The 52,980-nt window shown below is 48.3% G+C and overlaps 5 protein-coding genes across 5 annotated transcripts; 2 read left to right on the top strand and 3 right to left on the bottom strand.

Annotated features, from left to right (window-relative positions):
• The first annotated feature begins 3,278 nt into the window (after positions 1 to 3,278).
• Positions 3,279 to 5,584, top strand: LOC117833928 (uncharacterized). Its single transcript, XM_034713547.2, has one exon. It carries the CDS (start codon positions 4,001 to 4,003, stop codon positions 5,411 to 5,413), a length of 1,413 nt encoding a protein of 470 aa, XP_034569438.1. The 5' UTR covers positions 3,279 to 4,000; the 3' UTR covers positions 5,414 to 5,584.
• An 11,272-nt stretch (positions 5,585 to 16,856) lies between these two features.
• Positions 16,857 to 25,582, bottom strand: LOC117852645 (protein WHAT'S THIS FACTOR 9, mitochondrial). Its single transcript, XM_034734834.2, has 2 exons — positions 24,127 to 25,582; positions 16,857 to 17,929 (listed from the first exon to the last, which is right to left on the bottom strand). Exon 1 carries the CDS (start codon positions 25,454 to 25,456, stop codon positions 24,269 to 24,271), a length of 1,188 nt encoding a protein of 395 aa, XP_034590725.1. The 5' UTR covers positions 25,457 to 25,582; the 3' UTR covers positions 16,857 to 17,929; positions 24,127 to 24,268.
• Positions 18,224 to 22,216, bottom strand: LOC140222511 (uncharacterized). Its single transcript, XM_072293232.1, has one exon. The coding sequence runs from the start codon at positions 22,214 to 22,216 to the stop codon at positions 21,836 to 21,838; it is 381 nt and encodes a 126-aa protein (XP_072149333.1). The 3' UTR covers positions 18,224 to 21,835.
• A 21-nt stretch (positions 25,583 to 25,603) lies between the features above and the next one.
• On the top strand, positions 25,604 to 28,605 carry LOC117852651 (chloroplastic import inner membrane translocase subunit HP30-2). Its single transcript, XM_034734846.2, has 6 exons — positions 25,604 to 25,986; positions 26,633 to 26,748; positions 27,057 to 27,183; positions 27,957 to 28,108; positions 28,198 to 28,260; positions 28,343 to 28,605. The coding sequence occupies exons 1-6, from the start codon at positions 25,654 to 25,656 to the stop codon at positions 28,368 to 28,370; spliced, it is 819 nt and encodes a 272-aa protein (XP_034590737.1). The 5' UTR covers positions 25,604 to 25,653; the 3' UTR covers positions 28,371 to 28,605.
• A 680-nt stretch (positions 28,606 to 29,285) lies between these two features.
• On the bottom strand, positions 29,286 to 34,484 carry LOC117852636 (chaperone protein ClpD1, chloroplastic). Its single transcript, XM_034734821.2, has 12 exons — positions 33,649 to 34,484; positions 32,955 to 33,124; positions 32,628 to 32,857; positions 32,429 to 32,537; positions 32,183 to 32,310; positions 31,975 to 32,076; positions 31,616 to 31,897; positions 31,400 to 31,524; positions 31,022 to 31,316; positions 30,683 to 30,916; positions 30,035 to 30,265; positions 29,286 to 29,846 (listed from the first exon to the last, which is right to left on the bottom strand). The coding sequence occupies exons 1-12, from the start codon at positions 34,257 to 34,259 to the stop codon at positions 29,535 to 29,537; spliced, it is 2,829 nt and encodes a 942-aa protein (XP_034590712.1). The 5' UTR covers positions 34,260 to 34,484; the 3' UTR covers positions 29,286 to 29,534.
• Between the last annotated feature and the right edge of the window lie 18,496 nt (positions 34,485 to 52,980).

Below are 52,980 nucleotides of genomic sequence, written 5' to 3'. Positions count from 1 at the left end.
TGGAAGGCGAGGGGGTGAAGGAAACCCCAGGCCGATCGGCCTAAGAGGGTCTAGGTCGATTGGCCTGGGCCTTCTTTTTGGTCCCTCGCGTCCTACTTCGTCCCAAGTCTCCTCTAGCGTTTTGAAGTCTTATTTTCACTTGCACGTGGGCTTGGCACGTTGGTTGCTTCGGGATGAGATTGATCTTCAATGACTTTCCAAATCTCCACTTAATCTTCTTTGATTCCTCTTTGATCCCGAAGTGATCCTTCCCATATCTTCACAAACTTAGCCTTAAGTCATCTCGGAGGATTGCTTACCAAAGATGGGCATTGAAAGGCTCCAAAAGACACCAGGACGATTGGCCTGGGCTCCTCTAGGCCAATCGGCCTAGGCCCTTTCTAGGATCGATGGCCTTCGTCTTCGTCTGGGTCGATACTCGTTTAGTGCTTTATCCAAAACATTTTTAGGTCCAATTCCTTGCAAAAACAGAACATCCTTTAAAATATGTTGCACATGTGAAAATAACCGGTTTATTAGGTGTAATCAATAGTTTAGGTATTAAATTGATGCCATTATTAAAAATAAACAGGGGTAAAAGTGTGTCAATAGCGAGCGTCAACAATGGCGACGAGCGGTGGCAGCTTTCGGAACACGACCCAGGGCGGTGGCGGCAAACTAGGATGCTCCCTCTCCAACGAAGTTACGGCGTCCCGCACTAGCATCGGCTGGGCCCCGTTGGCCGTTGCGCTCCACCAGTGGAAACTGTCGAAATTTTTTATTATAATATAAATATTATTTAAATAGAAAATAAGGCGTAGAAGCTTGAAGGTAACGGGCCTGAATGGTTTGGCATCAAAATTTGCCAAACCAAATCTGAGGTATGCCAACAGGTGGGCATGACAAAACTTTTCTGCTAAAATCTGGGCAAGATCTTTACGATATCATTTGATTGGGAGTGGACAGGTGGGCCGTGGGCCGACCAGGAAGTTTAGTCGAACTTTTTTTTTTCTCCACACGCATGTCTCGCGCAGCAGGCCGAAGGGGGTAAATCAGAAGTCAAAGGATACACCCCGATTAAAAAAAAAGAAAAAAGTGAAAGGATACCGCTAGTTTGTTGTTGTTTATGGACAGTTTATTCACTGTAACATGGATTCGGCCCAGCGTAGCTGTCCTGTCGGCTTGACTGCGCCGCGCATCATTCAGGCAGGAGAATTAGAGGCCAGCGCGCTAATCCTTCCATCGACCGCACACAAATTACTGAAGTCGCCGTCCTAGGTGGTGGCTGTACTCGACTCTTCACACGAACCTTTCACCAGTAGTTTATGCACGTACGCACATGCACGCACGACCGACCCCAGACCCAACCGCTAGATGTCGAAGAAACGCTAGGAAGCTACAGGAGCAGCCGCACGTCGCTTCCAGGCGGATCACGCGTATTCCCATCCCAATCCGTAGATTTGTATAGCGAGCAGGGGAACGGATTTGCCCGGGGAGTCGAGTCGAGTCTACGACCCACACCTCGGCAGGATCAGGCTGTGCCCATAGCTAGGCCTAGGCCGCGCGTCGTCGCGGTTGTGGCACATGCATGCGGCCGGTGTCGCAGGTCACCACCCCACGGGAACATGGGGGAGGGACGGCATGCCCGGGTTTGGCACGCTGGGAGGTGGAGGGGGCGCACAGGAGGCAGGTGGACCATGCGGAAGTAGAGAAAAGCCTGCTCTGAATCCGTATGTACTGCACATGCGCGAGACCGTACGCGGCCTGTGCGGGATCTGTACCGGCGTACGCACACAGCCGCAGGCGTGGCCCGTCGGTGTACCGCCATGACGATGCTGACAAGTGACAAGGTAGAATGTTGCATTAAGACTCCGTTTGGTACCTCCCCTAAAATTTTAATCACCTATCACATCGGATGTTTGAATACTAATTAGAAGTATTAAACATAGGGGACGTTTGGTTTCAATGGTTAAACTTTAGCTCCTGTCACATCAAATATTTAAATATTAATTAGGAGTAGTAAACATAGACTATTTACAAAACCCATTGCACGGATGGAGATTAAAAAGCGAGACGAATCTATTAAACCTAATTAATCCATGATTTGACAATGTGCTGCTACAGTAACCAATTGCTAATGATGGATTAATTAGGCTTAATAGATTCGTCTCGCTGTTTAGCCTCCATCTGTGCAATTAGTTTTATAATTAACTCATATTTAGTCCTCCTAATTAGCCTCCGAATATTCGATATGACACAGACTAAACTTTAGCTTGAGAAACCAAACGCCCCCATAGGCTAATTATAAAATTATTTGCACAGATGGAGTCTAATTCGCGAGACAAAGCTATTAAGCTTAATTAGTCCATGATTTGATAATGTGATGTTACAGTAACTATTTGCTAATGATGGATTAATTGGGTTTAATAGATTCGTCTCGCGAATTAGCATAGGGGTTTTACAATTAGTTTTATAATTAGCTCATGTTTAATTCTACTAATAGCATCCGAATATTCCATGTGACAAAACACATAGGGTGTGATTGGTTGCATGGAGGAGTCTAGCCTGGCTCGCACCAGCCAGCCTAGCTCCCCAGAGCCAGGCCTATTGCATGCAGGAGTCTAGCCTGGCTCGCACCAGCCAGCCTAGCTCCCCAGAGCCAGGCCTATTGCATGCAGGAGCATGGTGTTTGGTTGCATGCTCGCACGAGCTAGGCTCTCCCGAGAACCTGTTTGGTTGCTCGTACGAGGACGGGTTGCATGAGATGAAAATATATAAATAATCATCGTAATGACATTTATTACGGGAAACTATTATCTTATAGCTCTTAGTTTATCTTATTACTCCTTAATTTTAATCGAAATATGTTAATATCATTTAATATGTGCTAAAAATTATTAATAATGTCATTAGATGGCTAATTACCTGCACCACGTGAGCCTGGCCCGGCAGATACGATCGATTTGCTCGCACCAACATAGCCTGGCTGCGGAGAGAATCTTGCACGCGCGAAGCCTGGCCGAGCATATACGCAAACCAAACAAATAGGGAATCTCGCACGCACGCGGGGAGCTCTATCCAGGATGGTGTAGGCAACCAATCGCACCCCTAGTATCAAACATCCTCTAATTCACATTTCAGTATTTCACCTTTGTTTCAAAGATGCCTTTGTTTCGAGTTGGCGCTCGACGGGGTAACAGTGGCGCTGCGTCGCGTCGTCCTGGAACCCACTCGAGTACTGGTTACAGACTTTACAGGTACGCGTAGCGCACGTACAAGTACAAGAGCGACGGAACGGGCGGCCCTGCCGCATGAAAAGGAGGAGAGGCGCGCCCCTTCCCCACGTGGCCTCCTGCTCGGGCACCGCACCGGCTGCGAGCCTCCACCCCCACCGGGCCTGGCCTCGTATTCCCGGCCCGCATTAAACAAACCCAACCCCCTGCTTCCCGCGAAACCAAATGGGATGGCGCCCCCGCCCCGCTCTCGAAAAAGGTAGCCGCAGCTCCGGAGCTCCCCACCCCTCACTTCTACCCGGCTACCCGCGCTAAAATTAGCCACGGCACGGGCACGGACAAACACAAGGGGAGCTGAGGGAAGCGAGACCCATCACCCGGTCACTCATCCCACTCCACCACCACCTCCTCTCTCCCCTCTGCAGCTGCAGTGCGCGTCCGGTACATCTGCTCCTTCTACAGTCCTCTCTCTCCCCTCTCGACTGCTCAGCTCGAGTCTTCAGTCTTCTGTGTGTTTGTACAAACCACGGACGGAGGACGAGGAGAGGGATCAGGGGCGCGCGCCCAGTGGTGGAGGCAAATCGGTCACATCCAGCGCCAGAGAAGATCCACCGGTTAATGCCGGGGATCGGTCGTCTCCGTCTCATCTAGCTCGCCACCTAGCTTAGCTTCTCTGTGCTGCGCATGGCCGCGCTGTAGCTGAAGGCTAGGCTAGATCCTCCGGTCCTGCACCGAAGAAAGCGGCCGCGCGCCAAGGGCGGCAGAGGAACAAGGAAGCAGGGAAAAGGATGGGGGAGAAGCATGCGCCGGACGCGGCGGCGGCGGCGGGGGACCAGGACGACGGCCAGGCTGCTGCGGCGGCGGCGCTGGACGGCGTCCAGTACTGCAGCGAGCACCCCTACCGCCCCGGGAGCGCCGCGGCGGCGGCGGCGGTCGCCGGCGGGGGGATATGCGCCTTCTGCCTGCAGGAGAAGCTGGGACGCCTCGTGTCATCCTCCAAGTCCAGCCCCTTCTTCCCGCTCGGTGGCCACCCGCCGCCCTCGGGGTCCCCTTCGTCGCCCCCGTCCTTCCGCCGCGCCGCCGAGCCCCCGCCGCCGCTCCACCCGTCCGCCGCCTCGCGCAAGTTCATGTCTTTCCACCGGAAGAAGACGCCCTCCTCCTCGTCGTCGTCGTCATCCTCCGCCTCCGCGGCGCTCTCCGCGGGGGGCGGCGGGCTGAAGCGGAGCAAGTCCGTGGCGCCCAGGCCCGAGGAGCAGTTCCCCTACTCGTCGTCGGCGTCGTCGCTGGCGGCCGAGAGCCCGCGGAAGAAGAGCTTCTGGTCCTTCCTCTACCTTTCGTCCTCGCCCGCGTACGCGCACCAGGCCGCGGCATCCGCGCCGTACGCCGCCAGCGGGGGCGCCGCCGCCGCGAGGAGGAAGTCGGTGTCCGTGGCGTCGGCCGCGTGGGCGTCCAGGGCTAACAACTCTGGCGCGCAGGACCAGCAGCAGCCGCCCGGCGGCGCGACGGCGGCGTCATCCACTCTTGGGCGGACGCTGGAGGCCATCGGCGAGCCCGAGAGCCCCAGCCAGAGCCAGGTGTCGTCGTCCTCGTCCTTCGGCCGGAAGGTGGCACGCTCGCGCTCAGTGGGCTGCGGCAGCCGCAGCTTCTCCGGCGACTTCCTGGAGCGCCTCTCCAACGGCTTCGGCGACTGCACGCTCCGGCGCGTGGAGTCCCACCGCGAGCCCAAACCCCACAAGATGCGCGGCGGCGGCGGCGGCGGAGGCCTCGGCCACCGCGGCGGCGGCGGCGGCGGAGGCCTCGGCCACCGCGGCGGCGCCAGCGCGGACGACGATGATGACGAGGACGACGAGTACGAGCACCAGCACCGGATCAAGTGCGCGGGGTTCTTCGGCGGCCTGGGCCCCGCGTCGTCCTCCTACTGGCTCTCCGCGGCCGAGGGCGTCGCTGGCGGCGTCAGCAGCGGCACGAGGAAGTCCGGCGGCCGGAGCCACCGGAGCTGGGCGTGGGCGCTGGCGAGCCCCATGAGGGCGTTCCGGCCGACGACGACCTCGACCTCCACGAAGACCATCACCGTCGTGCCGCCCAGCCACGTGACCAGCAACGGCAACACCTCGGCGTCGGCATTGTCCATATCGTCCCCGACGCCGCCGTCCTCAGAGGCAGCAGCAGCTCCAATGGCGACGGTGACGGCCGCGAATTGAAACTCGAAGCTGCATGTCCGGTTAATCACCCATCCTTTCCTCGATTCCCTGCTCTTCTTGATTCACCGCATATACATGTCACCCTCACTCGCTGCCGTTCCCTGTTTGTGCGTGTGTAATTTCAACGACAAACTGCTCATAAGTTGAAAAATGTGCTGTGGATTTTGGGTTGATCGTGCTGCTATTACCGACGTCTTGTGTCTGTTCGCGTGGGCACTGCTTTAGACTAACAATGGTACACCTGAATTTGTTGATCTGTTCAATCTGTTCGTCAAATCGCCGTTCATTTCCATCGCTTTCTTCGTCACTTAAGCGTTTAAGCCGACGCAAAACTCCATTCATCAGCTGCTGATTGATGCACCCATTGATGCACCCCAACGATCGATGGCCATAACTCCGATTTGAAACACAGTGACGCTCACCATAACGACGACGCATTCGGGTAGTTGGGAGATCGCAGAAGAGGCGTAGGAGAACGAGACAACAGACAAGAATTGTTACTGCCAGAGTGACCATTTTGTCAGTTCAGTAGGTGGGCAGGGCCAGCCAGGCCACAGGCCAGGCAGGAGGTAGCCACATCCTTTCCTGTAAGTACAAGCACAGTTTGACCACGCTGCATTAGCCCTAGCAATAAACACATGGCTGGCTGCTGCGACGCAGCGCGTCCCGTGACCACTACCACGTAGCATGCACTGGTCTGTGTGGTCTCTCTTGATCTTGGGTCTTTGCCTCTCTGCTTCGCGATCTGTGTCTCTGCCGCTGCGCCGCACGGAACCCCAGGCAGAGCACGGCCACGCTCATGAAGCCAACACCTCCAGAGGCCCAAAAGGCAGAGCACGGCCATGGCAACACCACCGTCCCCCCAGCGATATGATCCAGTGAGAGGTCAGCGATCACCGTTAACAAAAAGCACTCGCGAACTCCGAAGCCATAGAAAGGTTAAAACTCAAAACCCTTTCGCAATCGGGGGAGAGAGGCCGGTGTGAAAGCTACGCTTCATGGTTGGGGCTCGGTGTCCAATCAGGCAAGGAGAGGGAGAGGGCGAGGTGTGTCCGGCCACAATGGCAGCTGGACAGCGGTGGCACTGTGCCGGGCGGTGCTCCCCTGCAGCAACACGACAGCGACGCGACGACATGGGGGCACTGTGCCGAGGCGGGGAGGTTCAGAGGTGGTGCCGAGAGGCAGCTTTGGGCAGGGCCGCAGGGGGCGAGATGGCCGGACCTTTTAATCACGGAGCCTGATCGGCTTCGGCTTCTCTTGACGTGGTTTCCTCTTGGTGAGGGTCTGATCCGTCATCCGCGCGATACTCCTCTCGTGCGTGCACGGTCAAATTGGGTCGTGGCCTCATGGCTCATGGCGACATGGCCTGTGCATGAGGCCTCGTCGTGCCTCGTACAGCTCGTGAGCGGCGTGGGTGTGGCATGCATGACTCGTCATTCTGCAGAAAAAGGGCGCCGGGGCCCCGCCCACCCGGCGGCTTTGCAATGCGCACTCGTTTCCCGGATCTTGTCCCGGCGTCCCGTTCCGTTCCGCCCTTCCCACGGATGCATGCCTCCTCTCCTGTGCTACTATCGCACGCATCTTACTATTACTAATTGGAGGTTCCTTTTAAAATCTATATACGAAGCCACCTAGGATTCTAGATGGACACCTTAGAAAAAAAAGGAGAAATTCTAAAAATTCCAAACAAAACAAAACATTTGACCATCAAACGGTAGGTTCAAATCATCATAGCCATTGAATCTATTATATTTATTCTAAAAAATTACCCACCTATACCATTATGAAAATAGCCTAAAGTAACCCCTAAATATATATCTAAATTACCCACCTCTGTCATTATGTAGAATAAACTAAAGTAACCCCCTAATCTTCATCTAAATTACCCACTTATATCATTAATAGAAAATAATTTAAAATAACCCCTAATTTTTTAACTAAATTTCCCACGACTAATACTTAAAAAATAACTTAAAAGTAACCGCTTTAATTTGCATCTATATTACCCTCATATGCCATTATTAAAAATAACATGAGGTAAATACTAAATTTTGAATCCAAATCACCTTAATTAAAAATATACACAATTATATGATTCTAAATTATCTATTTCTTACACTATTATTATATGATAAAATAATTAAGGTATATAGGCATGATGTGTGTCACCATTTATAAAGATATAGGGGAAGTGATGAGAATATATATTTCTATGTTAAAATTATAGCTCAAACTTAGGATCCATTAAACAAATTCAAATGCATACCTATAATGCAAAGTGAAAAATTAAACATTATAAATGTGGATGAAAACATTATAGAGTAATTACTAACTAAAATATATCACAATCAGATCAAGAAAATAAGTATATATATAAGTATTATGTTGAAATGTTTAACAAATGGGAGGTAACTCAAGGTAATAGTTTGTAGTAATGTGCCCTATTTTTTTCCATTGAAGACTTTGCATTAGTTCTCAAGAGACACACTAGGAAAAAAAAGATAAATCTTAGAAATTCTCAAAAAATCAGAAATATCAAATATCAATTCTGTAAACTCTAATAATTATAGTTATTGGTCTATTATATTTTCTAAAAATTTACCCACCACTATCATAATAAAAAACTTCTAAAGTAAAGCTCTAAACCTATATCTAAACTACTGAGATCTACCATTATAAAAAATAATCTAAAGTTATCCCATAATCTTAATCCAATTTACCCAAGCATATCATTATAAAGTATAACTTAAAATGCCATTCTAAATTTATATCTAAGTTACCCATGTATGTAATTAACTCATTATTAAAAAACCTAAAGTAAACACCTAAATATTAATATACTCCCTCCATCCTAAATTATAAGTCATTCAAGAATCTTGGAGAGTCAAAGTATATCAAGTTTGACCAAATTTATATGATAATATAATAACATTTATGATGTCAACTAAGTATCATTAGATTCTTCATCAATTATATTTTCATAGTATACCTATTTGATGTCATAAATCTGTATAATTTTTTCTATAAATTTGGTCAAACTTGATATGTTTTGACTCTCCAAGATTCTTGGAATGACTTATAATTTGGAATGGAGGGAGTAATTATCTTTATGTTCATCATATAGAAATATCCAAAAGTAAATTAATTTATGATTCTAAATTATATATTTATGTCATTGTTAATATAGAAATACTAAGTTGAGGTATATACGTATGATGGGTGTACCATGTAGACTATTTATACATGTATGTAAGGAAGTGATAAAAAAATATTAATTTTTATGCTAAACACAATGTATGGAGGTGTGATACAAAATGAAAAAGGTGTGAATGTGGATGAAAAAGTGTATAGAGTAGTCGAAGCGGCAGAAAACACCGAGCTCGTGGGGTAAGGAGGGGCGGTGTTCCCTGCGGTTAAAAAGAGATCGTGCGTACGGTTTCCGGAGAAAGGCGGAGGTGACGGGATGTACCTGACGTCGCAATAGATGCGGTCGGTCCGTATTTCGTTTGCCGCGCGCTCCTTATAGAGCGAAAGAGCTTTCTTCATCATCATCCTCATCATCATCGTCATCGTCTTCGTCCGTTGTTGTGCTTGAGCCCCTCCATAGCCTTCGGGGTTCCGCCGCGACCTTTTTCTTCTTCTGGTGATTGGAGGCGCCTTCGTCGGCATCCTCCTCCCTCTTTGCCTTGCCCTTGGAGCGATCGAACATCGCCCCGACGGCCTCCTCGCCCGAGGCAAAGTCGGCAGCGATGTCGAGGAGCTCCTTGGTGGTTCGTGGGCCTACACGTCCCAGTTCGTGGACCAGAGACCTACAGGAGGTCCCCGCCAGGAAGGCCCCGATGACGTCGGCGTCGGCGACGTTGGAGAGCTCGGCGCGCTTCCTGAAGAAGCGTCGGATGTACTCTCAGAGAGTCTCACCCGACCCCTGGCGGCAGCTCCGGAGGTCCCAGGAGTTCCCGGGGTGCATGTATGTGCCCTGGAAGTTCCCTACAAAGATTTCTTTCAGGTCGTTCCAGTTACGAATCCGACCTGACGGAACGTGTTCCAGCCAGGCTTGCGCTGAGTCGGCCAAAAACAGTGGGAGGTTGCGAATGATGAACATGTCATCATCCGCTCCGCCGGCCTGACAGTCAAGCCGGTAGTCGCTGAGCCAAGGCCCGGGGTTCATCTCCCCAGAGTATTTGGCCACATTGGTGGGCTGTCTGAAGCGCACTGGGAACAACGCGTTCAAGATGCGCGTGGAGAAGGCCCTGGGCCCCACTGGGTCGGGGCTCGGGCTCCGATCTTCTTCGCCGTCGTGGCGACCACCACGGTGTACGCGGTAGCCGCGGTCGGCTCTGTCCTCCCTATCCGCACGGGAGCGCCTCCATGCATCAAAGGAGTCACGGGCGTCGCGGATGGGGCCGACGCGGCGGTGGACGGACGAAGCCCCGCCGCCCGCGCGTGGTGGAGTCCGTCGAATGGGCGAGGCCCGGTTTCCCCCATGGAAGGAAGGTTGGTGGAAAGATCCTCCACGCCTCTCGAGAGGCGCGGAGGGTGTGACCCTGCTGGCGCCGTGTGTGCGTCGCCGGGACGCGGAGCTTTCTGCCTGCTGGACTGCTGCACACTCAAGCAAGCCGCGTACCTCTTGGTGGGCCTGTCGCTCCTCGGGCGTTGCCGGCTCGGGGAGTCGTCAGAGTAGGGCTGCCGCGGCGGCGACGTTCTGGCTGGCGTGTGCGAAGAGTTGGGGATGACCCTCGTCCCCGCAGATGCGCCGCTGGACGTCACGGGCCTGATGACGCACCCTGCCCTCGTTGCGGCGGTGCTCGTCCTCCTGGTGGGGCGCCGCGCGCGCCTCTGGCTGTCGTGGCCGCACCGGGACCTTGGCAAGGGCCTCAGTCGTAGCTGCGGCGTGCGGTGGGGGAGTGTGTTGCTTCCCTTCGGCGCCGTCGTCGTTGGACCCCTCGGAGTGCACTTCGACCATGAAGCACTCGCGCGAGGGGCGGTGGCTCTCGTTGTTCGAGCCGGCGTTGGAGGTTATCCTCGCCACACCCACGAGCTCATTGCTTGTGGGCGGCACGGTCATGGATCGTGCCAGGAGGCGACCGTAGGTCACCACGGCATTGCGCAGCCCGAAGGGCCACTCCTCCGAAGGGGCCCCCGTGGCGCGCGTCCGGCCGCTCGCCACTATCCCGGTGGCGGAGCTAGACATGACGGGGCGAGCGGGCAAGACAAGGAGAGGGATCAGCTTGATCCCCTCCCCCGTGGCGAGGAAGTCCAAGCCCCCGAAGCGGACGAGGGAGCCCGGAGCGAAGCTGGCGTCGCGGCTGGCCATCTGAAGCCGGTGATGTACGCGCAAAGGTTCCCTACCTGGCACGCCAACTGTCGTTGTCAAGATTAGTGGATCAAGACTACGGCTAGTAAATTTCTTTTATGCGCGTAAGGCTTCGGATGGTGGCGTGGGAAGACACGGGGTTAGACTGGTTCGAGCAAGGAAAGCCCTACGTCCAGTATGAGGAGCTGCTCGTGTTGCCCACGCGGGGTCTGTAGTAGGGGTTACAGGCGGGCGAGAGAGGGAGCCGGTCCCAAGTCTCTTGGGTGTGCACTGATGCTCTAGAGGAGAGTGTGTGTGAGTTCTGTTGCCTTCCGAGTCCCCCCGGTATTAGGGCCCCTGGTTCTCCTTTTATAGCGCAAGGAGGGCTCATGGTTACAAGTGAACCAGGTGTGTGGAGAAGTAAAAGAGATAAGCTAAGTAAAGTAAAGTATATGGAGAAGGACCAAGTCCCCGGGTCGCCGCCTCCTGCTACGGCCTTCGGCTCCTGTCAGCGTGTCCACCGGAGGAGGGTGGCTGTCTTCGGATTCTGTCGACGATCTTCCTGGCGACCGCTGCCGCCAAGTCATGACATGGTGTTTGGTCGTGGCAAATGTGCACGTTGGGGGATGCGTCCGATCCCTGTTGTCCTGCTTACGGCCCGTAGAACACGGACGTTGCATCCCTATCGCCGAAACGCGGGGCGCGAGAACGGGCGGAGCTCTCTCCTGTGCCGGGCGGCGCATGCCATGAGTGCCCTACGGCGAACCAGGGGGATCCGCGACCACTGTAGCCTGTGTGGTCGTGGCTACAATATTCCGCTCGGGTACTTGTGGCGGGTCACGTCAAGGGGCGCGTACGCCTTTCTGCGCGCCAGAGCCGCGGTGCATTTATGGCGAGATCGGTGGGGGCCCACGAGATCCGCGCGCTCGTTCGCCGGTCTGCGCCCGAGGCGGACACTCGTCTTGTGGGCCCGGATGAGTCCGACCTCCTGCGCCCAGGGTCGGGCGAGGCGGAGCCTTGCGGCGAGGGGTCGGGCGCTCCCGATCCTGGGACCGCGGGTCGGGCGAGGCGGAGTTCCACCATCGAGGGGTCGGGAGTGTCCGACCCCGGGGCCCTGGGTCGGGCGAGACAGAGTAGCATGTTCTCTGCCTCTACTGGGTCGGCGGTAATCGTTATTACCACAGGTGGGCCTGGGCCTTCATGATTGTTGCTTTAAGGGGTATTAGGAGGTCGTTAATATTTCCCCCAACAAGAGTAATTACTAATTAAAAATCAATCACAATTGAAAAAAAATAAATGCACATGTATATAAGTATTATGTTGAAGTATTAAACAAATAAGAGAGTAGTAGGTAAACAATTTTAATTATTAGCTAGATTCTAATTTCTAAATAATTTTCTAATAAAATAGCTTTTAAAAATATTAACCCATACTACTAATCAGCTGCGTGCTCTCGCTCGATCGCGACGTATCAAAAGTGCTGGGCACAAGGCAATGATGGATTATCGGATTATTAGTCAATTATTAATCGCTCGCTTGCTCACCTGACGGTATTATGATAAGAGGGGGAGCATATTGAAGGTTCAGCGTACGAGCATACTGGTGGCGTGGTACTTGGAGTGGAGTGGAGCCGCTCTCCTCTCCGTGTCGTTCGCTCCTGACTTGCTGTGGTGCCGGGCATGGACCAGTGGCGGGCGCGATCAATCATGGGCGGGGGCACGGGGGCTGACTGGCTGAGGGCTGAGGCGGTGCCCCAGCCGGAACGGTGGCCGAGCCGTCCTTGTCCCCGGCACACGCACGGGGGACGGGCACGGAGCTTGCCGTTCCTGTCCCCGTTCGCGCGGTGGGGGTGGGCATGTGATGCAGCGACGGCTCTGGCGCCGCAACGCCCGAGCGCCGAGGCTCCCCACGCGTATCGGCACATGCGCGCGGCAGATACCATCTCCTTCTATTCGTTCCCGTTTCCCGTTCGAGTGGGAGCCCGTGCAGTTGGTCGCCGCCACCGCGTCGTGTATGGCTGGCCTGCTCCGATGCCGCCGTGCGCGCGCCGCCCCAATCCCCCCAGGGCCTCGGCCCTGCCTCACGGCACGGTGACCGACCGGCCAGGCGGCCACGCTCTAGGAACAACTGAACAAGCAAAGCAAATGCGACGCTGCAGGTGCGCAGTGCAGGGGCGCCGACGTTCCGGCAGAAAGGATCCGAGAAGGATCATGGGTGCAGCGAAACGACGCGACGGAGACAGAGACAGGGCAGTTATGGCCCCGCCGGGCTGCCATGAATACTGCTACTACTTCCACTCGCGATTCATCACGTCTGCAGTAGGTGGCTGGCTGGCTCGATCCAGCGGCAGTTGGCACATGAGTGCCGCGTAGACCGATTGAAGCTGCAGCGAGCTCACAATTGATCGCCAGGCATCGCCGGAACCAGGCGTGGCGAGGTCCGAGTGAGCTGTGAGCACGCATGATTTGGTCCCAGGTAGAAACAACGACCAGGAGTCCAGGACCAGCCAAAAAGGAGGGAGCTCTTCAGGGTTCAGCTGCAGCTGGTACTGATACGCAGCGCAGATACGGCGAGCCGCTCTGCGGGAGCCGAGCCCCGAACGAATCCTGGCAAGATTCCCGTCCCGGCGGACAAGTCGACAGCAGCAGGACAAGCCGGCGGCGTTTTTTTCAAGCGGTTGGAAAAGAGAAAGCGGCTTCGAGTCGAGAGTCGATGGAAAGCGAACTCATCCGTCATCACCGATTCACCATTCCGGATTCGAAGTTCCCATGCTCTAGCCTCTAGCCACGACCCCAAAGGCCCAAACCAAGCGCATGCCTACTTGGCTCCACAGACCACAATCCAGACGACCAAGATTGGATTATGCTTGTCAGGTAGCAGCACAGAGCATCAGACTGGACAATCCCGGATCTTTGACTCGCCAACAGTACGCCCCGTCACTAACCATCACCACCCGTCTCTTCCTGGCCACCACAACCACCCCTCGCAGCTTGGAGCCTTGCGCTTGCAAAGCACGATCAGATGAGATCTCCAGCGCGGCCATGCCCCTGCCACGGCCAGTACCAGCAGCGTTGCAGCAATGCAGCAGCCAGCAACGGCATCTTCCGGTCCGGTACACCAATCATTCCGAGCTGTTTCAGACGGGGTCAATCATTTGCCGGTTTACAACTATCTCGGTGCACACAGCTTCGAGCCAGCTTAGCATCCTCTCGTCCTCCTCCCGCTCCGGCCACGGCCGCCACCGTCGCATAGAAATGTAGAATAAGCCGCACGCACGCACGGCCGCGCGCACGCAGCATGTCTCGCTGCTGGGCATGGGGGCGGCAGCTGGTCGCGGACGCATCCATCAATTGGCACGCCCACGTACCCCTGTCCATCTCCACTTGCCCCTGCACGACAGGCCCGTAACATTTGTACAGCGAGTTTTTGTCTTTGGCTCGTTGCTGCCTGCCTCGGCAGGCAGTTTATCCATCCCATGAGAAATTACAAGGACAAAAGGAGACGGTTGTTTTATCCGTTGCTGCCTGGCTGGCTCGTTTGTCACGCATGGAAGCAGTATCCGTCGCTGTACCCGTTTTGTACGTCAAACCCCACAGTCACAGGCTCCACGGATAACAGCGACCGCCTCGAGTGGAGCGGCAGGGGGAATGCCTTGCTCCCTTCGTCCTCACGTGAGAGGCTGAGAGAGATGACCAGACGAAGCTCACCGTACCTGTGGGATTCAACAGGACATTACGGATCAGTTAACCAAGCGGATCAACGCTAATCAAGGCACCGTCAGTAACAGGAGAACATGGACGGCACGAGCGGCAATCATCTTACGGGCCTTGTTAATGTTCACCTCGGCCGGTCTTGCCATTAGATAAGCGCCTCAGGATTCCCCGGCCAGTGGGCTCCGATGCAGTCTCTCTCACATGCAGCGACCATATTTATTCGCGAGTGTATTGACCAAGGAATGGTCCCCTCCATTCCCTCCGGCACCGGCACAGACCATGTCACTGTTCCATTGCAATGTATAGTAGATCAAGATGATGCAGCTGTAGCAGCTGGCGTAGCCTTGCAGTTTAGTAGTATTTACATGTGGTACCTGGTAGCATTCATGCCTTTGGATGCAAATCTCAGCATCTCAGCTGGCAGCCAAGCTACGGTACAGGCTGCCCCCGGCCCATGTCTCGGCACCCTTGTTGCCCAAAAGTATCAACAACAAGCATAGGAAACTTTGCTGCATCTCTTGCTATCAGCAAATGCTCAGAAAAAAAGCTGAACATTTTGTTGCATAGAAGGATACAGTGGGGGTGCTAATAATGCGTCATTCCTTTTTCTCCGGTTCTGTGCTTCAACAGCGCCTTCATGATTACTAAACATGACCTGACCAGTGACAAATCAACATCTTCATCAACAATGTAGATAGTAAACCTCATCATTACGAAGTCCGACTTTAATGGAAGTTAGTTTGCAACTAGCAAATCAAGCACAGCACCTACATTATCTGCTGTGAAGTTAAACAAACAGCAGGGACTTAAAAATGTTGCTAAATAAAATGGAAAACAACCGTATATTGCCCCCCGAACTGAACTCTACCGTCCATCTAGTTTCAGACTAATAACTTTTAAAATGCCTAACTTTCACCCTTGGCCCATTTAAGCCGGTTCAAATACCTTCCGATGGTTTTGCCAGATATCCTTTGTCAGGCTTTGACTTGGCCAGGTTCAACAGATCACCCTGTAGGTAGTGTGTAATATTGAACTATTGTGGTAGGCCTGTTCGCTTCAGCTTATTCAGCCGGCTTATCAATCACCAAACAGTATTTTTCTCTCACAACAAATCAGCCGTTTCAACTTTTCAGCTGGCTTATAAGCTGAAGCGAACAGACCAAGGAATAATCATGCTATATTATGGGAATCGAGCATGTTTTCTTTTGAATGATTTAAAATCCCATAAAAATATGATGCACGTGTGATGCGTGGGAGATATTTGATGATGAGTTGATGCATGCAGTTCACACTCACACCTATGGCATGCTTGATACATGCTGAAATTGAAAAATCGAAAAGGAACAAGCATCCCACACATGATGACTCTCGGTGATACAGAACAAACTAAAAATTATGATTAGGCAGTAATTGTGCCTTTCATACACTATGTTGGAGCTGTTACTGACATCATTATCTTAAGGTTTTTTTATGATCTTGCCCTAACTTTGAAGTGCAATTGTGTGTTTACCCTCATTTTAAACTTTTGTTGCCCTCAATTATTCACAAGTCAATGTGATTTTTCCCTTGGTCTTTGCGTATTTGCCCCTATTTTGACCGTTGAGGGTAAAATTGCATTGAATTGTGAATAGTAAAGGGCAAAATCACAAGATGAAAAAATGAGGGAAAATCACAATTATACTTCAACCTTATTTTAATTCTCTGATGATTTATCATCCCGCTATCAGTAAAAAAGAATATTAGATTGAGGGGGGAAATGAATCTCACCTTCAAAATGTTGAGTTGGTCTGCTCCTAGAGCAATTATCAGACCAATAGAAGCTTAAGACGCTATTAATTTGAAATTGGCAAATAAAGTAACGTGCAAAACTTGACAAAAAAAAGTAGCGAATTATATTTGTTTCCAGTTATACCAAATGCAGTGATACTGGTGAGAGGATAAGGAGATGAAAGTGGCTTAAGATTCATTAGCTTTCTCATTCTACTCTTTCTTTCACAAAGGAGTGCGACGAGAATTCAATGAATCTTATGCTATTCATTAAATAGATGATTTCTTTTTTAATTGATAGGACTACCTACCCCCCATTTAACATTCACTTGACATGGTTGAACATTTCTATACCAAACTCTTCTGATAATTCCACTTAGAATTAGCCTAACTATTCAGAGTTCAGACCTCACATAGGGGCACAGGTCCGCCTTGTTTTTTTGCAGCAGTTTCAAGGAAATGAAAACAAGAAATGAGACAAAGGAAACATATCGGGTTTTATTAATCAGGCTGGAAGATGGACTATGGGTCCACAACACATATTAAGGTTGCAGGACACTGTAGTGTTCAAGTAAACATGATAATCTTCTGAAGTAACAGGCATGGTTAGTATGTGGATAATCAAAGATCCTGATAGAAGCCCATAAATAACTGTATCCTCATAGAGATATGAACAAATTGTTTTCCATTCTTATCTTGTGGGTGTCACTTGGAATAGAAAAAATTACAACAATAAAATTCTATCAATTGCAGTCCTGTAAGGAATCTTCTGATTCTTATCCTACATAAGCTCTCATAATAAAAAGAAAAAACATTCAAGTATCTGGTTGCCACAAACTTTTTGAAGGAAATACAGTGTTGTTCATACAAATGAAGGGCAAAAACTAAGGGCACAAGAGAGCCCCTTGACAATGATTAGGAAAGTGAAATTAGCCAAGCTATAACAAGTATTGCTTCTCTGATTCTGTTGAGCTGGATATATACCTCACCTGTGAAACCTTCTCTCCAAGCCACAAAACTTGGCCTCTGATTCTGAAAAATGATAGTCCCCCGTTCCAAATTATAGGTCATTTTAGCTTTTCTAAATGCATAGATATTATTATGCATCTAGACATAGGGTATATCTAAGTGCATAACAAAGTTTATGAATCTAAAAAGCCAAAACGACCTATAATTTGGAACGGAGGGAGTACCGTTTCTCTATATCCAGGTATGCCAGGCTATTGTTGCATGAACAAAGGTTGCCAAAATTTCATGCTTAGTTAGTGAAACTTCTGTACCATTTTTTCACTGTTAAGACACTCAGCAGGTGCAAACACTGAGGTCACCTATTAGCACCAAGCACTCAGAAAAAAGAAGACTCCTTCCTTCAGACGTAGTTCATCAGCACATATGGCACTGAGTCATTAACAGAACATCTCAGGAGATAGTGATATTGGAACTAATCTATAGAAGGTGCCCAGTAAATAGTGCTTGCACTGATGCTGCCAAAGCCCTATAGCTCTCAACTACATGCTTTGGATTCTGAAAGTGGCTGATTGGTTGATGTAATCCATTCATGAGGACAGACTGAATAATACAAACATCAATCATTGTCCAAACAGTCACCAACTGGTCTTTGAAAGTAATCATAAGAGATTATCATTATTATCAGTAACTGAGGATAGAAAAACTTCTTCACTGCCTCAGACTTTTACAAGAAGTGCCACGTGGCCAGGGGATAACTTTTTTAACTCATGCAGCCTGCAGGGAAGAAATAATTCGATTTAGCAACCTGATGTTCCCACCTAACATGTGGAATATAATATTACTCCTTTCCAATATTTTCCCATAAGAAATCCACTTTTTGTTGGATCATGAAATCAAACACTAGGTTTAATAAGTCCTTTCAATTAACCATAACTGTAGGATAAAAGCTTTCAGTCAATTGTGTTGGCAATGGCCAAGGTGAGTTCCCTGAACTCACAGCCACACTCACACACACATATGCTAGAGGTAGAAGGAGATAGCGAACAGAGCGCACACACACTGAAACAATTGGTGCTGCTGAACTAATGAGCTGCAGCTGCTCTTCTACTTCTTATAGAAACCAAAGTCAAACTAGAGTACATACTAGAATGAGTGCTTCTACCAACTACCTACTACTTAGTACAATACTTGACAGGGCATGCTTGCCCTTCTACTCATTGCACTGCTGCCATATACGGCAGACAGTAGCAGGCCAAGGAGCTCTACCTGCTCCATTGACTTTTGCAAAAGGAAGAGATTAGCTTAAGAGCTAAGCAATTCATCTAACAAATCTTCCCCTAATTGTCAGGCTCTTGCTTGATCTCTTCAACACCAATCTTGATCCTCAACTCCTGGAGCTGAATACGCCCGAGTGGCTTGGTCAGGATGTCCCCGAGCTGTCGAGCAGTCTCAACATACTCGAGCTTGATCCGTCCTCCATCGACGCAGTCTCTGATGTAGTGATACTTGACGTCGATGTGTTTGCTTCAGCCGTGGAGGATGGGGTTCTTTGCCAATGCAATGGCGGACTTGTTGTCCACCTTCAGGACCGGCGTGCAGAGCTTTTCTCCGGTGAGCTCTTGCAACAGCCGTCCCAGCCAAATTCCTTGGTAGCACGCCGTTGCCGCGGCAATGTATTCAGCCTCAAAGGTTGATAGCGTGACGACGCGTTGCTTCTGCGTTTGCCAGGAGATGGGGCAGGAATTAAGGATGAACAACACGCCTGTCGTGCTCTTCCGCCCATCAACATCTCCGGCCATGTCGCTGTCACTGAACCCGGTTAGTTCCAGCCTTCTTCCTCCGCTCCGCCTCGGGTAGACGATGCCGTGTCCAATAGTTCCGGCCACATAGCGGAGGACTCTCTTGACGGCGGCGGCGTGGTCCTCACACAGATTCTCCATGAATCGGCTCAAGTAGCTCACAGCGAACTCGATGTCTGGCCATGTGTGCGTGAGGTAGCGCAGCCCGCTGATGATGCTCCGGTACTGCGACGTGTCCACCCTTGCCGCCGTGCTTTCCTTGGAGAGCTTGATCTTCTCCTCCATAGGCGTCGAAGCCCATACAGAGCCTTGTGCAGGCAGAGCACCTTGTGCTCCTGGCCGGTGATGGTAAAGCCCGGCCCCCGTTGAGGAATGCGGACTTCACGTCCAGGTGATGGATGCTCCAATCCTTCGCCGCCGCCAACGCAAGCAGGAGTCGTACAGACTCCATTCGTGCGACGGGCACGAACACTTCCTCAAAATCGATCCCTTCACGCTGCACGAACCCCTTCGCGACGAGCCGGGCCTTGTGCCGCACCACCGTCCCCTGCTCATCGCGCTTCACCTTGAAGACCCACTTCAATCCAATCGGGTGGCACCCAATTGGTGGATCAACGAGCTCCCAAGTTTTGTTCTCCTCAATTGCCGCCATCTCCTCCAACATCGTGGCCCGCCAACAATTCTCCTGCTCCGCTGCTGCAAAATTGGGTGGCTCCTCAGCGCTACCCAGGTGCAGCTCGAGATCATCCAGCACGCGGGCCGCCTGCCCGGGCGGACTCTCATCCCCAACGATGTCATCCACCGCCCGGAATCACAATGGCTCGCCATCATGCTCGGCGTCGACATACGGTGACATGTTTGCTAGTGGAGAGACGAAGCGAATTGATGAGTCAGAGCTTGATGTTGCGAATGCGGGGGTTGCCTGCCTGGCAGGCGATGCTGTTGGAGTTGCTTCCCCTATTCCTAGAGTAGGGGATTCCCCTCCTAGGGATGGTGGTGGCATGGCTTCCCCTGTTCCTGGAACAGGACCTGAACAAGGGAGGCCCCTCGACTTTTCGCAGCCTCTTCTTCTCCGCTGCCGCCGTAGTACTCCGCGTACTCGATGGTGAAATGGCTTCCACCGCCGCCGCCTGTTTCCTCCACGCCACTGGACTCCCAGTTCCAGCTCGCCACCTCGTCGAAGATGACGTCGCGCGACATGGCGACGCGCTGTGCATTTGGATCGTAAAGCCTGCAGGCCTTGCTCCCATGCTTGTAGCCCAGGAACACCATCGGTGCGCTCCTGTCGTCGAGCTTCTTCAGCCCCGGCTTCGTCACCTTCACGTGCCCGACGCAGCCAAACGTCCGGAGGAAGGAGACGTCGGGCTTCCGCCCGTGCCATGCCTCAAACGGAGTTGTCCCCTTCAAGCTCTTTGTTGGCAAGCGGTTCAGGATAAACACCGCCGTGCTCACCGCCTCGCCCCAGAAAGGCGCCGCATCTGCTTTGCCTTCAGCATGCTTCGGGCCATCCTGACGATGGTCTGATTTTGCCGTTCGACCACGCCATTTTGCTGCGGTGAGTACGGCACTGTGAGGTGTCGTCCAACGCCCTCCTCTGCGCAGTACTGGGCGAACTCGATCGAGGTGAACTCCCCACCACGATCGGTCCGCAGCACCTTGAGTTTCTTCCCCGTCTCGCCTTCGACGCGCGCCTTGAAGTGTCGGATGGCCGTCGCCGCCTCGTCCTTGGATGATAGCAGGCCGTGTGTTGCCAGCGTGATTGGCTTGCACAAATCCCCGTGCACGAGCTCCAGCAGGTCTTGCGCGCGGTAACTCGCCGTCTTGGGGAACGGGGCGTGCTGCTGCTTGCCGGCGAGGCAGCTGTCGCACAGCTCGCCCACACGCTCGATAAGCGGCAGCCCACGGACCACGCCGTGGTGCGCCAGGCTTGCGAGGGCGTCGAAGCTCTAGTGGCCGAAACACACGTGCCATCGCCACGCCTCGTCGTCTTACCTTGCCGACAGGCACACCGGCCGCACGATGTTCAACTCTAGAACGTAGAGCCGGTTCTTGGTGCGCTCCACCTTGGCGAGCAGCTTGCACTCGCGGTCGTGGATGCGGAGAACTCCACTGTCAATCAGCACCTGGCAGCCTCGCTCATCCAATTGGCCGATGCTGACGATGTTGCTGCGGAGCTTGGGGATGAAGTAGACGTCCGTCAATGCGCGGTGCTCGCCGGACTTGCAGTGGAACAGGAACGTCCCACGGCCTTGGATGTCAACGCCGGAGTTGTCGCCGAACTTGACCGTGCCAACGATGCTGGTGTCGAGCTCGGAGAAGGCCTCTTTGTTCCCCATCATGTGGTTGCTCGCGCTGGAGTGAAGGTACCACCGCTTTGCTTCATTGCCGTCGCGTCCGAGGTTGGTGCCTTTCGTCGAGCACAACGCATGCGCGCAGGGCTTCCTCAACCCTATCGCTGAGGGCGCACACCTGCACCATTAGGAGGGCGGGCTCCTCCTCTTCTTCTTGGGCCAGGTGCGCGCGGTCTTGGCGGCGCGGCTGCTTGCATTCTCGGGCCCAGTGCCTGGTTTTGCCGCAGTTCAGGCATTGGTCCTTACGGCGGCCGCCGCCATTGCCGCTGCCTTCTTTGCCGCCGCCACCTCCTTTCTTCCTTGTCTTGTTGTGTCCTTTTCCACGTCCGCCACCATTGCCGCCGCGCGAAATAGAGGACCCCTCCCCTATCTTCCGCTCGCGCACCGCGCCGCCCACTGCTCCTCAATGAGCAGCCCGCCGGCGCCTCCACGACGCGGTCCTCAACCGCCTCAAGCCGCTCCGCAGTGTCATCAATCGTGAGCTCGCTTATTTCGAGCAGCGTCTCGATTGACATTGCAATTTGGGCGAATCACGATGGGACGACCCGCAGGAACTTGGCAACGGCCTCCTCCTTGGTGATGGTGCCACCCAGCGACCCTAGCTGGCTCACCATCGTCGTGAGCCGGAGCGCGAAGTCCTCGATGACCTCGCCGTCGCGGAAGATGATCGCCTCGTACTCGTGGCGGAGCTGCTGCGCCTTCGCCTTCCGCACGCGGTCATTGCCGAGGCGCATCATCTTGAGGCTCTCCCAGGCCTCCTTCGCCGTATCCTTGGAGCCGAGCGCGACAGAGAACTCCGACGGCATGCCCTTCAGGATGGCCTCCATGGCCATCTGGTCTTCTTGCTCGTGGTCCGTGCCGATGCTCACAGACTTCCAAAGGCCCCTTGCCTTCATCGTCACCTTCATCATCACTTGCCATTCGGCGTAGTTGCTGCGGGTGAGGATGGGGTACTACGCGCCACCGATGTCCCGCACCGTCTTCTTCACCATGTACGTCGCCCCGCGACGCTCCGGTGATAGAGACGGCCGGCGCCAACAGAGGCAGGCCGGCGCCCTCGTCCTCGCCCTCTCTCAGCCATCGCCACTCTGAATCACTCAGGCCACAGCTCTGATGCCACTTGTTGGCAATGGCCAAGGTGAGTTCCCTGAACTCACAGCCACATTCACACACACATATGCTAGAGGTAGAAGGAGATAGAGAACAGAGCACACACACACTGAAACAATTGGTGCTGCTGAACTAATGAGCTGCAGCTGCTCTTCTACTTCTTATAGAAACCAAAGTCAAACTGGAGTACATACTAGAATGAGTGCTTCTACCAACTACCTACTACTTAGTACAATACTTGACAGGGCATGCTTGCCCTTCTACTCATTGCACTGCTGCCATATACGGCAGACAGTAGCAGGCCAAGGAGCTCTACCTGCTCCATTGACTTTTGCAAAAGGAAGAGATTAGCTTAAGAGCTGAGCAATTCATCTAACAAATTGCTTCCGTGCCCCTATCTGAAGCATTAGACTGAAGGCCAGATTGAATTAATAAAAAGCCGAAAACACATTTGTTCGTTGGTAGATTACTCCAATGGAGAATGCTCTTTTTCCTTGTACCTCAAAGGTGTTCGTTTCTTTGATTCCCTATACTAGAAACAGTCATACATGTCTAGAGTTCCCATATCAGTTATAAAACTACAGGAAATTAGGATTGCTCGATTGTTCACAACCAAACAGATGAGTGCACTAGTGACAACTGACAACTCTATTATGCAAATAGTCGCAGAGTTCTATATAATAAGTAACGGGAGTTAATATGCAAACAACCCAACAGATAACTTTGAAACCTTACAAGTCTCAATATAACTAATGGGTGTTTGCTTTGGCATTCCCTAGCTAAAAAGCCTTTCCAAGATTACAAAAATATAGGGACAAGAGAAAACCTTTGCAAACTCGTAGTGTGATGATTGTTCTTTCCTACCACATTGTGGTAAAAACCATTTAACAGCACAGAAATGGCACAGGATTTGACAGTCTTTCCTTCTTTCTTTTTTTCTTTTCTCAAAAGCGCAGAAGAGCTGCGTGTCATTCCATTAAGAATTTGACAGTCTTTCTATTAGGCACTGCCAAAATTCCATGGGCATATGATTCGACCACAATCTGGTGGCCAAATGTCTTTGGTGTTAACAATTTTGGTATGGTCACTTGGAGTTCCAAGCAAACAACCCCTGACTTTGGGCAAAAGTATTACTCAAAAAAGATAAGTTTGAAACAATGAACCCTCTGGACTGGCATTTTCTACTAAAGCACCAACTTAAGCCTTTAGTTTGCCATTCAACTAAATTTCCCTTGAATATAAGGAATCATAAAAGGGGAATAACACAAGCCAAACAATTAGCAGTACCTTGTGAAATAGGTCCTCTGAAGAACAAGAAATATAAGCTTGAAAGGGAAATGGTGAAATTTAATGAGGAAGTTCTGTTAGTTGAAATGTTGTTATTTGAGCACATAACTTATGCAACATAGGTAACATTGGAACATAAAGAACAGAATCAGTAGTCTAATTTATGGCACGTGAAGAATAGATATCAGTTTGACAAGCTATGTTGAGTCAAATGAATCCCAATTCTAATTTTCTTGGTCCATAACAATAATGGAGTACAATTATACAACAACTAAGCTCAGTCACAAACTGCAAAATCCAGAAATGATAAACTAGCTAGAATTCTTGAGGATAAACACATCACATTTTGTTGTGCAGTGAAACTGCATAAAGGTGAACAGTTAAAAACAGTATGATAATTTAAGTCTGCAGTCAGGGCATATACCTGCTGGCTGTTGTATCATTGCATAGCATCCGTTGCATGAGTTTCAGTGATTGTCCAACTTGATTCAATCATCTATCATTTCATTCATCTCACTCTTTGCTTCATTTGAGCGCTCTTGAGATCAAATGCCGTTACAGCACAATCACTCGGAGAGTTCGAATTCATCATCTCCCACCGCACATCCCTCATCCTCCTTGCTGAAAGCACCATGCCTTTCTCTACGCCTTGTCCTTGGTGGCAATGCTGCTCTCAACATGGTGGAGTACTCTTCCCTGATAGCAACAAGTGGATGTGCATGCTTCTCAAGCAGCTGGCTTCCACCACCGTAAGCTTCCCTGAGAACAACCGTCTGTGTCCCAAGCACTCTGGAGAGGTAAAAAATGCCAGGGTGGCGCTCGAACACCTTGGTGAACTTCTGTGGCATGCCGAGCAGCTTCCTCATATTGCTCACATTCTGGCGCTCCGTCCTCTTTGCCACAGTGAGGTGCAGCAGCTCATGGAACACTCCCACATTCCGCTTCTCCGACACGTCAGTGCGGCGGTCGAGGTGCGAAGCATCGGCATACGGGCTGGTGTACGGCAGCGCCTGCCACTCCCGCAGCCAGTCCATGCACTTGCTTCTCAGGCCAAATCCCCTTGTGAAGCTCACTGGGAAGGGGAGGCAGGTGGTGTCGCCGCCGTCAGCACTCTTCTCAAGCTCTGAGACGGCGAGAAGATCGTCCCAGGAGAGGAGGCGTAGCCAGACGCGCTCGTCGCCCTCGGGCTGCTCAAGGGCGAAGTGCTCGGGGTAGCGGCGGAGGATGGCGGCCTGGTAATCGCTGGGCAGGCCAAGGTCCCAACGGAGGAGGTCGATGGTGTGGAGCGGGAGCGAGCGGGGAAGGGTGAGCATGAGGAGGCGCCGGAGGCGGGCGACGAGGTCGTGCTCGGTGGCGCAGAGGCAGTCCACCTCTCGCTGCCGCAGGTCGAGCGCCGCGCCCGTCAGCGACACGCCGCCGCGCGACACCGCGAACAGGGTATGGAACCTGCCGAGGAACTCCAACGCGGAGTATGCGGAGCCACAAAGCCTCTGAACGGACCTCTCGGCGAGGAGGTCCGAGCGCGAGACGCGGTGGCCGGGCCGGGAGGACACGAGGTCGAGCAGGTGGTGGGCGGTGCGGAGGTGGCGCTCCCGCGACACCGCGGCGTCGACCGCCCGGTCCTTGACCCACTTCAGCTTCACGTTCACCAGCGTCGCGCGCTGCTCCGCCGCGAACAACGGCGTCCCCGACGGCGCTGTGTCCCACCACCCCCTCCTCTTCCCCGTCGCCGCCCGCAGGCAGCGCCACGCCATGGTTTGCCTCGCCGCCCAAGTGCTCGTTTAGTTGGGCCTAAAGGAAATGAAGAGATGGGCCGGCCGTAACAAGAGGCCCGCGTATTGCCTTTCCCAGCCCCTATCCAAACGCCACCATAGGTAGGGGTTAAGAGATTCCGAGGGGATAAAGCGTGGCCGTTTTCGCAGACGCCGAGAGGGTGAGTCGTCGCGAGGAGATGGCGGACGGGAAGCAGGGAGAGGGTTCGGCCGTGGCGTTGAAGGCCTCGCCGTCGGCCGCGGCGATGGCGTGGGGATTGCGCGGCGGGAGCAACCCTCTGGAGGAGTGGAGCGCGCGCGTGAAGGCGATTGAGGCCGGGTTCCGCGCGTGGATGGCGAAGCAGCCTATCCACATCGAGGCTGCGGTGACCACTGCCGTGGGGGCGGTGCAGGGTGGGGCTCTGGGCGGGCTCATGGGCTCGCTCTCGGCCGACGGAGGGTCGCCGTTCCCCATGCCGCAGCCGCCGCCCAACGCCAACCCGGACGCCATGGCGTCGTTCAAGCAGGCCCAGGTTGTCAACTAATCTCATCTTGTTGATTTATGTAATTTCTATGTAAAATTGGACCATTTGATCCTGAAATTGCAATTGCAGACATATTTATCTAATCCATATAGAGTGTTTGTCCGCAGAAGGAAGCAATTTACCATTAGTATCGCCTACTGAGTACAGTGGCTCGTACAGAGTGAAGTCTCTTCTGCAATTTACGGTTTTTAATATGGTTAGGGGTAGTGGGTAACGATTGGTGAGTCCGGGTTTCTGGGAGGCTTATTAGTTGTAGTTGAATGGAGCAAAATGGTTATGAAAAAACTACGGTTGAATATGAATCGCATGAAGTTCCCAATACTTAAAGAATCATCCATTGTCCGTGTTCAACAACTACTTCGAAATCAAAGTAGAGGAAATGCTCACTTCTATGCCTTATATGTAGGGACGGAGCCAGTAGGGTGGTTGACAGGGGCCATGGCCTCTCTTTTTCTACCGTAGGTCTTTAGACTATGAAGAAATTAGATGCATGTATGATCATGAAACTAGTTTGGGTGTTTTCTGGTTCATTACATGGTAAATGTTCGCTGCGAATGAAGCCCATGTTGATTTTGTCTGATAAGTTCCATCGAATTATTTTGCGCATCAAGATTAACAGGATACTGATTTATAGGCTTTAGCTGGTGGACCCTTGGTGCAAGCTCGAAATTTTGCAGTCATGACTGGCGCGAATGCAGGTATATCTTGTGTCATGAGAAGGATACGAGGGCAAGAGGACATCCAGGGCAGGTGATTATAATTTCATTTTGTTTTCATACACTTCAAGAAGTTTTAGCTTTAGTACTCAATGTGATGTTTGATTTCATCTCACTGATTTGAAGATGTGAAAACAATTAGTTTTACCATTGACCACAAAAGGTTGTTTGCATTTTAACACCTTCGTATCTGAATGGAAGCTTATAATTCTAACATTTCTTTCGCTTATTATCATTGGGTGAACAATTGATTTCTTGATGCAAATCTAGCTAATGCTTTGCTTTGGGCAAATAACAATAAATATTTGTTCCTTTGTGTTTGACAATATGTTGTTTGTACAGCATGGCAGCTGCTTTTGGTTCTGGCGTCCTTTTCTCCATAGTGAGCGGAATGGGTACTCCTAATCCAGCAGTAAATGCAATTACAACTGGTGCTGCTTTTGCAGTATTTCAAGGTGGCTTTTTCATGGTAAGTACAATTAATACGATTGGGAGCTGCTTTACTTGCAACACTTGATATTACTAGATTTTATATTTTGCCAATTTTCTTGCCAAGCCTGCTTTAAGAGAGATTGAGGTTTAGACAGGACTATTGTGGTCTCTGTATATTGAGCTTGTGAATATGGTAGCTTTTTTTTAATTATATTGAGGCACATCAGCAAATTCAAGTTTTTTTTCCTTGCTTTCAGGGCTTTCTGGTTTAGCCATGCTTAATTAGAAAATTTACTTCAATGAATTTTACTTTGTGTTCTAATATTGTTTGTTAGTATATGGCTTGCATGAAAATTGAAAGCTTATCTGGTAACATGGGGCTTGCACATTACTGTGTATTGTTACTTCTACAAGCTTTGCCATGAAATATGTCTGCTACATCTACATGAACATAGGCGACTAGGCATATGTGCAAACTAGTCCTTCAATTCTGAGAAAACAAATTGGAAACATCTTGGGCAGGAAAAGAAACTGGTTGGGTTCTTGATAGTGTTAGAGATTGAATTCCTGAAATGGATTTAGATAATATTAGTATGCCGATGAAACAATTATGGTTCAGTTGAATATAATGGTCCTTTCTTCTGAGTTTTCTTTGCTTGCATAATTATTTGAACAACTTTAAAACCTAACATATGTTTTTGATAGTGTTATATTTTGATTTTGGTGAAATTACTAGTCTAATGATTATCGCAAACTAATCAGTATCGTTATGCTGTATAGTAATTCTCCATTTGGCTGTACTGGATGTAGATTGGGCAGAAATTCTCAAAGCAACAGGGTGGAGAAGATACATACTACTCTCAGACAAGAAGCATGCTGAACAAACTGGGTCTTGAAAAGTATGAGAAGAATTTCAAGAAGGGTCTCCTCACTGATCAAACATTACCGCTCCTTACTGACAGGTACACAGTTCTTCTGATTGTATTTTATGGAACATTAGGATGGGAAATATTTGTAGTTTACATATTGATACTCTCCCCTGTTGCTTTAGTGCTCTAAGAGATGTGAAGATCCCCCCTGGACCCAGACTACTCATACTCGATCAAATTAAAAGGTTTGCCATTACTGCACTAGTATTTCATGGTTTCCGTCTCTTATTTTCCTTGACCTGATCTCTTTATGTGTGAATCTGTTAGGGATGCTGAGCTTGTACGGGCAAACTGAAGTCACAATTATCAACTGCTCGTTCTTTCTGAATTGCATAGGGTTTGAAAGCGACGCCATCTCTGTTTTCATAATAAGCCTTCATAGTAAGCAAGAATTTAGCTATGTTTTTGTAGTTAATTGTTTTTTGTCAATCGGTTTGCGTCAATCCTATTGAATTTTGGATAGCAGATATTTGAATGCACTGTATTGAAACTTAAACTGGAATTGCGTACAGTGATCAATTCTCTGGGAACCAAGGTGTGCCATGTGCTCCTTGAAACGTGCAATTTGGGTTGCGCATCACTTCGTTTAAATAGTGTGGTCGCTGTCTATGTGTACTGGAGTCTGTAGGGAAGCGATCAAGCGGTGAAATATATATTGCCTTTTTAGAGGCTGCCGAGGATGACCTGGGAGCCATGGGGCCTGCTTGTGAATCCCATGGGTATGGGGCGGTAGAGAATATGCATAGCAGACGAGTGCTTGTATGTGTCAATGTGTCACCAAAGAGGCCGAAACAGCGAACAGAACCAGATTGGAGTTTGAGCAAGAACCCGCTGATGGTGACCGTGGTGGTTTTTGGAGAGGAGGTAGAAGATAAGTACCGGTATCGCCGGTATCAAAAGTGAGGTCGACACCAACTTGCCAAGTGTGCTGTCCAGAGTTGAGCTACATCTACGTCATTATTCACATGAGAATTAGAGATTCGTGTAACAGGATTACGCCATTACCCACATGAGAATTCGAGATTCGTGTAACAGGATTAGTTCGGGGACAAATTTGTGACCGTGGTACTGACATCCGCCAAACAAGGAGCTTTTGCAAAGAAGCACCACTGCACCAGAATGTCCAAAATGCATCCGACGATTTCAAAGCTAAGCAGCCAGGAGAGGAAATAGCAGTCATGAAAAAAATAACTTGGGGCAACATTCTCAATTTCAGAATGATATATATTTGATCAATTGAACGGGACCCATTCGGCAATATACAGTTGGATAAAATCTCGGAACAACATTAGTAGCTGCCCAAATTCCCCTATCTTGTTGATATGTACATAATGGAATACTCTGTCTACGTATGAAAGAATTATTAATCTCGACGCTTGAAAGAATAAAAAATTAGACCTCTACTCTCTACTATACTGGAAATCTGGAATCACAACAAAAGGGCATCCGGTGCAGAGCTTCAGAATGCCCGTGTTGGGTCAGTGACCTGGACGATCTGTTGGTCCAGATGGCTCATGCACGGCTTCCCCTCGGCATCAATGTCCATCAGTATGGTGTTGCCGGGCTTGAATTCGCCGAAAAGAATCGCTTCGCTGATGACATCCTCAATCATGTGGGTGACAGCCCTCCGCAGCGGCCGCGCACCGTAACTCTTGTCGTACCCCTCTTGGCAGATCAGGTCCTTCATTGCATCAGACACCTCCAAGCCTATCCCAAGGGCCAAAAGCCTGCCCTTCACTTCCTTCAGGATGATATCAAGAATGGCCAGCATCTGCAAATGCATGTCAAGGGGAGGATTAGTGGATTACCACTAGCGTCTCATGTGTTGTATGGTCAACCACAGTAGTTACATGCATCAACTATGAATTTAATCTAATCTATAAGTGGCTAATGTCATAGAAAGAAAGTTTACGGATTCTCAGTAAAACCACCTCAGAGCAAAATGTAAAAGAAACAGACCTGAGTCTTCTCTAGAGGACGGAACACGACCATCTCATCAATTCTGTTGAGCAACTCTGGTCGGAAAAATGCCTTCAGCTCTTCCATTACTAGGGATTTCATTGCGACATATGAGCTTGACTCAGTATCTTCCTTCAAGAAACCTATGCTCCGTCTTCCCTTTGAAATTGATGTAGAACCAACATTGGACGTCATCACAATCAATGTATTCTTGAAGGAAACCCTGCGGCCCTGCAGTCCATACAAAGTTCCAGTGTAAATAAAAACATATTCAGTGTAAACTACTTACATCGCATCTTAAAAATATGCAAGAACTAATGTAATTTAGCATCTGGACTAGCGTGACGTCTTGACTCTTGATATCTTATTTCATGAAAGGCTTAGGACTGTTTAAGTTCCTTCCTAAACATATGTGATAGCGAGTATATGTTAACACCTTGATTTATAAATTGCTTTGATATTTAATTTCAACAAGCATATCTCAAATGTCACCTTGAAGGGCTTCTACTTTAAATAAAATGTGGTAGAAGTACTGAGTTCTGGCCATTTCATTATCAGTTTAAGGGAACAGAATTAATCACATTTGGTTCAGTAATTGTACTGTTTAAAGTCAGCTGTTGCATGTAGCAGGTTTCACTGATGCATTACCTGTGAGTCTGTCAAATGTCCATCCTCAAAGATTTGGAGAAGGATGTTGAAAATATCAGGGTGGGCTTTCTCTATCTCATCCAGCAAAACCACAGTAAATGGTTTCCTCCTGACCGCTTCTGTCAAAGTACCAGTTTCACCATATCCAATGTACCCTGGAGGAGAGCCGATCAGCTTGCTCACAGTGTGCCTCTCCATATACTCGCTCATGTCTAATCTAAGCATAGCAGATTCCTATTGAAAAAACAAAAGCAAACATCCTGTCAGGCCACATTCTATCAATCAGACATAAAACATTATGGAAATATTAACACAATGATCAGAATATGATTGACTTACTGATCCAAAATAACTTGCTGCTAGAGCCTTGGTAAGCTCCGTTTTACCAACTCCTGTTGGACCACAGAAAAGCAGTGTAGCAATAGGTCTGTCAGGGTCATTAAGGCCAACACGCGATCTCTTCACTGCACGAGATATGGCCACAACTGCATCATCTTGGCCAATGACCCGTTTCCTGAGCTCATCATCTAGTCCTACTAGAAGCTTTTTATCATCAGCAGTCAACTGCTGAACTGGTATCCCTGACCATAATGAGGCAACTCTTGCAATTTCCTCTGTCCCAACTACAATTGGCCTGCATTTCGAAATGTTCCTCCGTTAGCATATATGTAGGAAACAAAGATTATCCTTTATGACATGTTGACAGACAAAACTTACTCATCAGCTGAGAGTGATGAGGTTGATGTTGACCCTCTATTGTCTTCATATGGTGCTTCAACATCAGCATTACCACTCTCTTGATCATTCGCATTTGGAGAATATTTTTCCTTGTTAGATAACACCTGAGTAATGAAGGGCAATCAAATATTAGATATTTTCTTGCTAGATGCACCAAAAAGTTTAATCGCATAAGCAGTGAAAATGTTTCATTACCACTTCATGCATGGCCTGTGCAGCTCTTATCTCTTGCCAATATTCATCTGGTGACTTCAAGAGAATTGAAGACTGCCCTTCCTTCTTCCTGTTAAATGACTCCATCCGAGCTCTACTTCCAGCCTCGTCAATTAGATCAATAGCCTTATCAGGAAGCTGTCTGTCAGGGATATATCTTGCTGATAGATAAACTGCTGCATTGATGGCTTCTAATGTGAATCTGCATTTATGGTACGTTTCGTATTTCTCACGAAGACCAAGCAATATCTTCACAGCATCTTCCTGCAGTATGTTTAAAAATGGTTAAGAGAAATTTACCTGGAAAACTACCTGACTTTCATAAGAAACAACCCCAATACCTGACTAGGCTCAGCTACTAATACTGGCTGGAAGCGGCGGGCCAAAGCCTTATCCTTCTCAAAATGCATTCGGTGTTCATCTAGAGTTGTTGCTGCAATGCACTAGAAATACAAACAAGTATCGTCCATAAGATAGGAAATGTAGTAAGGTATGATCTTTTCTACATAGAATGGTAGCACTAAGTAAGAAATCAGATGAATCTAATACCTGCAGTTCACCTCTAGCAAGCGCGGGTTTCAGCAAGTTGCCAATATCAAGGCTAGAACCCTTACCCTTCCCAACGGTTCCAGATCCAATAAGATTGTGAACCTCATCAATAAAAAGAATAACATCGCCTGCATAATTTTTTATGACTTTTAATATTCATGACCAGATGCAGAAGCTTGAAATCTGAAAACATTTATATATGCCGCTTCATATCTGATAATCTTTCAGATTCCATTACTAACTAACCTGCTTCCCGGACTTCACGAATTATATTAGTAACCCTAGACTCCAATTCACCCCTCTCTTTTGCACCAGCGATAAGTAGACCAACATCCAGTGACAATATACGCTTTGCCTGCAAATAAGTTGCAGATGAATACCACTTACCTGAAAGATGGATTGCAAATGCATAACTTTATACCCATCAATGGCAAGTCAAGCTTACCACAAGATAAATGGGGACATCGCCATTTGCAATTCGAAGAGCCAGTCCCTCAGCAATTGCAGTTTTGCCAACTCCTGCCTCACCCAAAAGAATAGGATTGTTCTTCGTCCGTCGGCATATTATCTGAACCACTCTTTCAATCTCCTCTTCACGGCCAATAATAGGATCGATGAAACCTCCACTAGCTTGTGTGGTCAAATCCAAACAAAACTGATCTAGTGCACCCTTCCCTGCAAAAGATAAACAATGCAAGTGTGCAATGAGATTACTAAGCCTATAGTAGAACAAACATGAGTGTAAGCTTTGATGAAACTGCTGGCTCCTGACCTTTCTTTTTAGTCAAGGATTGGGAGAAAGCAGATCTTCCAGCTGCTGCAGGAGCCTTCTCTGGGATTTTGAAAGATGATGCTCCTGCGGGATCTCTTCCATCTTTCGCAAGCTCTGCTTGGAGACGGTCGACTGCAACTGATGAAAGCTGACTCGGATCTGCTCCCAAACTACAACAACCAACAATATTCATGAATGCTGGAACAAATGATGAAAGGGACAGAAGCTAATCTATTTCGTTCAGCTCATGTTCAATGACGAACAATTTCTTGTCAATGTCTTACTATGATATCAGTATGATCAGTTACTACAATGGTTAGTTGTTTCTTGACAAGTTAACCTCTGAGGCTACCAATGGGACAACACTCATGAAATAGACAATGCCATTTTCTGGTGGAAGCAAAGCCACAATTTCTGGTGGGAGCAAATGGCTTTGCCAAACAATGGTCCATTAGTTTTCCTATGATCTACAGTGCGACAGAAAACGAGTGGCCCTTGTGCTTGTAAGAGGACAAGCACCAAACGACATGCATCGTCTAAGCTGCTAAGCATATGGCAATGCTATAAGCGATTCTTTGATCAATAAGGAGATGGCAAGGCATCCACCACAGTCGATTTGGTAACCAATTGTAACGGGAAAACAGATAACAAGCTCCAGACAGACGGAATGGATGAGGATGCAATAGGTACCTACCTCCTGAGGAGGTTGTTGGTGGTGGGATCGTCGAGGGTGAAGAGCGCGATGGCGAGGTGCTCCGGCGAGATGAAGCTGGACCCCATGTTCTTTGACAGCACGACGGCGACCTCGAAGACCTGCTTGCTGGCCGCGGAGAAGGGCACGTCGGTGTCGAGCCCCGATCCGGTCTTGGGCGGCGGCGGCGGCGGCGCGTCCACGTCCCTGGCGCCGATGCCGCGGCACTCCTCCCGCGCGCGCTCGATGCCAATCCCCGACGAGAGGTACCCGCCGGACGAGCGGTCCTCCGCGACGAGGCCGAGGAAGAGGTGGCGCGGCGCCACGGCGGCCTCCCCGAGCCCCCGGGCCTCCCGCTGCGACAGCACGACCGCCTTGACGGCCCGCTCCGTGAAGCGCTCGAACACCGCCCTGATCAGGCCCCTCCGCGCCCGCCGCGGGGCCGGCCTCGCGGACGACGCCGGGCGCGGGAGCGGGTGCGCCAGCACCACCGCCCTCGTCCCGAACCCCGCCGCGCCCCACCGCGCCGCCGCCGGGGCGGCCAGCCTCCGTGCCGCGCCCCCGCGGCCCCCCGCGAGGACCGACGACGAGGTCGAGCAGCAGCACACCTCCATCGCTAGCTTCCGGAGGGGGGGAAAATCAGCACTATCTTTAGCCGCTTAATACGAACGAATGAAATGCTTTGCTTGGAGAAACTATACACTCCTAACTACTAATCACGCTCGCTACGTGTCGAGCGATGCGCTTGTTCTACTTGGCTCGTAAGGTAATCTGTAACTCTACTACTCGGAGGCGATGCCTGGCGAGCGGATGGGTTAGGCGAGGAGGAGGCGGAGGAGGGGCGGTATAAAAATACACCCGCGCGCGGCGCGGGAGGCGGAAGGGGCGGGAGGGAGGGAGGAGGAAGCACGCAAGGAAGGAGGAACACGAGATGGGCAGCGCGCGCGCGTGGGCCGATAGCGAACGGTGGCTTTGGGGCAGCCGGGTGACCTCCGTTTCTAACGCGCGTCGGCTTCCGCGCCCGCCGCACGCCACCACCCACCCACCCTAGCGCCCGCGCGGTCAAACCAGGGGCTCGGCAAGCTTGGCCGACCGTCCGACCGCGATGGGCGCCCACGATCGGGGCCGTCGGGTGCCCGATCGGCGGGTGTTCTCCCGTGACGCGGCGGCTTCCGGGGCCGGCCGGGTCGATTTGGCCACTGTTTCCGCCGTTTCCCAGGGCTGCCGGTGCCGTGGCGCGCGCGGCCACCCCGCACCCACACCCGCGGACGGCCGCTGTTGGCCCGCGGGGACTTTCGCGGGCGTGAGGTCAGCGGCGTCGCTGAGGCCGTTGCAGCGAACCCGTCGGGACTCGGGAGGGGGAGGGATGGATCGCGTCGGCACACATGTCATCCGCCGCTGCCGGCGACGTGGCCGGCTGGGCTCGAGCCAAGCGGGTCACTCGCGGCGGGGGTGTGCGAACAGACCGGAAGCTTCTGCCTTTTTTCTTTTGCGTAAACACGTTTGTGGAAATTCCACTGTGTGACCGTGCCGTGCCAATCAACGGAACGGCCGCACCGTACTAACAGCGGGTGGACGGCCGGCCAGGTACGTGCCAGAACAGTGCTCGTTTCCCATTTGGACTCGTGAGCAGCCTGTTAACCAACCATGCGTCCTGCGTGTGGTGCTGGTGCTTGCGAGCTACAGCCACCACTTCACTTCCCGCGGGGCAAGTGTGCCTCTGTTTCGTGAACACCACGATACCCTGGCCCGATTCCTCGGAGGACAGGGGACACGATTCCGGTATCCCTTTCGTGCAGAGCAGAGCAAGCCGGGGCCAGGGCGGGAGGGTACGTGCTGTGTTCTTACTCTCACAGGACAACAACAAAGGAACACATTGCTACTGTATCTCCTGGTTCTCTATCCGGCCCTTTTGGGCTATAGCTCTTTTTTTGCTTCGAAAAGGACGAACTTTCAGCGACGAACCAGTCAAGGTGTACAAGTAGACAAGCACGAGCTGTGTGCCTGTGTGCACACCAAACCGTGAAACGAAGAAGATAGGAAGGTCCACGTGTGCCCGCCGGTAACGGCCTCAAGGCGTTTTCAGGCTTACGGAAGCATGCATGAAATCTGATCCGTACTTCTGTCAGACGAGAAGATATAAACAAAGAGCCAAAATGGCTACAGGTTACTAAAATTGTCCGGTACGACCAAGTAGGTGGTCAGGAGTGCTAATTGACTGGGGGTGTTTGGATAATTATTAAACTTTAGCAGTGTTTCGGATGCTAATTAGACGGACTAAACATGAGCTAATTATAAAACTAATTGCAGAACTCTATGCTAATTCGCGAGACGAATTTAAAGTCTAATTAATCCATCATTAGTAAATAGTTACTGTAAGCATCACATTATCAAATCATGGACTAATTAGGCTTAATAGATTCGTCTCGCGAATTAGACTCCATCTGTGCAATTAGTTTTGTAATTAGTCTATGTTTAATACTCCTAATTAGCATCCAAACATTCAATGTGACAGTGCTAAATTTTAGCAGTATCCAAACGGGATCTAAGTTTCTTGTGCAGACTTTGCCCTGTTCGCTTCAGCTTATAAGTCGGCTGAAAAGCTGAAACGGCTGATTTGTTGTGAGAGGAAAATACTGTTTGGTGGCTGATAAGCCGGCTGAATAAGCTGAAGCGAACATGACGTTTACGCTACTGAACTTTCTTGTCTTTATTATTCTGCTCTTAGTCAAATGATGCAATGATTAGAGAACGGCTTCACTAGTTCACTGCATGCAGAGGAGTAGCGTAACTCCTGGCATGTACGATTAGTACTACTAATACACTCTGCGATGGGCGAGCTGAGTAGTAGTTTCGCTGGGACAATCGACTCGATCGTCGACCAGATCGCGACGGCAGGGGCATTTGCACACGGAACGCAACACAGGCATGCACTTGCGTGCGGAATAGGGCGAAAGAGAAGGGAAGCCTTTCCCTACACGACTTGATGCTTTGCGCTCATCCTACTTCTACGCCGAAAGCACGGTTTCCTGGCTGAGAACAAGCTCCGTTTCAGTCGGTTCATTGCTTCCTACTGCTGCCAGTTGACTATACTTTTCTCCAAGATATTTTCGAACATGGCGAGAAGTTTCGTTAAAACTGACTGACTGTTCGATTAACCCAGTGAGGGATATGTCACTCACCTATGAGAATGAATCACTCTATGAGAATGAATCACTTGCTTCGCTAGGATTCTAGCTAAGGTTTTCATGCACACCAGCAGGATGCAAATAGCAACCATCCTCTGGTAACACATTATGTATATATTTAATATAATAAGCACCAAAACCTTAGAGACTGTACAAATACTATACTACCACTGATTCAGGCAGTCAGGCAGAGGTAGGGAACTCAATCGAAATCTAATAATAGGATTATTGTGAGATGCAAGTTTAAAAACAAAACAACAATCATTAAGTGCCAAACAATTTGTGATTTTGGAATGACATACGTACAGTAACCTAACAAGGTTCGATCCAGTTTGAAAAGTCTAATTGTAAATCTCAAAATTGTTGAGCACCAATAGGCTCAAAATACAAACTTAATTCTTAGGTTGCCTATTCTTATTCATAATATCAAACTTGGCAATCTACATGGCAACAAAATGTAGATTAGAACATAAGTGATAAACTAGCCATTGCTTATACATATTAAGATCCGGCAATGCATTTGCATATAGGATGTACCCAAAAATAGCACATAAAGTCACAAAACATAACTAAAGAAAAAAATATAGAGGTGAAAGGGTAAAGTACTAAGTGTATTATTTTTAGACAAATCAAAACTTTTAGATAATGATGAAGCAATAAAAAATAGGTGGTCATTCAATAAATCTTTGCGAATTTACTATTTTCTAATCAAGAACTGCAAGAGAATGCTAGGGAAAGGAAGAGCAGTACGATACAATTACAAGCGAGCAAGTAGGTGGAGAAAACGCCGTGTCTCTATCATTATCGCGTCTCGGTTGCACCGCCGCATCAACTACTGCGTCCGTAAACAAAGCATTGGCCAGATTGTTTCCACACCTAGCTGATCCACGCGGATTGGGGACTGAACTCGGCCATTTCTAGCCCAATCAAATACTCATCCATCCTAAATTGTAAGTCATTCTAAAAATCTTGGAGAGTCAAAGTATCTCAAGTTTGACCAAATTTATATGATAATATAATAACATTTATGATGTCATCTAAGTATCATTAGATTATTCAGCAATTATATTTTCATAGTATACCTATTTGATATCATAAATCTTTATAATTTTCTTTATAATTTTGGTCAAACTTGAGATGTTTTAACTCTCTAAGATTCTTGGAATGAATTGCAATTTGGGATGGAAGGAGTATGTACTAATGAGGTTGAGGCATGTGTTGCTTTGATAATGTCCATAATAGTGTTGATACAACAGTCCGGATCCATCAATATACCTTTAATTTATATGAGGGTCTTATCTACAAAAAAGTTGGATACATGTGTACGCGTTTGGTGGTGTTAGTAGAGCGTGCATTAAACTAAATTTTCAAATATATCATTTCGTTCCAAATAGTCGATCTTCAAATTGCATAGTTGGAATTGAGTTAGATGAAATAATGTGTTTGATGACGCTTATAACTTTAATTATATTTGAATTGAAGTACACCTAGAATATTTCTCGGCAATACATGTACGATCGTGCCATTATAGCTATGGTCTAGCATATACCTGAGCATTTTAAATCGTGCCATTATAGCTATGGTCAAGCATATACCTGAGCATTTTAGGCCCAACCGGAGCCTCCCGAGATTTGGCCCGAAGACAAAAGTCCACCGAGAATATCCTTGAATGTTAGATTGTGTGTAGTGGGGGAGGTTTGTTGAATTTTTAGCACGATATAATATGAGACGCAAGATTTAGACAGGTTCAGGCCGACAATAAAATCATAATAATCTACGCTATCTGTTCTTGTGTGTTGTATTGATGATCTCATCAAAGCTGGAGGAAGCAATGGCGAGGTATACGGGGATTAAAAGGTTGGTCCCTAGCCACCTTTCCGATGGTTTAGGGTTACACGTTGGCTAAGAGATATATTCGCTAGTTTGTTTACAAGAAAGATGTCATATGTTGATTAGAGCAACTTCAAGAGGCTGTTAATCTTGCCCCAATACCTTTTTTAGGAAAAAGGGAGAGAAAATGAACTCCAACAATCCACCTAAACCTTCCCTAATTTTTTAGCGACGCTAAAAAATAGCCTGCCACCGCGTATATTTTAGCGTTGGCGTTCCTCCCCCAATCCTAATTCCCGCACGCCCGCGCATCCCTTCCGATGGGTCCAATACGATGACGTGGCCTGTGTTTGAAATATTGGAGGCTATTTATTAGCGATCTGCTGTGGACTGATATGTTTTTGGGGAAAAAAATTTTAGAAGAACCCCAATACATAGTTTTGGGGAAGAATTTTTTAGATACTCTTGGAGTTGCTCTACTACTGATATTTCCACGATTTCCAGCTAGAATCTATCCTATCTGGCGTATGTCTTGAGGTCCACAATGTCTTGTTCCGTGCCCTGCACGCGTGAAGTATGGGTCTGGGCCATTCCTAAGGCCTGTTTAGTTCCCCCAAACTCCCAACTTTGACACTATGCAAAAAGAAGATTCCCCATCACATCAAACTTGCGGTACATGCATGGAGTACTAAATGTAGATGAAATAAAAAACTAATTGCACAGTTTTGTTGTACTTTGCGAGACGAATCTTTTGAGCCTAATTAGTCAATATTTGGACAATAATTCACAAATACAAACGAAACGTTACAGTGTGCTACAGTGATACAACAGTAATTTTGCATCTCCAAAGTTGGGCAACTAAACAAGGCCTAGTCAGCCAGGCCTTCCAGTGGTGAAGATATCTAGAGATCCACCCTCGTCAGTGATGACTATGCATAGGGATGCAAGTGAAAATAAAAAATTTCTATTTATTGGATTTCATTTTTGAGTTTCTCTCATATTTTGGGGGTAAAGTGAAAACAAAAAATGGTTACCGTGAAAATGAAAATGATCAAAAGGAAATATGAAAGTGAAAACAGAAAGAATTTTAGGATTCTCCGTCCATCTTTTAATTTTCCTGAATTATGCCAATAATTACCGGTGATAAATTCTCGTTTTCCCTTAGTACCTAACCCAACCTAGTTACAAGGCTAAACAACATTCTTTAACTTGAATTTGTCCTATCATATAACATCAATGTAAAGTGTATATTTTCTTTAAAAAAAGTCAAACTTCACTAACTTTAATAATAATTAGTCAAATTGTATGCATGTTTGGTGTACAAAGTTGCATCAATCGATTAATACTCAACTATGGTTAAGATAAGGCTTAATAGTCGCTTTATTCCTCAAACTTTGCTCAGAGGTTCAGTTTTGGCCCTAAGTCAATTTAGTCACTAAACTATTGGTTTTGTCCAACCTAGTCCTGATCTTCTTATGTGTCATGCCACGTCAGACAAATCTAGTGCACCACATGTAAAATGTCAAGCTGCATGTGTGAGCGAGCGAGTGAGCTAATTCTAAGCTACTCCCATTATAGACAGAGAGGGGAATAATTGATTATTGGGAGCTAACTTTGCTTTGGAATAATCAGTTGTTGGGAGATGTTTTGTTCCTCAAACTGCTCAGAGGTTCAGCCTAGTCCCTAAATAAACTATCAAAAGAGTCAAGTTAGTCACTAAATTATTGTTTTTTTGTTCATTCTATTCCCTGATCTTGTATGGCATGCCGCGTTAGACAGATCCGATGCACCCCATGTGAATGTTAGGGTGAGCTGTGCGTGTGAGCTAGCTGGTAGCGTGTCAAGTAGTTCCGTTCGTGAGACGTTAAACATGTAAACATAGCAATCCGAGTTTATTAGATGAGCCTCTAGGTTGTTTAGATCAGGGTGATGTATAGTTGTTGTATCTATCTTAGGGATAGGCTCAATCATAACCAACTCGAATCTGCGACTTGTAAGCCACGCAAGAGGCTCTTCCTTACTCTATTTAGGGTCTGTTTGGCATAGCTCCACTCCAGAAACCTAGCAACTCCACCAAAAAATCCAGCCAAACACCCCAGCTCCAAAACTCCATGGAGCTGCCAACTCCATGGATCTGTAGTGCAAATGGGTCTGGAGTTTTGAAGTACCTTTTTTGCAGCTCCAAAACCACCTCTTTTGAATCTCCTTGTGGAGTTGGAGGGTAATTACCCACCAATACCACTGGTTAAAAAAACGTTTCGATTCTATTCCTCCCGAGCCCCCCACCCACGCCTCATTCCCCTCCCGCGCGCCTGTTCCCCGCGTCTTCCTGGCGCACAAGCCCCGCCGCCGCTAGGGTTCCTGCCGCCACCCACACCGGCGGCCGCTGTCCACCCCCGCCGCCGGCGGCTCAAGCCCCGCTGCCGGCCGTCGAGCCCCACCTACCGCCGTCGGTTGCCCAAGCCCCGCTGCTAGCCGCCCCTGCCTCTTGCCCGACCACGCGCCTCCGCCGGCGAGTGGCCACGTCGTGGCCCCGTCGGGCGCACCTCTGCCGGCGGGCGGCCGTGCCTGCTCCCCTGGCGGGCGACCGTGCCGTGGCCCCGTCATGCGTGCCTCCACCGGCCCATCAGCTAAAAAAAATTTCTTTGGGTTTTAAGGTAAAAGAGATGTGAAATTACAAGATTGACCCTAAGCCTGATTCAATGAGGCTTGAGCATCTTTTAGCCGCATGGTAGTACTCGAGCACATTTAAAAACCCAATCCAATGGAGTACTCAAAAGAGCACCACAAACTAGTTGGAGACGTCTACAGAAGTACTTGGAACTACTATATTTGACTAAAAAATACTCGGGGGCTTGTCGGCTATACATGTATGGGCCCACTGGGAGGTTTAAGCAGTCCTACAATACGGGGATGTACACCGAGATGTGTTAGACATGGAGACTACGGTGCAGGACGACGTGGTCTACGTGGAGGATAAGAACTAGTCGAGGATTAGGAAACTACTCGTAGCAATTAGGGTAGGACTCTCTTGTCAAATCCGACTAGTATTCTTGTAAGCAACCGACCTATAGCCCTGCCCCCAGCAATATAAGGCGAGGCAAGGACCCCCTCCAAACAACTTCAATCAATACAATCCAACCAACACACAGGACGTAGGGTATTACGCGATATAAGCAGCCCGAACCTGTCTAAATCATGTGTTTGAGTTCACCATCGAGTTTCTGCGAGCCCCACGCATAAAACACTACCTCGGGTACCCCCTCGGTAGGTTGCCGGGTCTAAACACCGATATGAAAGAAAATTATTTCTCAATAATGTCCTGCACGTTCCTAGTGCCACGAAAAATCTCGTCTCTGTTCATAAGCTGCCACGAAAAATCTCGTCTCTGTCCATAAGCTAGCATCTGACAATAATGCTTACTTAGAGTTTCATCCCAATTTGTTTCTTATCAAGGACCGAGCAACGAGGAGAGCTCTTTTGGAAGAAATGTGTAAGGGAGGTCTCTACCCCTTTCCAGCTGCTGCCCTCAAGAATAAACAAGCCCTCAGCGTGTCTAGTGGTGTCCAACCATCCTTGGAGAGGTGGCATCATCGCTTAGGGCATCCTTCTTTCAACATAGTTGTTGACGCCAATTTTTGACACGTGTCAGGGTCGATGTCAAGAGGAGAGGAAAGTGGCCGATGCGGTTAAACAAGAGGCTATGGCTAGAGAAATTGGCCGATAAAGCTACATTGTTTCGGCCAATTAGCCGATGGGATCAATGGGGACTAGCCGATTGGAAGCCAGAACAGCTCGGCCGATATGGGTCTGAATGGGCCAAGGCGGTAACAAGATGAAGACAGGATTGGCCCATGGAGGGTTGGATGGTGTTCGACTTCGATGCGAGTTTATCCGTATGTAAATATTTGTTGCTTTGAATAAAAAAATAGAATACTGAGTCGTAGTCGGTTAGGAAACAAGTTGTAACAGGGTATAAATAGGTGCCTCGTGAGGTTGGCAAAACCATCAACAAACATCAATACAAATCTACTTTTCCACGCAACTTTATTTTCAAGTCGGCGACTTCGCCAAACCATTTTCTTTTCACGAGTTTGTGCGAGTTGGCAGGGATGCATCAACGTGATCTCCGGCCAATTTGTAAGTTCCGCGTTTCGAGTAATATCTAAGCTTTAACTTCGGGCACATCGTTGTTGTTTCATTTACATTTATTCACTAGTTATCGATATTTGCTAGAATTATAGGTTTTACCTGTTATTTTAGTTTTTATCACAAGTTATCCAGCTTGAGGCGCGAACTGTCGGCTATATCAATACATTGTTTATCATCATACAGCCGATTAGATCTGTTTCAAGTATTGTTTCTGTAGCATTGTTTAGGTTACTCTAGTAGTTTCTTTTACATTTGCTACGTGATTATCGTCTGTTTCATAGCCGGTCATCCTTATATTAAATCAGCCAACCCGCTGATACATCTTTTGGAGTAGATCGGAACTTCAGCCGATCGAACCTCTGGAATTTGACATCTTTTCTTCCTTGTCAATCAACAGGTCAGATTGACAGGCACGTCACGTGATACGCACTAGGGCAATAACCCGAACAGGAGCTAAGCAGGTTCTCCCGGGTCGTGTGCTCAACGCAAGAGTCGAGACTACTGTCCGATTTTTTGCGTCAACAATAGTTCAGCAAGTTATCAATAAGAACAAGTTACCTTGTTCCTCTGAGTCTAGGATAGGTTCAATTTGTGATTCCTATTAAATGGCCAAGAGCAATCAGTTGCCTTATCAAAGGTCATCAAGTCAGTCTAGTTTTCCTTTAGAACTTATTTTTTTCCGATGTACGGGGCTAGCTTGTGATTCCTTTGGGTGCAATAAATATTATGTGAGTTTCATTGACGACTATAGCAAATTCACTTGGATCTGTCTTCTCAAACACAAATCAGAGGTGTTCCAATGTTTTCATGAGTTCCAAAGTCTTGTTGAACGACAATTTAATAGAACAATCCTTGCTTTACAATCTGATTTGGGAGGGGAATATGAAAAACTAAACTCCTTTTTCACAAAAATTAGTATTGTCCATCTTGTTTCCTGTCCACACACTCATCAACAGAATAGGGCTGCTAAAACAAAGCATAGGCACATAGTAGAAGTGGGTCTTTCTTTGCTAGCGCAATCATCTATGCCTCTCAAATATTGGGATCAAGCCTTCTTGGCCGCCACCTATCTAATTAATAGAACTCCTAGCAAAGTCATCAATAACTCTACTCCCCTAGAATGACTTCTCAAACTACAAGTCGACTACAACTCTCTCAGAGTTTTTGGATGTGCGTATTGGTCGAATTTGAGACCCTATAACTCCCATAAACTTGCCTTCCGCTCAAAGCAATGTGCTTTCCTTGGCTATAGCAATCTTCATAAGGGTTTCAAATGCCTAGATACTGCATCTGACCGCGTGTATATATCACGGAATGTGATGTTTGATGAGAACCTTTTTCCCTTTGCTAAGTTAAATCCCAACGCTAGTTCATGCCTCCAATCTGAACTCCTTTTCTTACCACCATATCTTTTTAATTCCTCCAGTTTTAGGGTGTACAAATGCATGACAATATGTCTAATATCTTGCCTAATAGTGCAGCTAACCGTGCATCAAGTTTTCAGGAAGGAAATGTCCAAAATCTGGACACAAACATGGCGGCAGATGGTAATTTTATGAAGCCTCTCTCCAGCACAGAACTCGGAGCTGATCCCGCGGGCGCGTCAGTACAAGGTTCAGGCGAATCTGCCTTGATCCTGGCAGCGGCAGCGACTCCACCTGCGCTATAGAAGCATTGTTGGGGCATTGCAATACTTAACTCTCACAAGACCTGATATTTCCTTCGCAATCAACAAGGTTTGTCAGTTTCTTCATGCTCCAACATCAATACATTTGACAACAATCAAGCGTTTCTTGAGGTATATCAAATATACCATGAATTTGGGGCATAGGATAACAAGATCTCACTCAACTCTTGTCAGCTATTTCTCAAACACTGACTGGGTCGGGTGTGTTGATGACAGGCGTTCCATTGGAGGATTTTCCATCTTCTTTGGAAATAATCTTATTTCGTGGAGTGCTGCAAGCAAGCTACAGTCTCTAGATCAAGCATTGAGGCAGAATACAAGTGTAACAACCTAGCCTAATTAAACCATATTTAATATTAAATAAAGCCATTAGGGCATAAAGAAGAACAATTGGCAGTTGTGAAGACAGGTAAAAAGATACTTTTGCCCTCACAAGCTAAACAACCGTTTAAAACATAACTCGGGTTTTTGCTTAAGAACTTAAAAATCTATCCAACTTAGAGTTGTAGAACTCAACTTTCCTAACAACTTTAATTTTTGGTGTTTTGCTTGAATCTGAGCAGAAGACCTTCAAAAACTCGAAGTTCAAAACTTTGTCCATTTAGGAAAAACAGATAAAGCGCCAACTTTGGAGCTCTTTATCTAGAATTTTCAAAATAAACTCAAGCTGAGCTCTATACAAAAGTTTTAGAGCTTCAAGCCCTTAACAACTTTGACTAAAGGAGTAAGGTCTAAATTTGCACAGAAGGCTTCCAAAACCCCAGTAAAAGTCAGCTAGTTCGGTCAACCCAGCCTCAATCTGCCATCCAGGCTAAGTCTGGAAGCAGTTCAACCATGCATCTTGGCTTAAGCTCATCTCACAAAACTTGAAAAAAAGGCCAGCAAAACCGTTTATAAGAGTTTGAGAACTAAGTTTATACAACAACTTTCTCAATTGCACTCTGGTCAAATTCGCATCAGAAGCTTTTCAAACTTTGGGCTCAAGTCAGCTAAAAACCCAAAAATTGGCCAAACCGCCGTTTTTGCCTAAGTCTGGAAATTCGGCGTTCCTCCAAACTTTGAAGCTCTGTATCTTCAAATCTGCTGCAAATTTGAACTTGGTTCAATTACAAAAACTGAACTTGGATCTGAGGACTATAACTTTTGTAAAGGGAGTTAATGTTGCACAGTTCAAGAATTAGGAAATCTTGGCGCTTGAAGACCGGCCCGGCGAAGCGATCTCGCAGATCCCTCGGCCAGAGCGCGCCAGAGCACGCGCACACCGCGCTCCACTCGCCACCCGCCACGTGGACGCCGCTCACCGGCGCAGCGCCTCCGCCCGGTCTCCGGCCACGGTAGGGAGACGCCTCGTGCGTCCCACCGCCAATGAGCGCGTGGTCGCCTTGTCGTGCCTGCGCCACCCCGCTCCGCTCGAGGGCACGCCCCGCCCTGAGCGCGCGTGCCCCCACGGACGCCTGCCCGACACCGCTGCCTCCACCAACCGCCGCCCCGGCCACGACACCTCGAACGCCCATCTCACCAACCCGACGTCCCGGTAAAGTCGTTCCTTGCGTGCATGCTCGTTTCGCCCGAGCCTGCCACCTCACCTGCCTCACCCCCTCCCCCCCCCCCCCCCCCCCGCTGTCTGCCAATGGTGTCGCCGCCATTAATGGCTGCAGCAGCGCCCCGGCTCCCCTCCGATCCCCAGCTGCCAGCCCCGGCCCCGCCTCGTTCGCCGCTCCGCCCCGACCCTATAAATGGATGCCCGGCGCCGCCTGTGCCCCCTTCCCCCGCTCGCCCAACCTCGCCACGCTCCCCTGCTCTGTTTCACACCCACCGCCGAGCCACCTCTCCGTGGAGCTCCCCCTTCCGTAGCTCCCCGCTCCTTGCCACCACCACCTCTAGCTCCGCCGTGTCCACGCGTAGCTTCCTGAGCCGCTTGTTGGGGTCCCTCAACGCCGATGGCGACGGCACGCCGCCGGACTTCGCCGCCACCAGAAGCTCCCCGCCCTTCCGTTGTTCCGCTTCCACCAAGCCTCCTCCACACCCCAACCGCCGCAAATCGACTCCCGGTGAGCTCCTGCGCCTCCCCCGCAACTTCTTGCCCTGGATTGGCCGGCGCATCGCCGGAATTTAGCTGGACCGCCGCCGGGTGCGCCGCCAAGGACACCCTTGTGTCTTTTCCCTTCTTCCACGGGTCTTAGTGCTAAAAATTAGGGACCTCTGCGTGTTTAACCTCTAGCCCCTAGGTTAGACCGTAAGTTTGCCAAGGTTTTTCTTTTATAATCGGCAGAAAATTTATTTAAAATTGGAAATTCACCAAAACTCATAGAAAATTCAGAAAAATGTCAAACCAATTTTGCTAGATTCAGTATAAAGCATAGTTTCTAATAAAAATATTTTTGGCACATGTCTCTTCTAGGATTAATGTTATATGTTTTAATCCTTGTTTAAGCCATTTAAATCATAATAAATTGTAGAAAAATGCTAAAATAGTAAATCCAACTCTCAAGTGTTTGTTTAAGAGAATGGAAGCTTGTAAAAATGATGTGGAGCCTAGCTCAAATGTTTAAATCTCTGTTTCAGTTTTATCATGAAAATCTAAGGTTGCTTTCATCTTTTTGCACAATAATTAAACCAGAGATGATTAAAATGTGAAACAATTGGAATAAGTTAGTGGTGTAGTGTAGTTTGTAGGAAAAATATGGAACCTGATCAGAAGCAGAAAGAAAACCACTTTCCTTTTTAGGGAAGAATAAATAGGGTAAATGTATGGAAAAAGATGCCCTTCACTAAAAAGTATGAAAAATTCACCAAAGGCTCTATTTCACCTCCGGAATCTATTGTTAAAATTTCATACCCAAATTCGTTATGGTTTCTATTTTAAAAATGCTTAAGTATATGATACCTTAGGGAAATAAAGTAATTCTAATTCATTTTATGCACCTCCCATGGACCTCAAATTTATGCAGTAGCTTATCTATGACAAAGTTAAGTTTCTGTTAAATTTGTGGCTTCATAGCTTACTATTTGAAGATAGAAATAAAATTTGGAAGATGAACCTAGCTAAATGGAAGAAAGAAACCTTGAGTAATGATAAAGTAAATTTTTGGAAGAGGTAAAAAAACATTCAAACTAGGATACCTTTCCACTCTGAAGTTTAATAAAGTTAAGTTGTATATATGTACCCAGTCACCATCAAATCAACCCCAGGTTTTATACCACAATACACCTTACCTTATGCAGATAAAGAAGGTGCAGAACCTTGTTTAATTGAATGTGGTCATGATGAAATTTATACTTCAGTGCTAATTCGTGTGTTGCATTCTATGAGAAAGCATGGAATTTGAACTTGATGCATTTGCATTTCGTGTAGAACTAAACCTTGCGGACGGAACATACGAGCTTCACCCGGCGCCAGAAGAAGGAGCCGTAGCTGATCTACAGCAAGTCGGAGCCGAGCCCGTACCGGAGCAAGCCGAGGACCGGTTCGCTAACTCCCCCTGTGAAGGCAAGCCTCGGAGCATAAATTCCTATATTTAACTACTTGCAATATATTTGGTTGCTTGATTGTGCATTTATGTTTTTAGGAATTGTTTGAAATCGTAGATGCATGAATTAGTGCCCTTGATCTGAACACTAGTATGATAGGCCGAGTAGTTGCATGCTTAATAGGACTCAGTAAAAGTTGATTTATTGACTGTCACTCGCGAGTTATAGGAGCTGTTTGCTTTCCTTTTGTTACAACCATAAGGACGATGGACGGGACAGGGCTCTGTGAACTATTTTGGTGGTCGGTGGATTACCCCGTCTGTCTACATGAAACTGGGCTAAGGTCGAGATGTGATAGTGTTCGTGATCAAGTGTTGAAATTACTAATATCATACCTAGTATGGGATGGGGAAGCCTAGTACCTGATTGAACCGGAACGTGAGCGGATCGTTCCACTGTCTCCAGAACGGAGTTCCCTTGCGGCCGCATGTGGTGACAAGTGCGGTCATAGAATGGCAGAGGCCGGGTCTATGGAGCCTTGTACCAAGGGAAGTGAGCCCGACACAGGTCCGGGAATCAATGGGGACGGCTGACAAATGAAGCGACCCCTCACGGTGCGCGGATGTCGTGGGATTAGGTTCGCCATGCATGGTTAAGAAATTCGAATCGATTTGTCTGCCTCTCACAGTTTGGAACTGCTTGATCGCTATGCTACACTGAGTAAGAATGAAAGATGATGATGATCAAATTTTGTTACCTATATTAATTGCTTGGAAACTATGCTTGCTTAGCGTAAGTTGCTAATTTAGACTAGTTAATGAACTTAGAACCTGAGCTAAAATGTTGAAAGTAAGGACCTACACTAGTTGCTTTTGGCAAAAACAAAACCTCAGAGCCAAAAAGCTTGCATGTCTAGGTGTTGGTGGAGTAGTACCACCGGTTGGTTAAGTCTTGTTGAGCATAGTCGCTCAGCCTTGTTGTGGCACATCTTTTCAGGTGATGTTGATACCCCTGAGTTCGCTGCAAGTGGCACTTGGCCTACCCAACTTCCTCCTGGTTGGACGGTCGAGTGGGATCCCTCCTCGGACGGCGAGGACCGGGATCATTGATGTCATGGCTGGCTTCTTCATGATGTCCTGCAACGACGTTTAGCTTCCGCTCATTTATTGTTGTTATTTGAGAACTCTGCAAACCTTTCTTAAATTTCGAACTTGAGGTTGTAATAATTTGATGCACTTGTTTAATTAAAATGAACTGTTGTAATCTCTGTAACCACTCGCCTTCGTGCGAGTCTTGCTTTCTTGATTCTGTGATAAGTTTATCGGATGAAATCCGACGGACGACCAAGTTGATTTGTTTAAAGTACATGATCGCGTGTTAAGCGACTTAAGTGTGCTTTAGCCAAGTTAATTTGGGCGGTTCCGCCACAACAAAGCAATGGCAAATGCCACGACATAGATTATTTGGGTCCAGTCACTTCTGAAGGAACTTGGGATTCGATCTCCTTCAGCTGTAATATTATGGTGTGATAACATTGGGGCAACCTACTTATCAGCAAACCTGGTGTTTCATGCTCGAACAAAACACATAGAGATCGATTACCACTTCGTTCATGAAAGGGTGGCGCAGAAACTTCTTCATATTCATCATTGGTACTGGAGACCAAGTAGCTGACGGATTTACTAAGCCGCTTACTGTTCAGAAGCCAGAAGAGTTGAAGAGCAAATTCAACCTTGGATCACCAGGCTAAGATTGACGGAGGATGTTAGCGTGTCAAGTAGTTCTGTCCATGAGACGTTAAACATGTAAACATAACAATCCGAGTTTGTTAGACGAGCCAGGTTGTTTAGGGTCCCTTTGGTTCAACTTTCAAGCTGCTTTGGCTTCCAAAAAAAAAGCTAAAAATCAACCAAAGGGCCTAGCTTCCTCTCAGCTGCTTTCAAAAAAGTTATTTTCGTGTAGTTCATTTTTCACAGCAGGGAAGGAGATGCTGTGGCCAGCTGTGAATCGGACTTTTCACAAAATTTACCCACTTGCCATCAAGTTATGTTGTACCGGTTTGTTCTTTTTCCCCAATGTCCTCCTACCCGCGACCCCCTTCTGTCCACGCGTGACACGCTTCTCTCCCCGGTGGCACTAGGGTTCAGCGCCGCCCCAAATCCCCGGCGGCTCCTGGCCAGCCGCCCCTCCCCGCGGCTCCTCATCGGCCGGCTGTCGGGCTCCTCTTCTCCTCCGGCGCAAGCTTCAGCAGGGAGGCCCAATCCTCTCCACTCTCGCCGGTGCCACAACTAGAGGGCTGCCGGAGCTCCATTGTCGGCGCCAGAAGGTCACCCATTCGCCTCACCTGCTGGTGCTTCTCTGCGCCACCTCACTCCACTGCTCGGCGGCGGCGCTGGTAGCGGCGTCCCTGAGGCCTCCTGCTCTCCGCCCCCTTGATCTCCTCCCAGTGGGATCTCCATCGCGGGCGAGGCTGAGGTAGCGGCCCCTGCTCTCCTCCCGGCGGTGCCCTTCTCTGATCCCCTCCTCTCCCGGCTGGCAGCACCTCCTCTCCGGTCCCCTCCTCTCTCGGCTGCGGCGCCCCTCGGGGCCAGCGACACCACCCACCGCATTGGCCGCCACTCCGGCTGTCGCGTCGCGGCCCCTCGATGCGGGCTAGCCTGCCGCATTGCCGCCCACCACGTCGTTGCGAGATGCGAGAAGGAAGAAAGAGGAAGACGAAGATGCTAACGAGTGGGGTCCGCTCATCAGTGAGAGAGGGAGAGAGTTGAGCGGGGTGGACTGTGAATACATGTAGGGTCCGCTCGTAAGTGTCTCCAAAAAGTCATAGCTGTTTCACCAAACGGCTTTATACTTTCTCACAGCCCACAACCTACAGTAGCTTTTCCACAGTCCACAGCTCACAGCTACTTTTTTAAAAGCCACAGCTCAACCAAACACACCCTTAGATCAGGGTACTGTGATTTATCTTGTATAGTTGTTGTATCTATCTTAAAGATAGGCTCAATCTTAACCAACTCGGATCTGCGACTTGTAAGCGGGCTCTTCCTCGCTCTATTTAACACAGATGCAGCCTCAGGGAGGTTAAACGCTTCCTAAACCTAATACTAGCGAGTGAGCTGATGCTAAGCTACTCCCAGTAGAGATAGAGAGGGGAATAATTGATTATTGGGAGCTAACTTTACTTGGGAACAATTGATACAGCTGACATTGATGGTCTCCTCTATGGCGTACGTATATTCAACATTTCGCGTGTGGCGCACCGGACCAGCTGATGTGGCATGCCAACTACGACAACTATTAACCCTTTGATAGCTTAGGGATTAAAATAAAACTTTGAGCAACGTTCGGGGACCAAAACAGCTATTAAGCCTTGAGATTAGGATGAAAGTGGAAACGGAAATTCCCGTTTACCGGGGCTCGTTTTTGAGGTTTTCTCGTTTTTTTGACAAAACGATTACGATAACCGTAAATACAGGGTCGGTAACGGTAAAAAAATACAGAAAAGCTGCTGCTGGCTTTTTATCTGAAAAGCAAACCCTAGTTTTTAAAAGATGTGTTTAGCTTCTTAACCTCAAAAAGTTATGAAAAGCTTATAAAACTGAGCTTTTCATATAAATTCAGCTTTTCTGGACTTCCAGTTTCTTGGAACCTATACGAGAATTTTGTTGTTTTTCACGCTTAGAAGCTGCCAGGAAGCTCAAATAAACAGGACTTAGACAATAATAAAAGTTAATATCTATATTTGTAGACTTTTTTGTGTTAAAACACGCTTTTTACATTAATGAAGGAAGGGTATTAATTATTACGTGACTTGTTAAATATCGAATGGTCGTTGCTCTGTATGGTATTGTGGTATGGTTTAATGTCTTATAGCTAGAAATTATCGATTCTCAACCAATGTCGAGATATTTTAAACTGGACAGCTTTTGTTATTTATTTTTCTATAATATTGATGCCATATTCGTTTTTGTTTCCCTTAAAATCCTATTTGATTTTGTTTTCAAGAAAAAATTGACATTTGAAAACAATTTGAACCTTTCCTGCAGTTTCCTACGGTTATTTTCGGAATACTTCTCTCTCCACGTACCAGACAGCTCACAGCGCATGCACACGCTGGCAGGAGCTGGTGCCTTTTGAGGGAGGGTGGAGACACGTGCCCATCCATGATTCGTCGGAATTCGTTTTTATTTCAAACTTCAAATGTATTTTTCTCCCAAACCATTGATTTTTTTTTTGAATCCGTTTGAACCACTATATTGTTGAGAATTAATGCAACACAATGAGATGTAATATGACTATATTTTATTATATTTTTAAAATTCAACATTTTTATTACGTAAAAAGAGTTGGTGAATGTAAAAAAATGTTGAAAAAAAATGCTGGTAAATGCAAAAAGAAATGTTGATCAAGACTTTAAAAAAATGTTGAATCTATTATTTAAAAATGTTGATACAGGTTTTGAAAAATGTTGAATATGTACCTTTTCAAAAAGTTAAAGAAAAATATTGGTGTGAATAAAGAAATGTTGAGACATAATGTTAGTGAATGTAAAAATGTTGAAGAAAAATGTCGGTGCCTATAAAAATATGTTAATCAACGTTAAGAAATGTTGGTGACAATTAAGCTTAGTTTAAAGAAAATGTTGATGAATATCAAGAAATATTGGTGAATGTAAAAAAATGTTAAATAAAAATGTTGGCCAACACCAATAAAATGTTGGTACATTGGAAAAATGTTCAAAAAAGTTTTGATTCAAAATATGATCAAGTGTAATCTTATTTTGTAGATCTTCTAGTTCAATCAAAATTTGATTTGAACATTTGTCCGGAACCTACAGATTTTTTTCTACGAATCTTCGTTTTGCACGAAAAGCAAGGCGCATGTCAGAAGCTGTTGTTGTCCCTTCTAGTGGCTTGTTCCAATGTTAGCGCAAAAAATAAGCAGGCTGGATTTTGTGAATGAATGGGCCGTGAGCGTGAGCAGGCCGTGTGCGATACAGGGCTTATC

The sequence above is a fragment of the Setaria viridis genome, chromosome 1, assembly GCF_005286985.2.
Source record: "Setaria viridis chromosome 1, Setaria_viridis_v4.0, whole genome shotgun sequence".
Lineage (NCBI taxonomy): Eukaryota > Viridiplantae > Streptophyta > Magnoliopsida > Poales > Poaceae > Setaria > Setaria viridis.
The sequence above is the reverse complement of the archived record's forward strand: the minus strand, read 5'-3'. Positions and strand labels throughout refer to the sequence as shown.

Bases quoted from the DNA above. Each gene is read 5' to 3' on its own strand.
- LOC117833928 (XM_034713547.2), top strand. From the start codon at position 4,001: ATGGGGGAGAAGCATGCGCCGGACGCGGCGGCGGCGGCGGGGGACCAG.
- LOC140222511 (XM_072293232.1), bottom strand. From the start codon at position 22,216: ATGATGAAGGTGACGATGAAGGCAAGGGGCCTTTGGAAGTCTGTGAGC.
- LOC117852645 (XM_034734834.2), bottom strand. From the start codon at position 25,456: ATGGCGTGGCGCTGCCTGCGGGCGGCGACGGGGAAGAGGAGGGGGTGG.
- LOC117852651 (XM_034734846.2), top strand. From the start codon at position 25,654: ATGGCGGACGGGAAGCAGGGAGAGGGTTCGGCCGTGGCGTTGAAGGCC. The intron at 25,987-26,632 runs GTTGTCAACTAA...ACTGATTTATAG, and splicing joins CGTCGTTCAAGCAGGCCCAG to GCTTTAGCTGGTGGACCCTT. The intron at 26,749-27,056 runs GTGATTATAATT...TTGTTTGTACAG, and splicing joins CAAGAGGACATCCAGGGCAG to CATGGCAGCTGCTTTTGGTT.
- LOC117852636 (XM_034734821.2), bottom strand. From the start codon at position 34,259: ATGGAGGTGTGCTGCTGCTCGACCTCGTCGTCGGTCCTCGCGGGGGGC. The intron at 32,311-32,428 runs GTTAGTTAGTAA...AAAATTATGCAG, and splicing joins TCGTGAAGTCCGGGAAGCAG to GCGATGTTATTCTTTTTATT. The intron at 31,525-31,615 runs GTAATGAAACAT...TTCATTACTCAG, and splicing joins CACAGGCCATGCATGAAGTG to GTGTTATCTAACAAGGAAAA.